We start from the raw sequence: 63,150 nt of genomic DNA, 5'->3' as shown, positions 1-63,150 counted from the left end.
TTTTGAAAATAACCAATCATTTATTTTACAGAAACCTGCTAACATTGGTAAATGTAACTTTCAGTGCTCTAACGAGACTGGCTATTGCAATTGATGTTTGCCCACATATAACACAACTAAGTTGAGAGCAATAAGTCCAGTGCACATGGAGGTAAGACTCAAACTCCTTTCTCCTATCAATACTATTTTATAATAAATCCAAATAGTTTCCATCTAACACTCTACTGCATGGTTTACAGACACCACCACAACACGATGCCCACTATTGTGGGTGGAGGGTACTTCTCAATGCTCAATATGTTATTGAATCATATTTTGTAAAGGATAAAATAGTAAGTACCATCATTACTTTCCATTCATCTATTAACTTCATAGATACATTAAGCTTAACCATTAACTTGAAACATTTTCTGATGTTATTTATGCAAATGACTAAAGCTAGCTATGATGAAGATTATGTGTTTCACTTCAGAGCAAGGACGATCTTGGACCTTCTAGAATTTGCCTCCTCTACTGCAAAAACAAAAGCTACAGTGGAAGGCTCTAATATAGTAGCAGAGGGACAAAGCTCAAGAAGCATGGAGGACATCATTGTCGAGCATCACCCTCCTCCAACAACAGGGCTTGGTTCTAAATACATAAGTCCCAATCTCAAGGTCCTCCACCAACCCCTAAGAACCCTCCTCTTACATCAAAGCTCAGATCCGAGGAACCATCCGAGGAACCTCTGCCAGACCCTAAGCCTTGACCATTGACCTCAGGACACCTAGCCCCTTCCTTTGAATACCCAACCCCCTCCTTTGAATGTTGAGCCTATAGTAAGACGAAGGAGGCTACAGATGATCCAAAAACTACAGTAGATTGTACTACCCTCACAGATGATTCTGGTTTGTAACACCTAATAAATTCTTTTGATATTGATGTCTGTTGATACCAAAAATGAAAATTTTGTAAACATGTACCATCTTTGGAGAGAGAGAGAGAGAGAGAGGTGTCGTAAAAATGAATATATATTTTAGAGAAATTGTACAACCCTGAGATTCCATAAAGAGAGTACTCTGCAATGGAGTTTGATATTAAAAATATCGTTGTACAAAAGCTCTAAGGCTCTTTGTAGTTCTTGCTATTAATTAGTGGTGTCTTTCTCACACCTTTCTTGCATCAATTTGTTGCCCCCAACTAAGGTTCCTAAAAATAAACAGTCTGTTAGGAATGAGAAACCAAATTTTATTTAACTTTAAGAACATAGTGGAAACATAGACCAGTTATAGATCTTGAATACCTGAAATTATCAATTTTGACTGATTTCAATGATTTGTTTATAGATCTCTCTACATTGAATTGTACTTTCCTTCCTTCGAAGAACCTATTGACAAGAAATGATCACAAATAAAATACAAATAAAATTCATAAAATCCAACATAGTCAATCAAATTATTCTCCAAAGATTACCTTCTTGTTGTTGAGTATGAATGTAAATCCAGTTGGCACACTTCCTTCAGTCTCCATGTCTATGTTGTGTCGCAATTGTGAAAGTGTACATCTCTGTTTGAGTGATAGAACACTCACCAAATTTCCATTCTCATTAAACTTGATGTCGACTGATTCATTGTTAGGACCAACCTAATCTAAAGGAATAAGTTTATTTTCAATCAATCTACTTTGTTTATAGTAAAAAGAAAATATGAAATTGTGGGTCGCAATCATATATTTGACTAGCAATCAATGTTGTTCCATGCTGGGAGGTCTAATTTTTCCAACATACCATGTGTGGCCAACAAGAGAGAAATGGAGTGAGCGGGAGAGAGAGAGAGAGAGAGAGAGAGAGAGAGAGAGAGAGAGAGAGAGAGAGAGAGAGAGAGAGAGAGAGAGATGGAACCTTTTCTAGATTGCATCTAGCAAGCAACCCATGGCACATAGGCACTTGTGGTTCTTTTGGGGTGAAAGCAAACCATACCTTCACAGGGATCCACCCGAATGATGCTTGTTGTCCATGCAAGTGTACCAACTCTACCCTCCTTGGCTAGCACCTTCCACCCTATAGAAAGCATCCACTTGCAAAATTCCTTCAATTGGAAGACATATGTGTGTGGAATCACCAACGTGATTGTCTCACATCATCTGTTGTCAGTTAGGTCGACCCGCATATATGTTGGGTGCTCGCTGAAATGTAACATTGGCAATGCAATAAGGTAATGGGGAGAAATCGTAATGCATGTGTGCATTAACTTGCAATGCAAGTATTGCACAAACAAAATTTCATTCCTTTTCCCACAAGTTAATGCGATTTAAGGTTGAGGAGAATGCTTTTTCTTGGAATGTGTTGTAGCTCAATAAATTTTTTGTTCAAGTGTATTATACATTTAACCCACAAAGCACAAATTGTAAATGTAAATGAACAAAGAGACATTCAAACTGTCCGCAATGCCAGTGCAAAAAAATTGCATGAAAGCAAAATCAAAGATTTATGACAAATTGTAGTGAATTAAAACAAATGAGTCATAGAATACAAAGAACACTCCGAGGAGATCACTTTAACCATGGGTGAACATAAAGCTTGTAACATACATTACGCTACGAAAACCAATGACATGCAAGGATAAACACACAGGTAATAGCAACCTTCCAAAAACAAAGTTAATGCTCACATATTTAATTCTACGCACTCGTGTTATATTCCATCTAATTCTACTAAAGCCACAAGCGGCTAGACGACAAGATACTATTAGCAACAATGTGGATAATGCGTAAACGAATAGCTAACAATCGCTCCTACGCACTTCTCTATTAATTAATCGACATGCCACCCCCCGTATTCATCGATTAACCTATTTATTTTGCCAATTAACGTATTAATGTACACCCCCTACTTTCTCATCCCGTTGCTCCCTCCTCCTGCCAGTGCTCCCTCCTCTGTTGCCTCCTTCCTCCTCCTGTTGCTACCACTTCCTCCTTCCTCCTCCCCACTTCTCCTCCTTCCACCCCACTCCTTCCTCCTCCTCCTCCCTCCTCCTCCCCACTCCTCCTCCTCCTTCTCTCCCTCCTCCTCCCTTCTTCCCACTCCTCTTCTCCCTGCTCCTCCTTCCCACTCCTCTCTTCCCCCTCCTCCCCTTCTTCCTCCTTGTATTGGGAGGGCTTCCAAGCCCCCCTGCCTGTACTCTACTACCCCCCCCATTCCTCTGGCCGAAAGTTTCGAGATTCGGTGGCTTCTTGAAGAAGCCATCGACACCTCAATTAATTAATTGGCCCTCGAATGCCTTACGTTAATTACCATCGTGGCCCCCCAACACACATAAATTAATTAATACCCCTTTCTACCGACGATGGGCTTAATTTAACAGTTGGGCGACCCTAATCGAAGTAGTGTTTATAGATTTTAGTTTGCAATGAAGACCACTTAAAGTTTAAATGTCTTGTTCTTGCACTGCCTGTCTCTTTTGTCCACCACACATGATGGTGGCCGATAATGTTTATTGCATTTAACCTGCTCCTAGATGATTTTCATCCTCCCTGTTAGACCCCATGCTCTTGCTTTCCAACCGCCGCACAAAATTTGGGACTAGCTACCAGAAGTTCCAACTGAGTCTAAGGGGCACCCCTTGGCAACTCACCAGAAGCACTTTGTTGATTTCACGTAGTATTTGGACTCTACGCTAGTTTGAGGAACATAGCAACAGCTTCGCCACTGGCGAAGGATAGCCATGAATCATGGACCCCTGACGATTATTGGTTCTAGCATGGGATCTCGAATTCTGCATTTGCCACATACACCATTCGAGATTATGAGCTGAGGTTCGTTGCTGTTCCGTTGCATGGGACCTGGGGAAGGCAAACCACCAATGGTGAGGTGGACGTCGATCAAGATCAACGATCTGAAAAGAGCCACGTGGTGATGAGGTGAGCGTGTGGTAGAAGTGAGCTACGAGGTTGATAAATCGCCACGTGTCAACGTGTTCTCTCCGAGCGAGCAAAGCCAGGTGCGCACTGCTCACTTAGAGCATACAGAGCGAGAGTGAGAAATACGCTGAGTGAGAGTGAACTGTGAGAGTGTCTGAGTGTAGCTGTGAGTGTGAGAGTGCCTGTGTGTGAGTGTGAGAGAGAAAGCGCGCGAGAGAGTGAGTGTTCTCATCGATTGATTGGTTTATGTTTTTGTGAGAGCAAGAGAGCCATCGATCGATGGTCTAACCGGCAGAGCAGCTGCAATAGAATATCAATATGGCGACCTCTGCCCTTGGACTTCCTTCCGCTGGACTCCAAACTCCTCAGCGTTCAGTAATCTGTCCTGGTAGAGTGGAGCTGCGACACCTCCGAAGCCAGCCCAATTTCAGAGCTTTCTCTTCGCTGCACGTAGACGCTCCCTCCGATTCTCCACTTGAATCACCGGCGCAGCCCCCTATCATTGAACTGGAGTTCATAGGAGTACGTTTCGTATAGCGACTCTTGTGTAACCCTCCCTTTGCATGAGCGCTCTCTGGTCTTCATAGTGTCAATACCGAAGCTCCGGGGATACATTCTGTGCTTATTACATATGTTACTGCAAACAGCCCGAACTACAACGAGATGGCGCCCCTCAGGTGGACCGGGCAACAGTTGTTAGCGGCGAAAAACTTCTCCGGAATACGATGATAGACAACAAACTGGAGCTATATGCGCTTTACGTAATATCTTTCCTTAAACTCTCGGCAAATTACTAGTAATCTGTTGATTTTGATGCTGCAATGGAAATGGAAGATAAGATGTAATTTACTCTTACAGGGGAAAGTAATGAATTGTGGTGGTGGTGGCAGCTGCGGTACTTGCCTTGTAGAGGTTCGCTGCTCAGTAATTCAGTGCAATGTTGTGTATTTTCAATTTGTAGCAAAGAGAACAGACTTTCAGTATGGATATGCGACGCTATAAATGCTGTATACATCTGTGTTCATGCCAGATATTAGAGGGGGGCGAATTACTCAATGAGCGGACGGATGCTGAATATCGCTATCTGAAGAAGGCAAGCCCATAACTCCCTTGCCCTCTCAAATGAAAAACTAAAGCGGTAAATACTTTTAGTAGTGATGGGCTTGCACTAGATTGATGCATGCTGTTCTTGTTTTTAAAAAAGCATCAGAGACTATGCAGCTGCAAGCATCCTAATATCACTCCTTGCAAAGTCTGTAGAGAAAGTAAACATATGTCGAAGGCAAGGACTATGAGCATGTTTATCATAACCAGCTTGGCGGGATGCCTATGTGGGATAATATCATTTTGAGGATTAGAGGGGGTCTGAGGCTCGTGACCATGCTTGATGTTGTGAGCTAAACGTATTATTAATTCTCCCACATTTCCTGGGAAGAAAAGACTCGATATTGAGCATGAAAGTCCTTGCTTATTTAACTACCTACAACTACCTAACTTGCAGGAGATGCCTTGCTTCTCATGCCCCCTTGCCAAGCTTTGCTGGTTAGCCCCTCTTGGGAGCGATTCAAGCTGCAGTCAAAACTGACTGGAAAGGAGCTTCACGGACAGACTACTGCTATTGCAATGGTGGACGTGATACGCTTGGAGTTTGCAAATTTTCTGCTGTATATGCTACTGGAATGGAGAGGTGCTACACTCCGCATTCGTAGTCTTCGTGCTTGGTGGTTTGCTACCAATGCAGTGCAATTCTATATGCTAATATTTATTTGTAAAACCAAGAGTTATGAAGGATATAGTGCAATACTCTAGATGGATGAAACGGCTACAGTGAAAGGGCATAAGCATGAATCCCAATGTAGGAGGGGCTTGTATCCCAACCAAATACAAACAGCAAACCTAAATAGTGTTGCTCTCTCCAAGCGAATTGGTTGTGTGCCCTGCCCAGCTCGCTGATAGTGTCTATCTGGATGTTATTCGAAGCGGCAACCATTGTGGGTAAATGAAGTAGTTTGCTGTTGTATGTGAATTCTGCTATATTTCATTAGTAGTTTAATGATTTGGGAAGGGTTGATTTGTCACAAGGGGCTCTCAGAACAGCAAAATCAAATTTGTGGGATGAACTAATCATGATGAAACGTTGAGCATGAGTTGTTGAAGTGGTTCCAACTGACTTCCGCCACACATCGGAGAAAACTTAACATTACCCTAACTGCAAATTCCAGACATCATGGAAGCGCCTTGCTTTAAGGTTTCCAATTCTCATCTGCAAAATGTTGGTAAGTGGTTAATTCTCCAACTATGGTTGAATTTAGGCAAATCTGCCCCAATGTCAAGATTCCGCCACAGACAGGAGAAACAAATGATCTTTATGATGTCCGTATGCAAACTTCTAGTATCAGTATGTACCATGTAGCAGAGAGTACCAGTGTATCAGCTCAGAAGTTGGAACTCTAACAAGACTGGAGAAAGACCATACAGTGTGTGATCTCTGTGAATGCTGTCAACAGAAGAGCAATCCCAGAAACCAAGCAAGGTTTCGACTTGTTGAAGTCAGTGACATACACACTTGTGTCAAAGGAAAAATGGTAATCTAGACTAAAGTTGCGGACACTATGGAATACCAATAGATTGATAAAGAACCAAGGTAAGGGATGTTTATGGACAGAACAAGACCTGGCAGGGTTGCCATTGTAGGCATTGGATCTAAGTTCAACATTTGAATGCTTCAAGGGTGGATCCGACCAAGGAGGGCATAGCCCAGATTTATCCCAAAATCCTTTTCCTAACAATAGGAGTATTTTCAAAGCTCTCCCACTTTAGAAGCAATAAAAAGCTAGCGAATTTGATCATATTCAAAGCCCTCCTACTCTAATGCAATTGCAAAAGCTGGCTTGGTGCAATAGCCATGAACTGAAGACTATTTAAATATAAAAAATTCATCGCTACTAACTAAAATTCATAGCTACTAACCTACTAACGATTCTCAACACGGATCAATTCCAAGGCATTCCTAATTTACTGAAGAAAATTCCTGCGCCTCTCCGTTATCTCTCCCTCTCCCTGGCTCCTCCTCTCTCGCTGTGATTTCCTCTCTTTCTTCTCCATTCACACAGCTCGTCTGGCTATGGCGGTTATCTGAACTTTTGCTGCATCCAATTGCCTCCCCATGGCTCCATCCTTGATTCTAAGCAATTCTTGTGGATCATTTTTGGCAAGCTGTGCCTCAGAAATCGTCGCTCCTACAAAACTAGTCTGGGACAATCTATGACCAGAAAACCAGCATCCACAAAATCAAAACACCAAACTACTGATAGGCCCTGCCTACACAGTGACTACCTTAGTTTAGAGGTTCCTGACTCTCTCAATCCTGAAACTGTTTCTCAATTCCCACGTCGAAGGAGATGCAGGGTCGACTCCTTTTAAGTGTTATAGTCACCCATACTCGAACTGCTTCCCAGCAAAGATCAGGCGCTGCTGGTCTGGTGGAATTCCCTCCTTATCTTGGATTCTTGGTTTTCAGATTGTCAATCGTATCAGAACTCTCCACCTCCAAGGTAATAATGCTAGTCAACATCTTCTAAAAAATCTGCATACCACCTCTTAATCGGAGCACTAGGGGAAATAATCCACGAGGGTGGGGGTCCCCGCCACGATGCTGCCAGATGAGAGACACGCACTCCACATCCGACACGGAGAGGGACCAGAGCACACATGATCGAGGTCCTGTCTATTTCAGCCCCCTCATCGGTGTGCGTTAGAGATGAGGCCTCACCCTTGACATAGCCCATCGGATACAGAGATCGAGGAGACCACCCCCTACACCACATCGAGAGACAGGTCGCAGACATGATACGAGAGCTCCTCACATCTCATCAGAGAGCCACCAGGTTACTTGGATATATGGAACCCGGGCATATACTAGGAGCGTTAGCTTTGAGCACCTGATACTCTTCTGATATTTTGCTTTTGCTACTCTTCTATTTTGTTTTCAGCAAGGGCCTTAGTCTTCAGCCCTTAGTGGCTTGTATGAGTTACCTTTTGGTTTTGCATTTGTCTCATAGGCCCGTGAGGCCTCTTGCAGACGTTAATACATCTCTCTCTCTCTCTCTCTCTCTCCCTTGCCCCTCCTTCCTTTCCTTATTGCTGTCTGCCTCGTCTTCTTCATTGCCTCCCATCCGACCAGGAGTGTCTCTTCTTCACTAGCAAGCAACTCGACAACCACGATGCTCTCATCTCATCAAGCTCCTTTCCCTCAGCCTCAATGGCAGCTGGTTCAGATGCATAGAAATCTGTAACAAGTGTCTATGCTCTGCAGATCTCAGTGACCTGTGGCATCAATCCCTACTGCTCTCTGGTCTCTGTCACATCAGTATATCTCTCTGTTGCTGCATCTCAATTAGATAAAGCCCAACACAAACCTGATCGGGAACATGGATCAGCCGTGTAAGTGGACCAAAGCCATGGCCCTTCTGGAAGAGGCAGTGATATCGACCTCGGATCTCATAGTAGACTAGCAGACACATAGAAAGTGCTCCTTTTTCTCGGTCTCCTCCATCTGGCATAGCGTGCAGATCCTCCGCTCTCTGGGTATGCTTGTAGCTCTCCCTACCTCAATCCTCAGCTGATGTAACGAGACTCGCAACTGACCGATGGCAATCGACAACGCATGTGAGACTTTCTTGTCCTCAAGGTACTGAGATCTGATGACGAGACCATGCTTCGAGAGCCTCAGGAAGTGGTCATGGTAGAACTGGATCTTGGTGGGGAACTCCTCTCTCCCCCAAGCCCTAGAAGTATGGAGTTGGAGTAGGTCCAACTGTATGATACGGTTGATCTCATCCCGTGGGATCATCTCGGGTCGTGCATCCATGCTGTACGAAAAGGACGGAAGTCTGTCCATCTGAATGTCGTGATTGCTTAACCATGTGGATACCCGTGCGTACCATGCCGTATCAACACCGCTCTCTGCTAGTTGCCTGGAAGACTCCAATGCTAGTGTCGGTAATCTTCATTGGGGTAAGGCCTAGACTTTGTGGAGGAAAGCCACTGTGTGAAGATGGCATCAACCTGGAGAGGGGTCATGGCGAACTCTGCTTGTATAATCTAACTGAGGGCTTGCTCTGAATCATCCTAGGATCCCAAAATCACCTGTAGCCTCTCAAATCTCTTCCACTTTGTCGCTGAAATATCACTCCCCCAGAAAGGTGCTGTATACTTGGCAATCGGTCTCACCAACGTGTCAAAAAGTCAACCCTTCGTCGGAGGGTTTTGGAAGTGTGTGTGGAAGCATCGCCTCTCTAGTCGGACCAAAGCACCTCGTCCTCGTGTGAGTCATGCCGTACCTGCATGGGTCATCGTGAAACCTGGTCCGGTGAACACTACTCCCAAACGTGTGTAAGAATGCACTATTTCCACTGGCTCATCTTGGTATGTGAGGCTGTTGCAATGGGACAATACTCGCGAGGTGTTGAAGATCATAACCTTGGTTTTCCCAAGGTTAACTGTAAAGTCTCTCTCTTTGCAGAACATTTCCAGAGCCTCTAGATGTTTCTGCAATCCCTCTGCTGAGGATGATATCAAGACTATGTCATTTGCGTATAATAGTATCTGCACCATCAGGTCAGCCAGAAGTGATCCCTCTCCACCTAAGCTATCTACAAAGTCTATGAAGCAAGTGTATACCTTTTTATGCCTCGACTTTGCCTCCTCAATGATAGCCCTCGAGGTGAAAATATGGTCCAAGGTGGAGTGCTGGAAAACCTACTTGCCCAAGAGCCCGCTGCCCGTGGCCCTCTGTGTGGTTGCTGATCTCCCTCTCCAGTACCGACCCATATATCTTAGTCAGAGTGTGGCCAATCATAAGAGTGCGGTAGTTCCTAGTGTCCATGGGATCACCTATCTTGTGTATCAGTACTGTGGTGGTGGTGCTCCAGGTAGGCGGGAAGCCATGGCATATGGCATAGTTGAACAGCTGTGCTACGACCGGGGTTAAGACCTCCTGTCCATGTGCAAAATGCTCAGTGCGTAGTCCCTCATGATCTGGTGATCTCCAGTTCTGAAGCCGGAGAAGGGCAGCCTGTACATTCTGCACAGTAAACAAGTGACACGTAGTGGGTCTGGGCATAGAGGACATATCGGGTGGTACCTGACCCGGCAAGAGCCTCAGGATCTCCTCCGCGAAAGGATTAGATCACCTTATCCATCCTGTGTATGAGGAAAGCCCGCTTCTTACGTCGTGTCACTTGGCTTGAGATCCGCTATGCTTTTGGTGAAGCCAAATGTTCCCGTGCCCACTCACGTGTGAGGTGGGCTCTCATTTTCTTTGCACTCATCGTCAAACCAGGGGTTTCAAGGCATCTTCCCATCTTGGACACGTGCAGATCGAGTCGTGGGGAAGGATTTGGTGGCAACATCCTGTATCACTGAGACAAGGGTATCCGATGCATGTGCGAGGTCCATACCCTCTCCAAGTAAGATTGGAAGCTTAGAAGCCAAGTTGCTCACGTACACCAGTTGAGCACGGTCAAAATGGATCTGAATGCGAGTGGGTGGCAGGGGGGTCATCCTCATGGATGGCATGGCAGCTAATATACAGAAGGAAAGGTATGAGTGGTCGGCCCCGAGTGGAGGCAACGGCACAATAAAATCGCATATATGTGGGGCAAAGGCTAGTGGACCCAACAGGTAGTCCACTGTACTTCTCCCCTTGCCATATGGGAAACAAGTGAGCCCACCAGATAATGGCCATCTTCGGAGACCGCTATATATGATCAAGTCATGGATAGACCCCAACTCGAGTAGATGCCTCCCATATGATTGCACTGATGCATCTGCATCTGCATACTTCCTCACGATCCCCAGCTCTGCTGTATCCATCTCTAGTACTATGAAGGAATCCTCATCTGACCAACCTATCTGTTCCCAGTGCGTGCATTGAAGTCACCAAGGAGGAGAGTGTCCCCCTGTCTAGAAAGCTCTATGATGTCATCATGAATGGTCTCATATGGGCTGTGCCCGTTAGTGGTGACTTCTCGTGCATAAGATGATGTGTCTAGGGAACAGTAACATATTGCAATGAAAATCAGGCGTGTATCTGGTAGCTGAAATCGCACCCACATATGTCGTGTGTGCTCCTCTTTCCGGATCATAGATATGAGTGGTCTCAGATGTGCTCTGAAAAGGACAAGCACACCTCCTGATCCCCGTATCCCACTGTCTCCTCTCATCCCCTTCTTGTGGCACATATATCCCGTCACTGTTGGCAGCCCTCTTTCCGGGCTTTCATGGGTCTCGGGCCTTGGTGTAGAAGATCATGTCTCTGTTAGTGTATGTTTCCAAGAAACCCCCAGGGTTGGACCAAAGGGTACCATTGCAGTTCCACACTGCTATTCTCAGCCCGTTTTGTGTCCATCTCTCCCTCTTCTCTTCTTCCCTTTCCTCCCGTTCAGGTGAGAGGCAGGCGATGGCACGGGATGGCGATGAGAAGAGTTGAGAAGCTTCCAAGGAATTCGTTAATTTTCTTACGTTAATCAATCAGGTGCCCTTGGCTTAGGTTATTTGGGCACCACACTCCTTCCACTAATAGTAATACCCATTTTTCAACATGTGGGTTTACAACATAAACTTTCACAAATCCACACAACAATTATAACACAGATATAGAGAATGGAATTCCCTCAGCAAGCTCGTGCTTCAGCTTCCGGATCTATCAACATCGGAAGATACATCGTCAAAGAGATAAGCTTCCAAACCCATTCCACTACCCATGACCTCTTTGCATGATGCTGTTGTGCAACGAGCTTCGGCTCACTTTACCAAGCCATTTGTGATGAATAGCCAACACTCCGAGATCTGATGCACAGTGGACAGCATGTGATCTTTGCGATGATTTTTTCAGGATTGTCTGCGTTCGCTGGCGACCAGATTGGGCCCATCTCTACAGGGTTAGGCGAAGGGAAGGTGCCATTTCACATAGGCGGATGGTTGAACGAGACTTTCCAAAAGGTTTCAGCCATTTTTATGCCTTGGTAAGAGCATTCTTGGACGAGGCAGTCGGAAGCATTTAGTGATCTACCTCTCAGTCCAAAAAAATTGCTATCAAGTGAAGGTTTGACTGTTTGCATCCTTCTGAGGAGAGTTGGGTGCCGCTTTGGGTGGTTAGGAAAGGCCTTATCCAGGCTAATGCCCGAAGCCGTAAGTTCTGCATTGAGTTGTGGGTACATGTGGGTATTTACTGCAAAACAGGTTCTACATGGTCAGTGGACCATCCCAATGTTGCTATGATGGGTGGCTGACAAAGGTTGACACGTCGGTCTGACTTTGCTTTTGAGAGGGTGATTTAGGGTAAACTAATGCTTATCTGAGATTGTAGGAAGGTTGCAGTGTGGATTTTTGCTCAACCATGCCATCGGGCTGGACAACAACTAATGTCTGTTCAACAAAGTCCTATGAGTTTCTGCAAAATGGCACTCATGACGTTTGAATTTTGAGACAAGGAATGGCACTTGTACCATTACCCCCTTGCAAAACCAATATTTAGGTTTTGCAATAGGATATTGGCCGAGAAGGATTGGCCCTAGTGTCAATTTTCCCTTACGAAGCCATGAATTTTGATTTTCATAGAAAGAGTGGCACGAGTTCCTGCAAAGCCAATATTTAGGCTTTGGAATAGGATATTGGCACTGGTGCCACATTCTCCAATGAAAGGGGGGGAAATGCGATAATTTCATTATTTACATTTCCCCCATGACAGTACAGGTGTATAAGGTAGAGTTCCTTCCATAAAGGTCTATGGAAAGATGTAGTGAAATATGTTTCTAAATTTCTTTGTGTCAGCAAAATGAATTGGACAGCAAACCGCCAGCTGGTTTGTTGCAGCCATTACCCATTCCAGAGGGCAGATGGACACACACAGTTCTTTTTCTCCAATTATTTGGTGTGATTTTTACAGCTGACACCCATTCCAAATTCTCCACAGAAAGATAAATCCTGCAGCCAAGAACCTATTTATCTCCTGGTCATCTAGACAAAAGATTGGTTTAGCGGACTTCCCACTGGGCCAGGGAGTAAAAGTTTATGATTTTTAGCTGATCTGCATGATATGAAGGCAAAGATAACAATAGCAAAGTTAATTGCAGTCAAACAGCCTTGAGACGACACTTTGCAAAAGCAGCCAGCTCATTAAAATCCAAGAAAAATAAGGGGTTAATAAAGGAGAAGGATGTGAGGATTCATTTGAATGCTCAGCCGCCTATGTGATTGCATTGATAAATGGTTTTTAGGTATGCTTCCACCTCTTCACCCTTGCACCGTCTAGAGATGGGTCCCCATGGCCTTTCGCCTCTGAAAGCATCCTTCCTTCTCAACTCCACCTCGACCATTATTTTGCACACTACTGTATGACGCCCGCAAACCCCCGAATTCCTTCAACACCAGCTGCCTATATTGTGAGAGTGGAACCAAGTAAATTTGGTTCTGAAACCACAATTACCCATAATGTAATTTAAATTCGGGATGATCCTAACATGGGGCTCTTGCAAATCTGAAAAGGGGGATGCTGTCCTGGAATTCCACATGTACTCTTCTTGAATACCGTTTATTCGATCTTGGTAAATGGTAGAAATTGCAAATAATGTGCAAGCCCACATCTTGGACAAGGCATCGGCAACCAGATTTTCTTTCCCCTTTCTACTGGGAATGTCCGGGAACGTTCTCAGTATTGGGAATGCCAGGGAACACGGCCAGGACATTCTGGAAACGCGGCCAGGACGTTCTGGAAACGCAGCCCTAGGATTTGGCGTTCCCGGTTTAGGGTTGTGCGGGGAACATTTTTTTGCCACCGCCGGGGCTCATGAGTGGGTTTTTCCACGCTCCACCCCCTTCCACTCAGCCCCCTCCCCTCCCACTCCCTTCTACTCCTACTCCTTCCTCTCAGCCCCCTCTCCTTCCATTCCCTTCTACTCAGCCTCCTCTCCTTCTACTGCTTGAACCTTCTCCACTCAGCCCCCTTCCCTTCCACTCCCTTCTCTGTTCTCTTTCATCACTGACCACCACTACATCTTGTCTGTTTTTGCAAGATATACCCAAACAAGAATCTTGTGAAGTATTTTGAGATGCACTTTGCATATAATTTCATCATGTTGAGGCGTCTTTTGAAGCTGAAAACTCAATTGAGACTGCTTGTTGTTTCGAGTGAGTGAGATGCATGGCATGAGCGTAGCACTGCAGGGGCTCAGAGATGCAAGACCATTGTCTTGGATGACATATTTTGGGATGATGTTCGCCTCTTGCTTCGTGTTTCAAAGCTATTATTTTGATGTTGAGGCTTATTGATCCTTGCATTGGGAAGGTGTATGAAGTGCTGGATAAGATGATTGAGAATATTCAGGGCATTGATGACTTATATGCTTGTATGGCCATTCGTATACTCAGCTAGGGGGATAGCTCTTCGCCCGTTGAGCAATTGTGGAGTAATTTTGGGAAACATTGCAACAAAAAAGAGGAACAAGCTTGGGGTTCAGAAGACAAATGATCTTGTATTTGTTAATGCAAACTTGCATTTGCTTAACAAGTTCAGGGAAGATTGCACTTCTGAACCATATCTTGGATTTTGACCACATGAGAACTCGGACAGTGATGTAGAGGATGCTCCTGAAGTTGAGCCTGAGGATGAGCATGAGGATGATGACCCCGAGGTCGAGGATGATGATGAGACTCAGCAGGATGAGGGAGAGTCCTATGTTCTTGTAGACCATTAGGCGGCAAGCCTGACTTTCTATTTTCCTATTACCATGTACTTGACTAGAGAGTCTGGAGTCCTTTTTTGTATTTACTATTTGGTATTGAGGCCTTCGTTCAGGCTTGAGGCGTGGCCTCCTTTTCTTGTATTTTGCATATTATATGCTTGAGCTTCTATGATCTGCTATGACTTAAAGCTTTGAACTTTAAAGTTTATGCACATTGCACATTGCACAATGCACATGCACATGCATATTGCACATTGCACATTGCAATTTGCATTGATGTATATTTCAGTTTTCTAAGGATTGTGTGTCTTTAAAAGTCCAAAGATCAAATGGAAAGCTTAAAGCTGCTACATCTGGTTATTCTTTGCATATTTTGGTATCTTTCCATGTGATTTGATGACGTGTCATATGACGTGGCGTTCCCGTTCCGGCTCCCCCACTCCCTCTTCCCGAAACGTTCCCTTTTTGACCTCTACCGTTCCCGAAACATTCCCGTTCCCTGGTACCTATGCTTTCTATACTCAATGTCTAATCATAGGACTGCACTGAAGCCAACCATCTCTTTTGATTGGCTACAAGTTGGGCTGTGTAAGGAAAAATCTGCATGTTCTATGCTCAGTTTTGACTTTGATTTTACTCCCATACAGGTAGTGATGCCACTTTTTGAAGGCATGTAGGATGGCCAGCATTGCGTGATCATAAACATGGTAGGTGAGCTCAATTTTCTGCTTTCAAAAGCTATTACACCATGCTCTTGCCTTAGAACATCACCCAAGACTTTGTCACTAGCATTTACGTCCACAATGAATGGCCGTGAGAAATCAGGGCATACCAACATAGGACATGAGGCAATGCAAATTTCCGTTCTTCAAAATTGATGTGTGCTTCTTTTGACCACAAAACGGCATCTGGGCAAATTTTCGTATAAATTGTTTGTAGAAGGAGGCAAGACCTAGAGAACCTCTTAGCCGGGTGAGATTTTCTCGTTTATCCAAATCCCATCTCTACTCACAATGTGCCCTAGGTATTCAACCTTTTTGCCATAAAATACATTTACTGGCTTTTGCATAGAGTTTGTGCAACCTCAAAATTTCCAGCACTCGTTTGACATGCTCAATGTGCTCCTATTTGCTTTTATTGTAAATGGGGATGTTAGCACCCTTTAGTTCGATCCTTCCATCCTGGCAGCATAGCCTTCTAATCATGTGCTGTCCATTAGCAATGTCAACTCTCAGCCCATGGTCAATCTTTGGGCAAAAGCCAAACATTCTGGAGCGTTTTGTGTCCACAAGCATATGATCTGTCCTGCCCTGATGAATATCACCCCTTAGTCTGCATGGCTCAGCACTCTGGCACGCATCAATGCATCGAAAGATATTGAGTAGAGTATGGGTTGAGCTTATCAATATTGCTTGTGTATGGGGGCATTTCCATCAGCATCTTTTTATGCATGGAAAGGCATAGCAGCATGATGCTCAATGAAAGCAACTCTAGGAATACGACATGTTAAACCTTGTTGGCTGAACTTTGTGCATGTGTTTGCTCCAAAAAAAAAACTTTGTGTATGTGATGGGCATGCCCTCCTAGCTGAGTAGTAGTGCTTGGAACAAAGTGAGACTCAAAACCATTCCTAACTCTAGCATCTGGAGTTTGTCGTGACTCGTGTGCTCCACCTATCTCCTTGTGAGTCACATCAAGGATCTTAGGAGCTTCCACCAACTCCTCATCATCAGAGAGCACTATAATCATACTTCATTTGTCTATCCCAATATTCCTCATTTTGCATATCTCCTTGGGCTCGGGAGTCCTTTTCTTAAATCTTAGATTTTTTCTCTTTCTGCTGTAGCCTGTTAATGATGGCTTTGGTATGGGGTTTAATGTGTGATTTTTCTGCTACAGCATTAGGCTTCCCTCTGGCTTCACATTGGGATGCCTATAAGGCCTTGCAGATGGCATTTTGCTGCTGGATACCATTGGATACCTGAGAAATATGGCTTCTACATCATTTTGGTCATGCCACTCAAGTATCTTGGGTTTCTTCTTAGCCTCCAATGCAGTCCCATGTGTGCTTCATGTAGCCTGCTTGTACTTGTTAGAAGTCTTGAAGCTTGGCAGCTCGCTCAATGGTTTGGAGTGGAGCCCTAACATTGGAGCCAGGTAGGGGTGCAAGAAGCTTGATAAATTACAACAACTTTCCTCTCTGAGACATGTAATTTACAAAGAGGGAAAGCCTCCAAAAACGCTGCAAATACTGATGAACTGAGCCAGTCCGTGGCAATGAATAAAAATCTGCTAAGTAATGCTCCAATACTAGTGGGTGATGACCATCAGCCTCTTAAAGTGTGCCCACATGGTTGGTCTTTGTGGAGAGTCTCTCATTTACTGCCACCGTGTGTGAGCATAGTCCTACACATATGATGCGCTCCTCATCCTATTTTAAGTAGAAGTGGGAGTAACCTTCCAGCTTTGTGAGCCATTCCTCTAGCTCATTGGGGGTTGCGTATCACCTTCAAACTTATGCACCATGAGCTTATCCTTGACATCTTTTGAATAAGAATTCTGTTTTGGCCAGTCACCTCCAAATGTGCGGGCATCATCATGCTTATGGTCCACATAATGATAGAACGGCGTCTCATCACGGATGTCTAGGGTAAGTCATGATATGAGCGCAAAGCAATAGCGGACTGTTGTCCATAACCAACAGCCTGATAAAATGTGGAGCCTCCTGTCTGATGCATGGGATGTATATGGCTATATGTGGTGATAGGCAATGAAATGGGCGTATGTACTATGAACCCTTGGATGAGCAATCTTGCCAAACGTATTTCAAAGTGGAAATGCATATGAAGCAAGGTTGCCTACCAGAAGACTGAGAGAAGAATAGACACCTCTCCTAATGGTGCTGTGGACTGCTATGCGAACCCTAAGAAATTTCATGCATGTTGGCTGGTGTGGTAAAAGAACCAGTAATGTTCATGGGAGAACCCATCAGCTGTAGTCCCATGGGTTGGTCGAGAGTAGATGGCTCCATTTGCAAGGGTGCAGGGAGCTGCAAATTGGATGGTGGCCTCAAGTCTGACAAGAAGATGCTCGGATGTGCTGATAGAATGCGTCATTGGGGCCAAGGGCCAAGGTAATCCCCATATTGAAAAACAGACTGGTCAATTGAAACAGCCTAAAGGATTGAAATCCAAGTGCATCAAGCTTCCGCCATAAAATCTCTGAGTGGTGCGGGGAATGCATCTTGGCTGTTCGAATGATCCCCATGCCGGGGTACAGGAAAAATAATGCATGTGCAGCAAGTTCTGGTCAATCTGAGTTAACCCTAGCTAAGCTAACGCATCTCTACATTGTTAGTCTAACCGAATCCGAGTTAGGTCTAACCTATCCGAGCTAGGTCTAACGTAGCTGTGGTGACACTAACCTATCTAACCTAATTGTAGCGATTGTGAGGCTAGTTAACCATGGTTTTGGTTTAGTAATAGAGGTTTACACCTTAGGCTATCGCGACAAGGTAAGGCGTTGCCTACTCACCTTACAGGAAGAAATGTAATACCATAGGCTGTTGTGACATCGGGTCATCAATTCAGACCGAGAGATGCAGAGTAGAGTACTCTTGGGCAAGCTAGGTGTTAGAGCTTTGGAAGCTCCTACTTCAAAGAGGGCTTCTCAAGAATACCCCACACAAGGTAGTCGATTTCTACTTCCCTGAGAAACTGCTAGAATCTTCCCCAAGTTTTTTGCTACTTGAATAGGAAGCGACACAAACATATTGCTTGCGACTGCACGATACACAGTCAAGGCCTAGGAAATAGTGCAAGAGGCTAAGCGACTCGAGCAATTGGAATCCATCCTGTATGCAGCGGAGAAGGCTGGGGTCTTGCAGTTGCCACCACAGGCGGTTCACTGCTACTAACAGGAAACAATTGTCCGGCAGTGTTTCATCTGTGGGTGTTGTGTCACGTGCAAACCAAAGATCTGGAAAATCTAGACTCAACTCTCAAGATCACAGTACCCATCATACACCGGAGCTTTAGATGATTCTGGTACACCATTTTACCCCTCTCTTGGAGTAGATTTATTACACTTACCTCTTGGCTTTCACACATATTTGGTGCACCTAAGCCCCTAGCCTTAAAACCACCTACTCTACACCATGTTGCCCTCACCAATGACCTTGACATTGATTCCTTTACTCCTTTACTTGAAACACAATAAAATATAATACAAAAGTTGGTCCTCTAAAGGAAAATGTCCTCTGACCCTTCCGAGGTCATGTTATCTTGGCTTGAGCATAACATTCCTTCCCTCTGCAGGCATCAACGTCCTAGATGATAAAACCTAAGAATGTTCTCTGCATCTAGTATATGGACTCCCAGGATGCTTCAGATAAAGGTAAACCATGCCATGCAACCAACACCGTGGGTATCTCTTGATTTCATACTTTCGTGCACACAGCGTGCACTTGTCTCCACATATGTGAAAAATAGTGTGTGGCTACACCTTGAACAACATAGTTCATGGCACTAGGCACTTTCTGAGGCATTCCAACCGTGGTTGGATTTGCTAGTCTATAACTATAGTTTAGCTCAAATGGACTCATTCTTACAAAGGAATGTTTTCTAACGTTGTAGGCAAATTCCAATAATGGTAACCACTTGTCCCACATATGTAGCCTCAATGAAACATATGCTCTAAGCAGAATTTGGTCGACTATTTCCGTTTGACCATTCGTTTCAAGATGATCCCCTCTACTAATTCCTAACTCAAAACACTTCAGTCCAAAAATGAATGGTAAATTTAACATCCCTGTCTGACTGTCACCACAATGTAAATATCCTAAGTCAAAGTACAGTTGACCAGTTATCTGAAGAGTGTGAAAGAGTTCTTTTAATGGTCAAAGAATCGACTACGGTCAAAGATACTTGACTATGGTCAAGTAAGCCTGACTTCGGTCAAGGAGATTTGGTTTATTACCAAGAGGGTAACTGCAGTTAACTAGAGAACCACAAAGTTGACTACGGTCAGAGAGTGTTGACTTCGGTCAACGAGACTTGGCATGCGCCAAGAGGGTTAACTACGGTTAACCAAGATGTGCCAACTTCGGTTGGAGAGTTGTGCCAACTTCGATTGGAGAGACTTGACTATAATTAAGGCGCCTCGACCCTTGGTCAAAGCCTCTTAATTATGATCAAGAGTGTTGACTCCGGTCAACCAAAGAATAAATATATTTATTATATTTGTTATGTGTGCACATGTGTTCAGTGGGGACGCCCATCGTGACTAGAATTAGTCCACAGTGTGTTATTTGCATGCAAAGCACTAACAATTAATGGGTGCCATGGTGGTGCGCTTTAATTAATTGTTGCAGGTACTAAGAAGATGCACAGGTGTTCAGTGGGGATGCCCATCGTGACTAGAATTAGTCCACAGTGTGTTATTTGCATGCAAAGCGCTAACAATTAATGAGTGCCATGGTGGTGCGCTTTAATTAATTGTTGCAGGTACTAAGAAGAGTTATTTTCCTAAGCGCTACGGGAGCCTAACAAGAGTCTAGGAGGCGGCGGTTCGCGTGACCAAGTGCTTCGAAGACTCCAGAGTTGCCCTTAGTGGCATGTAATTAGGAAAGTAAAGTAGAATTTGACAAGTGGCTTGTTGCCAAGAAAGGGAGCCTAAGAGCTCATGTAATGATTCATTCACGTATGAATTATGTATGAACAGCTCTACGCTGAACAACCAGACTGTGATCAGTCCAGTTGGTCTAGTTACAGACTAACCAGACCAGAACCAGTCAGTCTGGTTAGAGTAACCGGTAGTTACCCATTTGGTTACTGTCTCCAAAAAAAAAAAAAAAGGACAGTTGCAGAGACTGCTTCTGCTAGCAGTTTTTACCTATCTGAGAGAGTATTTACTGTCAGAAAAAGCAGAAAAACAGAGAAATCTGCCTTTGTGCTCAGGAAAAGGGAGTCAGATGCATTCTGAGTGCTTTTTGCAGCAGCCAGAAAAGGGGCAATATAGTTGTTGATGCCTTGACAACTTTGTGGGTATATGCCCTGAGTTGTCAGCCCATTAGTGGTACAAGTTGTGAATGCAAGACACCTCTTGTTGAGGTACTTTCTTTCTGAAAAGCAAAGGCAATGTGCATCAGTTGCATACACAGTGTGTGTGAGAAACTTGCAGATTATAGACGAGTCATAAGAAAATGGTCCAATCACCTATCCAGAGGGATTCACAAGATAAGGACGCACATCCGAGATAGAGAAGTGTACAGCAAAATCAGCAAGAATTTGAGCAGACGGTATGCACTCGTATGCAAGAGATGGAAAATCTCAGAAGGGATCCAAGAGCTCAGCATTTGTTTAAAGCAGAAGCTATGCCTAATGCAGCGTATGATCTGCCAATGCCAGAGGCACACTCTCGTGTACAGCCAGAGAAAGAGAGATCTCATAGGGGACGGTCTCATAGTAGGAAGAGATCGAGGCATCATCACCGATCTCCCAGTCCTTCACCGTCTACCTCGAGCTCGACTTTTGTATCTTCTTCTTTATCAGATAAACCAGCCAGGAAAAGAAGGAAACACAAGACGTCTAGGAAGAGAAAGTCTTCCAGAGAGACCAAGGAATTCAAAGAGGGAGGAAAATCTGTCAAGTTTATGACCTATAATGGACAATATGGTCATACAGACAAAGCATTGCAGTTCATCAGGTAGTTTGATGCTGCATTCGGTACAAAAAAGTTTTCAGAATCTTCCAAGTTAAGAATGGTCAGTTTGCACTTGACAGCGACAGCTAGTCATGGTGGAGTGCATAGACCACAAATGGGTCAGGCCCAAAGAGGTGGAAGGACTTCAAGAAAGCCTTCTACGAACAGTTTATGCCTAAACAGTTTAGAGACCATGTTTTTCAAGATTGGGACAATTTGCATATGGATGCAGGAGATACAGTGGATGTGTACAACCAAAAGTTTTAGGATGCTTATTTGCAGGTTGCACCTTTCAAAAAGATCTCCAAGGGGACCCAAATGAGAAAGTATAGAGCAGGTCTCAGTCCAAGAATTCAGGTAGTAGTAAATGCTTTGGGGGCAAAGAACATTGAAGACCTTATGCATTCAGCTTCAGTAGCTAGTCTTGTGTTGTTACAAGATCCATCTACAGTACTATCCTTGCATGTAGGACGTGCTGAAAGAAAGAAATCTGATTTTTCAAAATCAGAAAAGAAAGAGAATCCCAAGGTTGAAAAGAAAGGGTTTCAGCCTCAGAAGCTGAGGGGTACTCAGTTTTCAAAGTCATATAAAGGCAAATCCCCATTCACTCCTGAATAGATAGCTGAATTCCGCAGAGATGGGAAATGCTTTAAGTGTGGGAAAGAGGGGCATGTGGCTGCCTAGTGTCGAGAAAAGCCTTCAACTTCGAAGGGAAAAGAGGCAAAAAAGCCACGGGGACCGCGAAAGCCAATGGCAGGAGGAATTCTTGACATACTGGGTCATGTTTCAAACCCAGAAGAACGAGAATTGCTGCTATCATGGGGCAAAGTCAGAGACCTGCAAGCGCTGATTTTATTTGATCCAGGGGCTGCTGATAATTTCATATCAGAGGACCTAGCCCTGAGACTGGGAATAAAGACGGAGGAGCTGGGAAAGGCTTTGGATGCCGATCAGATGTTCTGTGGGAACCCTGTGCCAGTCACTCCCTTGATAGGGAAGCTCCGTCTTCATGTATAGAGTTATGTGGATCAGGAAGACTTCTTCATTTCTCCACTGAAACATCATGATGTAGTCTTGGGTATGCCTTGGTTTCATCGCAAGGCAGTGAAGTTGACTCTTTCTGAAAGAGTGCTGGAGTTTGTACATAGGGGCAAAGTACATCGTGTGGTTGCTAGGAATAGAGGGGAAACTATTCCCACTGTATCAAATAGTTCTGTTAGAAAAGAAATAAAGTCTGCTGAAACAAGTGAGCAATGATTTTTGTAAAAGAGAGAGATGTGGAAATGCATGCTGAAACAAGTGAGGCAGATCAGAATAAATTTCAGTTTATTGAAAATTTTAAAGATTGCTTTTCTGACGCTTTGCTAGGGGAGCTATTCCCTGAGAGACCTGAGGATCATGGCATAGAACTCATTCCTGGCAGCGAGCCACCCAATAGGCCCCCATACAGAGTTAGTGCAACTCAGCAAGAAGAGATTATGATTCAGGTGCAGGACTTGTTGTCCAAGGGGTTGATTCAGCCCAGTTCTTCTCCTTTTTGTTCCTCTGTACTACTAGTACAGAAGAAACATGGCTCATTCCGTATGTGCGTCGATTATCGTGCACTGAACAAAATGACCATCAAGAATAGATTCCCTATTCCGCGCATTGATGATGTGCTGGACCAGTTAAATGGAGCTTCAGTTTTCAGCAGGATAGACTTAAAGAGTGGCTATCACCAAGTGAGGATACAGCCTCAGGGTGTGCACAAGACAGCGTTCCGCACTACTTTTGGGTTGTATGAATATCTAGTGATGCCTTTTGGATTGACAAATGCCCCAGCTACTTTCAATAGGATGATGGATTGTATCTTCCGACCCTGTAGACAGTTCACTGGTACCTTCTTTGATGACATAATTTAATATGTAAAATCCGTTTAAACCTAACTTTTTCTTCAATCACGGGCATAGGCACGTAGATTATCCTCCCAGCCAACCTCGGTGGTAGTAAGCTCTCTATATATTTTCGTTACGTGAAGGCCCCTGCTTACCAAATTCCCCAAGTCCCAAAATTTCCTAGATGGATCTAGTATGCCACATGTCTTCATTCTAGGGTCCCTTCTTAATGCATCATTTACCTCTCTCTTGGGATATCATTGAAACCATTTACCCCTTGGCACATTTCATGCATTTAGGCCCCTTAGCCTTAGATCCACCTAGTCTAGTGCCATGTCACACTCACCAAGGACCTTGACTTTAATTCCTTTCTGATCATTTACGTAAAGTCCAACAAATATAATTCAAACATTAATCCTTTAAAAGAAAATGTCAACTAATCCTTCCGAGGTCATGTTGCCTCAACTTGGGCGTAACATTCCTTCCCTCTTCAGGCATGAGCGTCCTCGATGATAAAGTCTGGGAACACTCTTCGTAACTGGTATACGGCGCATTGTTCCTCGGTCCAAGATTCCTGTTGGTTTGCGTCTTGCATTATCCTCTATCTCCTAAAACAAAATAACACCCTTGATTAGTGAGTCACCTGTATGCAAAAATTTCTTTAAACGAGAAACATGAAACACTGGGTGCACCTTACAACCCTGTGGCAATTCTAATTTATAGGCTACCTTGCCTATTCTTTTTAGAATTAACCATGGCCCACAATATCGAGGTGATGACTTAGCACACTCTCCTGCAGTCAAAGACTTAGAATGTGAAGGAACTCTGAGAAAATTTTTTCTCCTTCCTTAAATTCTCTAGCGGATCTGTTTTCATCCGCATACGTCTTAGCTCTATCCATAGCTTGGCGGATGTTAGCTCTCGCAAGTGCTAGCATCTCCCGCATCTGAACCACAAAGTTCGCGGCACTAGGCACTTTCTGTGGTACTCCAACTGTAGTTGGATTCGTTGGTCTATAACCATAGTTCAGCTCAAACGGACTGAACCCTGTAGAGGAATGTTTTCTATCATTGTAGGCAAATTCTAACAATGGCAACCACTTGTCCCATGTATGTTGCCTCAATGACACATATGCTCTAAGCATATCCTCTAAAATTTGGTTGATTCTTTCCGTCTGACCATCCGTTTCTGGATGATCCCCACTACTCATTCCCAACTCAGTCCTTAGTGTCTCAAACACCGCAGTCCAAATATGACTGGTAAATTTGACATCCCTGTCTAACACTATGGATTTGGGTAATCCATGCAAACGAAATATATGTTTAATAAAAAAATCCGCCACTTGCGGGGCACTAATAGACTCTCTAGTTGGAATGAAGTGAGCCATCTTGGTAAGACGATCAACCACCGCAAGGATAGAATCATATCCACCTTGTGTCGTAGGTAGACCTACAATACAGTCCATGGAAATGCTCTCCCACCTACCTAGTGGTATTTCCAAGAGCTGTAAAAGTCCGGGTGGCTTCACCCGCTCTGCTTTACTGACACGAAAAACAACGTGTCACATATTCATGAATATGCTTTTTCATCTTTGGTGAAAAGAAATCTCGTCTCACGAGATCATGTCTTCTCAACTCCTGGATGTCCTGCACATGGGCTATCATGGCATTGTTGAATGACTCTCTGCCTGAGATCATTCTGATTAGGTACTACTATCTTGCCATTTCTTTTCAGCATACCATCCCTTATGGCATATCTTGCATAAGTTTGGCCTTTTCTAGATGCCAAGTCATCCTTTTCCCCGGGTTTGAACACATGAGCCTTAGGCTAAAGGCTCTGGATGAACTCGTCCACCTTTTGAGTTTCTCTAATCTCGGTCATTAGAGCACTCTCTAATACCGTGAAACTCATATTATGCATAATGCGTGATAACACACAAGGAACATCTTGCTATAGTGTTTCAAGAGCTGAGAAATCATCAGCTCTATGCAAACAACAAGAAAAGTGAATTCTTCCTTGAAGAAATCCATTACTTGAGGTATAATATCCAAAGATGGGATATAGATGGATCCGGCTAAGATCCGTGCCATTCACGAATGGCCAGAGCTGAAAACTGTGCATGAAGTTTGAAGTTTCCTAGGCCTATGTTCTTACTACAGAAGATTTATCAGGCATTTTGCGGATATAGCCGCTCCACTCCACGATCTTACTAAGAAAAATGCAACTTTCAGATGGGAAATTCCTCAAAAGACAGCATTCATCACACTCAAAGGGAGGCTGACCACAGAGCCAATCTTAATAGTTTCAGATTTATATCAGCCATTTGATGTGGATTGTGATCCTTGTGGGGAATGTGTTGGGGCTGCATTGCATCATAATGGTCATGTAGTGGCCTATGAGAGCAGGAGACTCCGGGATGCAGAGAGATATCTGGGAATCTATGAGAAAGAGTTATTGGCTGTAATCCATGCCATCCATACATGGAAGCATTATCTTTTGGGTGCAGTTTTTACTGTTAAAACAGATTACCAAAGTCTGAGATATTTTCCAACTTAGACAAAACTTTCCGAGAAGCATATGAAATGGGCAAATATGCTGTCAATGTATCATTTTCAGATTGTCCATACCCCAGGAATTCGGAACAGAGTGGCAGATGCCTTGTCCCGAAGACCCCAGGTCAACAATGTGACTATTGCTTATCATCAGGACCTGGAAGGCATGAGGGAGCAATATGCTAACGATGCAGATTTTGGCGAGATTTTACAGCAAATGCAAGAGGGGCAGTTCACCCGTCACTATTCCCTGAAAGATGGGTATCTAATGAAAGATGACTGCCTATGCATCACCCTGGAGATGAGGGAAAAGATTTTGGAGGAATGCCTTGCACCTCCCTATGCTGGACATAGAGGAATTACAGCAACAACTCTAGCACTAGAGAGGTATTTCCAGGGATGCGGAAAGATATACATCAGTTTGTTACTGAATGCCTTACATGTCAGAAAGTGAAGTATGATAGACGGAAGTCACCTGGTCTACTTATGCCTCTTCCCATGCCTCAGGCACTGTGGGAAAGTATTACAATGGACTTCATTTTTGATTTGCCAAGATCAAAGTTAGGGAATGATGGGATTTGGACTATCATTGATAGATTCAACAGGCAAGCTCATTTCATTCCGGTTCGCAAAACCATAAAGGTAGATCATATGGCTAAGCTTTTCAGATCTTTAAGTACCATGGTATGCCTAAGTCCATTGTCAGTGATAGAGATCCCAGAATGACCAGTCTATTCTTGAGAGCTTTATTTGATAACATGGGGACGAATCTGAATTTTTCTTCTTCTTTCCATCTCCAGATAGATGGTCAAAGTGAAGTAGCAAATTCTACAGCATTGGATATGCTGAAATGCTACGTGGGTGACCAAGGTTCAGATTGGGAAAAGTACCTACCATTGGTAGAGTTTGCTTACAATAGTACAGTACACAGCTCTACAGGGAAAGCCCCCTTTGAGGTCATTTATGGGAAGGTGATTCTGCCACCTATCCTGAGGACCAAGGATGTGCAGCTGATCAATTTGTGAGAGACCTCCAGACAGCCTATAGCCAAGTCCGGACAGCAATTGAAAGGTCTCTAGAGAAGCATAAAAGAGCTGCAGATAAGCATAGGAGACAGCTAGATCTCAAGGAAGGGGATTGGGTACTTTTGAAGTTCGAGAAAGTTAGGCTTCGCAAGTTTAAAGGCAAACAGAAAGTGCATGCAAAGTTATCTTCCAGATACTATGGCCCTTTCATGGTTACAGAAAGAATAAATGAAGCTGCATACAGGTTGGCATTGCCAGAGCATTGGAGGATTCACAATGCATTTCATGTGAGTCTTCTAAAGAAATTCCAGGGGCCAGAGCCTACAGAGCCAGTATCAGAGGATCCACCAGAAGTGGATGAGCTAGAGGAGGTCCTTTAGCCAGAGCAGATTGTGTACCATACTGTACGCAAAGGCCCTCAGGGCAAGGAGTTTTACAGGTATTTTGTAAAATTCAAGAATTAACGGCACTAGATGCCAAGTGGATGGATGAAGACATGTTGTCCGATCATCCACAGCTTTTGGATGTTTACAAGGAAGCTTTTCAGTTGAGGTCAACTGAATAGAAGCCGAGGGGATGTCACCACAATGTAAATATCCTAAGTCAAAGTACAGTTGACAATTTATCTGATAATAATCAAAGAGTTTTCATATGTGTTAATTATGGTCAAAGAGTTGTTTTAATGGTCAAAGAATTGACTACGGTCAAAGATACTTGAATCTGGTCAAGTAAGCCTGACTTCGGTCGGGGAGACTTGGTCTATTACCAAGAGGGTTTACTGCGGTTAACCAGAGAACCACAGAGCTGACTACGATCAGAGAGTGTTGACTTCGGTTAACGAGATTTGGCATGTGCCAAGAGGGTTAACTACGGTTAACCAAGATGTGTCAACTTCGGTTGGAGAGACTTGACTATAATGAATGCGCCTCGATCCTTGGTCAAAGCCTCTTAATTATGATCAAGAGTGTTGACTCCGGTCAACCAGAGAATAAATATATTTATTATATTTGTTATGTGTGCACATGTGTTCAGTGGGGACGCCCACCGTGACTAGAATTAGTCCACAGTGTGTTATTTGCATGCAAAGCGCTAACAATTAATGTGTGCCATGGTGGTTCGCTTTAATTATGGTGGTGCGCTTTAATTAATTGTTGCAGGTACTAAGAAGAGTTATTTTCCTAAGCGCTACGGGAGCCTAACAAGAGTCTAGGAGGCGGTTCGCGTGACCAAGTGCTTCGAAGACTTCAGAGTTGCACTTAGTGGCATGCAATTAGGAAAGTAAAGTAGAATTTGACGAGTGGCTTGTTGCCAAGAAAGGGAGCCTAAGAGCTCATGTAATGATTCATTCACGTATGAATTATGTATGAATAGCTCTACGTTGAACTATGTACTCCATCTTCTCTCAAGTAATAAAATCCTTCGGGGGGTCCAGCCCGACTATTGTCTTGGGCCCTAGTGTCTCTGTTGAGAGAGGGAGAGTAATTGGGAGTATCCTTGTTGTATTTTACGAGGGAACGGTTACATTGACATTATGGAGCACTAACAGACTCCCTAGTCGGAATAAAGTGAGCCATCTTGGTAAGACGGTCAACCACGACAAGAATAGAATCATATCCACCTTGTATCGTAGGTAGGCCAACTATAAAGTCTACGGAAATGCTCTTCCATCTACCCAATGGTATTTCCAAAGCAAAAAGCTAGATGGCTTGACCCGTTTTGCCTTACTCACTTGTCACATTAGGTATTCCTATCTCGTGATTTTGTTTCAATATACCATCCGCTATAGAATATCTTGCATAGGTTTGGCCTATTTTGGATGCCAGATCATCCCTTTCCCCGGGTTTAATCACATAAGCCTTAGGCCAAAGACTCTAGACGAACTCGCCCACTTTCTGAGTTTCTATAATCTCGGTCATTAGAGCACTCTCTAATACTGTGAAACTCATATTATGTATAATGCACGACAATGCATTAACAACTTTGGTTTTTTTCTAGTCTTACAAAGATATACATATATATAATTTCATTTTCCTTCCCTCTTCGGTACCGAATCGTCATGTTTAAACTCCTGCATAAGTTTTGCCTACCTAGCTTGGCGGCCTCTCAAGTGAGGTTGTTTACAAAAATGTTTCCAAGTATCATGGTTTACCTCCACGTAAAACTTTGAACCATACAAATAATGCCTCCATGTTTTCAAAGCATGCTAGTGTACAACTCTCAAGTGAGGTTGTTTACAAAAATGTTTCCAAGTATCATGGTCTACATCCACGTAAAACTTTAAACCATACAAATAATGCCTCCATGTTTTCAAAGCATGCTAGTATACAACTCTGATTCATGAGTTGGCCAATTTCGCTAAGTGGGAGAAAGCTTCTTGCTTTCCCCCCATTGCCCCAGCCCCTACCCTCGCCCCCTACCTCCGCCTCCTCTTCAGCCCCTATCTCCTCCCCCCTCCCCCACCCCCCCCTCCTCCCTCCTCTCCTCTCTTACCCCTTCAGCCCCTGTGCCTCTCCCATCCCCTCGATTGATGATGGCTTTGCCTTCAGCCAATCCTCGCCTGCTTCCACAAGTGAACACAAGTGAACTCCAAGTGAAAAAATGCAACATATTGTATATTGGCTTTATGTGATAGTAAAGTTGCTTGCATAGTATCTGGGGACATTTCTGATCAGTGGACTCTTCATCGTTTAGTACGCCAAGGACTTCCTCTTAGTGCGGTCACTGACCTTCTCTCTTGGAGGAGAACTGCTCCTACAACAATGTTACTTGCATTGGTTTCTATGAAATTTTGAACATTGGACCAGAGACTACAGCTTGCTTTATGGCATTACAACTCTCTTGTTGATTTTGTCCCTACACAGAAGGTACTTTATCTAAGGTCAAGTCAGGCAAAGGCGATACTATCACAGAATATGCTTTAATATGCCTTTGATGAAATTGGACGAATCCCAAGAATGATTGCAAAGTGGTCAAACTCGGAGGGATAGGTCAAGTCAATATCGTAGTCACTTTCTTTGGATTCATTTTCACCCCATCAGGAGTAATAATGAACCCCAAATATTCTACTCTTATCATGCACATCACAGTTTTTTTTAATAATTACATACAAATTGGCTTTTCTCAAAGTACCAAATACTTTTCTTATGTGTTCACGATAGTTTTGCTGAAAACAAGGATATCATCAATAAAATGTACTATAAACTTTTCGATATAAGGACGTAGTAAAGCATGGCAAATGTAGCTGGAGCATTCGTAAGTCGAAACAACGTTCCCAAAAACTCGTAATGTCCAGACCTGCTTCTAAAAGTGGTTTTATGCACATCCTTGTATCTGATGATAGCCACACTTAAGATCTATCTTACTGAAAATTATGGCTGCTTGTAATGCATCTAGAAAATCGTCAATCTAAGCCATGGGATACTTGTGCTTAACAATGATATTGTTTAGTCCTTTGTAATCTATACAGAGACGGAAAGTATTGTCTTTCTTCTTCTTTAATATCACTGGTGAAGCAAAAAGTGAGAAACTGGGCTGAATCTGCCCTAGCTTGAGGTATTCCTCCAGCTACCTTCGCACCTTAGCTTCTTCAGTAAAACTTTACCTATAGGAAGCTCTATTCACAAGTTTAACCCCCGGTATAAGTTCAACCTTATGTTAAACATTCCGCTCTAGATGTAAACCATAAGGAAACTCATCCCTGAAACAATCAGAGAACTCCTTTGCAATCTGGTCAGCCATCTTGGTGATCTCCCCTTCTTAGTATGGGTGCTAGTCGATGGACCGTCAATCGACTCTATAGATGCTGAACAAAGAAACAAAAACTCTTCTTAAGCTTTTCGAACTTCCATCACGGAAACTAACGGTCGTGAGGGAAGTCCTTTTCATCCCGCATGATATATAGCAGATCGTCCATCATGAAATAATAAATGTGCTTTTTTCAATCTATGTTCGGATTCTTCTTAGAATGCCAAGCCTTTCCCAGGGCTATATGTGCGTCAGCAAGTCGCATATCTGGAGAGCCAGAAGCACAAAGGCATTCGAGGGAACTCAGGTTCATCCCTCGCACACATTACCTAGTATCTAAACAGACACCGTACATACCTTGATGGCCGTATGGACGAGTATGCAGGGAGACTCCCGCGCAGCCTCAGCTAGGAGGGCTTCTTTCTTCAGGGAATGGAAGGATTCTCCTTTCTTCTCTGAGACTCCTACAGGGTTGAGGTGGCACTTTCAGCCTCAGCCTTGGTTGTTTCCCACCTCCCCTTGAGGGGGATTTATTTATCCTCATGATTTCATGATGTATTCCGCTTAAAGCTTGCTCTCACAGGTTTTTTCTCTTAATAGAAGTCTGATTGACTGAGATCCCATAATGCAAGAAAAAATGCAACTGTGAGACCATCCCATCCTGGAGATTTCCATCTGCCACAGGATCTCAGTCCATCAGACAATTCCCTTTCGCTGAAGGGATGTCGGTCATTTCAAAGTGCAGCTTCTCCGCATAGTCTTGAAACCGAAGTTCCAACTGGGTACCCCTTTGATCCCATACTTCAGTTGAACTTCCATACGCCATTTTGACTGATATGTATAGTGAGATGGCCTAGTCTTTAATTTCGGCCTCTTTACGGCTTGGAGTTAAATTACATTGTGTGTTGATGCCGAGTCAAACAACACAATGACGTCGTGATTGGCCACTTGCCCTTTCATCTTAATTAACTCTGTATCACTAAAGGCCATATAACCCATTGCTATGGGCTTAGATAGGATATTATCAGGTGCACTGTTTACTAACTTAGCAAATGACACACACAATAACATAGGTATTTCCCTCTGAGAAGATCCTACTAGGTGAATTTGCATCTGGTTGCAGACCGTGGCTCTGGGACTTCCCTCCATCTCCACGTCGCACTCTGCTAGAGGGCATCGTAGAGTCGAACAGCACAAGAAGGGAGCTGAAGAAAGTGCTCTGATACCAATGTAGAAAAGGGGACCGGGCAGATTTAGAGAAAGGGGTAGAACTAGCAATAGGGAGAGAGAGGAAGGGGGAAAGTGAATAGGAGAGAGAGAAGAAGTGTGGGAGAGACCGATTGGGAGATAGAGAGAGAGTGTGTGAGGTACAAATGTGGAGAGTAGGAGAGGGGATTATATAAGAGGTTACATCAAAAGGTGCTACAAAAATGGTGGTTGGACTTTTAGGTCCCCTCCACAAATCCACAATTTCATCTATTTCTTATTAAGAGTACTCCTACATTATCCCCTTTCCCCCCTTCATTACACGTGTATTATGGGAGGTTCTTGTGGGAAGTGGCTCAGGTACTTTGCTATAGAAAGGGCCTGTCATGGTCCCACTTGGCTGGGGAAAAGCTTGCTTTGTCAGGTTCAGTGTATCTAAGGATGCCTTAGCTGCTATCTTACTACAGAAAGGAGAGAAAGGGTGTATGCAGCTTGTGTAGTATGATAATTGCATTTAGTGGATCCTGAAAGGAGATATTCAGAGATAGCAAAACAGGGGCTTTCTTTGATGTTTGCTATATGCAAATTCAGTTCATACTTGCTGCCAAAGCCCTTTGTCTTTTTGGTAGATTATGTGATTCTGCAGTATCCCAATAAAGCCTAATCCCAGGGGAAGTTTTGCTAAGTGGTAGGAACTTCAGCATACATGCTCACAGGAAGAGGGATAGTAGAGGATGTGGAAATAAGGTTAAGGAGGAAGAAAGAAAACTGGCTGCAAAACACTCCACACAACAAACCAAAAGGAGAGTGGGCCGGTGCATACATTATACTTTGACGGAGCATTTCAAAGAAATGCACGAAGTGGAAGTATAGGAATGTGCTTATGCATTCTTGACAGTTCGTATATTGTTCCGGAAATAAACTCAGTAGCCTCAAAAAATGAAGCTGAGTATTTGACCTTGATACCTGGCTTGAATTGCAGCCAACATTGTGGTTAGGAAGCCTTGTATCTATGGGGACTCTTCAAAAAGGAGAAAAAGAACACAAAGATGATGTGGAGGGTCTTGAAATGGACTCAGATTTAGTAGCAAAAATGTTGTCAATGAAGAACCTAAATCTTTGCTTGAATGAGACAGTGACAGATGACGATCCAAGATACATATGGGGCCAGAAGACTTATGTTGTGCATGCTTCATCGGTGGTGAAAGCAAGCATCTTCACCAATAGCAGGACCTTAGATAAAGCCTATGTTGAAAATATTTTTGAGGCTTTGATTAATGGGGAAAAACCAGTTGTTTCAAATGTGGTAATCCGTCCAAGGGCATATTGGCCAGTCTAAATAAAGCACCACACACACACACATGTATGATGTATATATATATCCCCTTATCATCCATCCTCCTTGCCCCACCATCCTTAAAACAAAGCTTTGCAATTTAAACTTGGGGCAACACAAGGAGATGACAATCATGTTCATCTACACTGGACCTCAAATGCGACCTATAGGACATCACATTGCTGAAGCTGAAGGCATATTTTCTAAAAACAAAAACAAAAAGAGAAACTATTGTCTTCTGAGAGACTGTTTTCAGACCTTATTTGAAGCCTAATGAGAACCTGCCAAAATTTCTGGTCCTTGATATATGTGTGTATGTGTGTGTGTGCGTGCGTGAGCTCACACGCGCGTGTGTTGTGTGTATGAGAGAGAGAGAGAGAGAGAGAGAGAGAGAGAGAGAGATTGACGCAAGTTGTGGGCTGACCATTTCTGCTCTATAACAAATTTTCAATAAACCCTGCACAGGGCTATATAAAGTGTAATACACTCTTAATTGACATTAAAATTTTGCAGAAGCCTGAAAGTTGGAGACTTGCATGCCAAACGATTGTTGGGAATAAGTTGAACTCTGGAAAGGTAGGGATTGTGATGGATGAAGCCCTTACAATGAAAGGGTTTTAATGTTACATTTTCACCTAATAGACGCGTAATATGAGCTGCGGTTCTATGGGGTTTTACTGCACTGAAATAAATTTCTTGTATGTGGAGTGGTGCAGGTGGTAGTCCAAAGGTTGCCACAAAATAAAAAGTAGGACGACCACTTCTTTACAAAATTTCAGGATATTTTTTCCATTTTTTAAGTTGCAAATTCTTATATATTTGAGCCAAGGGCATTGCATTTCAAGCATGAACAATAAGAAGGATCTGTAATAAAGGGAATTGACTATCTCATTGAATATTATGGAAATTAGTGCTCGATTACTTAACAGAGATAGTAATCCGATGAGAAAAGCCAGGTTGCATCTCTTTGTGTTTGAGGTGGAAGGAAAATCCAACAATAAATTATCAAGGACTCCAAGCAAAAGAGAGAATCTAAGTTATGAGTTCATAATTTTGAAGGAAGGTTGAAGCTCAATGAATGGGTCCAATTATTTTGTTTTCCATTCCTTTTTTTAGAAATTTGTCGAGGACATTATTAAGCCTGTGAGTTGTGAAGAGGACCCATTTCACACTGACCCTAGTTTTATTTCTTAACTGTTTATTTTATAAGTGATCACTCTGTGCAAACACTTCTGAGAGACACTTTTGTTGTAGAGATAAATCTTCACCAATTGGAAAATAATGTTCTCAAGTCTAGGTGCCGGAAACTGTGTATGATTATTCTGCAAATGATCTCTAAACCAGGGGTTTATGCAGCTAATAGATCATTTTTATACTCATCATTTGCGTGGAATATCTTGTTTCTACTTTTTTTTTGTAACTTTAGATGTTGCACACATGCCCTTTAATACACTATTGAAAAGGGTATAAGGCACGTAGATTTAAAGTCGAGAGCCACCCCGGATTATGTATCGGGAACAATGGACTCTTCAGCCAGGTTTGTGCAAAATGTGGTTGGGATTTAGCAAAATGTGGTTGGCCTGGCTGTTGGGACCGTACATGTGTGGCTTACGTGCATATTTTACAAAATTTAGACATGAACTAATTCAATTTGCTGTTTATGAAATGACTAAGAACATGCTTACACACTGCAATTTTCTCTCAGCTACCTACTGGAGTCTACTGTACAGGGAGTTTTTTACTGCCAGCTTGCAAGTTTTTCTTGAGTTTCATAAAAAGCAGGTCATGCCATAGGCAAAGCCTTGTCTAGGAATACTGGATAACGAAGTCTGGCCTGTTGAGAGAAATTGGTCCATGCCTCGAAAAAGTGGATCCACGGTCTATGGCATATCTGAGTCTGTAAATACCGGATCCGGGGCTTGTCTGGGAAGTTCAGATTCATGGGGCTTTTATGGAAAGATTGGATGCACGGAGCCTATCTAGAGCACCGGATGTGGGTTATATTTAGAGAGAATTAATCTGGTCCTGCATGGAAACTGTAATCCTGTTTGAAAATGCCACTAGATCTTGCTTGCAAATGCTGGACCTGGGCTTGATTGGAAACACCAAAACCTTGTCTGAAAACACTAGACCTCGAGTCTGTTTGACAGAATCCTATCTGGCTAGCTTGAGGAGACGCCGAATACAAAACTCAATGAATAACCAAACGTCTGAATAGGAGAGCCACCGATATTGTGCGGTCCCCTCACATTGTCGAAGTACTACCCTCCCCTTTGGCATGATCGATCTATTACAAGAAAACGGCTTGTCATCTTATCAATTTTGTGCTTTGAGTGGGATCCTTTCTCCTTCTTCACTGTTGCCATACCTAGGATTACGAGCCCCTTCAACTGTGCACGGTGCTATAAACAGTTGAGAACAGTCTGATCTTAATCCACTGGACCTGTCGGGCTTTACTTTGATTTGGCTGTACCCTTTGCCCTCTAATTGTCTCAAGCATATGGAGAATAATGTCACTTTCACCTAGTTGGGAATATTGTGACATTCCATTTCTCGGCCCTTGTACAACAGCAAACAAATGTAAAAGCTTCCAGAGACACTCTCCACTTGCAATACTGTGTTTAGCTTATTTTAACAATTAGTATGTTCTACGAGAACAAGCTTGTCAAACACTTTCACGCTTGAAGGGTGTGTGGATGAACTACAATGGCACCAAGTATTTTTGATCCAAGGTATGAGGTGAGATCACGAAAGAGTATTACTGCCTGGCACGGGGTCCCATCATCATAATCGGAGGAACTATAGCAAGTTGCATTTTTCACATGCATGCTATTTACATCTCTAATTTAACAAGTGAGTACAAGTACACGTGAGCAGTGCCTTCAAATCGGTTCTGTCAAAGGAAAACAATTGTCAAGATGAATGAATGATTAATTTGCAACACCTGTGATGGAAGCCCGTGTATAGGTAAGTTTGAATGATTTGCAAACTCTGTGTGTGTGTGTGTGTGTGTGTGTGTGTGAGAGAGAGAGAGAGAGAGAGAGAGAGAGAGAGTTACAAAAAAAAACCAAAGTGTGTGAGCGAGTGTGTGTGAGAAAGAGAAAGAACCAAATAGAAGCAGGCCACTTGGCAACAAAGTGTGTGGGACACTCTTTAATAAAAATATAACTAGAGCGCTGCCTGGAAGGTAGTGTTAACAAAGGCAGAAGAACTCTCAAAGTTAGTAAATAAAAACTTGTAAAAAGAACATCCCTTACTTTAATAGATGTAAATGATACAACAAATCTTCTTCATTGCCTGTATATAAATCCTTATTGTCGAGGTAGTGATTTGTTTTAACATTCCAAAGATGAAGCATTTGTTAGCACCACTGTCCAGACAACACTATACTAACACTTTTGTTAAAAAGTGTCCCACACAGTTTCTTGCTAAGTGGCCCCCTTCTATTTTGGTTCTCTCTCTCTCTCTCTCTCTCACACACACACACACACACACACACACACACACACTTACTCACACACACTTTCTCTTTTTAAGAATCTCTCTCTCTCTCTCTCTCTCTCTCTCTCGCTCTCTCTTCCTCTCTCTCTCACACACACACACACACGCACGCGCGCGCGCGTGCACTCGCGTGCACACACATAGAGTTGCAAATCTCTTTGCATTTGCAAGCGGTTCCATCATCCATTCGTCTTTAAATCGTTTGCGCTGACAGAACTTAAGGCAGTGCTCACGAGTACTTGTACTCACTTGTTTTTGTCCCAATGTCATGTTAAAAATGTGAAGTATATAAATCTAACGAAAACATGAAGGAGAAAGGGTGGAAAGATCCAAAAGTAACTTGATGCACATTAAATTATATTTTGGCGAGGTCATGAGAGAAATATAAGGAAGATATCCTACCTTTTTAGGAAAATTGTATCCAAGACCATACAAATGACATGAAGGAGATGGTATATTTGAGGTTTCAAGGTGTAGGGTGATATTAAGGGACAGGCTACTTGAAATTCCAAGGCTCCTAGGTTTCCCTCTATAAAATCTTCTCCTTTTGTAGCTGTCGTAAATAAATTATTATGGAATGTAGCTTGATGCAGTTTTCCTTTGTTCTAGTTGGAGTCACTTAAACAATGTATCATGTTCATCCATTTTTGTTACAAGACTTGCTCGTTATGGCATGATTAGATTGGCAAGTGCACCTAGTGATGTTTAAAATGACTTGAAAAGTAAAATTTTTGGAACATTGACAAGTTTTTGGTTTGACACAAAGAAAGGACATCCCTCAGAAGAGGGAATAATGAAATAGCAATGGTTGATCCTTATGCAAACCTTGTAAATCATCATCTTGAGAGAAGGCCAAGTTCATGATTATCTTGAGGGGAGGTATTGAGATGATTTCAATCTCATGAAAAGCAAGGGATGACAGAATAAGCCAAAAAATTTTCATCATATACTTAGCATATAATTAGGGATCTCTCTCTCTCTCTCTCTCTCTCTCTCATGAAAAGTAAGGGATGACAAAATAAGCCAAAAAATTTTCACCATATACTTAGCATATAATTAGGGGTCTCTCTGTCTCTCTCTGTCTCTCTATGTCTCTCTCTCTCTCTCTCTCATGTTGTTGTTGGTGTGTTTGTAGTTAGAGAGTATGCCCGCTCAGCCCTTTCTTCCCTTTCTTATATTGGAGGGGGGCCATAATTATCTCATGCAAGTTGCAATCTTGCCATATTGTGTTTTTGCAACAGTCCTTGTTGATCATCCTTTAAAAGTTGTTGTAGGGGAGATTATGGACCAAAAAGGGGTCATTTCTTATGAGCAGTTAGGCTTTCCATTAATCATTTAGAGAATAAGACAATTGGATGCCTTGGTGCTTATCCTTTTTTCACATTTAGCGTTGGCGAACTCTTCACTATCGTTGGAGGTGGGTCGTAAATCCTTGAGAGGGTGGGCAAAGAGTGCAAGTAATTTCACCAAAGGAGGTATGCACTTCCTTACAATAGCTATAGGTGTAGAGTATTATAGTGTTAAAGTGAAGGGTTAAGTTCATTTCTAAGTAAGGAGGTAGCAGAGGGTGGAGGAGAGTTGGGTTGGAAGTCCTAGAGGCTAGCCCTCCAAAGCCTATGTGCATTGTGCCTGGGCAGTAAGGAGGGTCATGTAAACTTGTTGGGACTTTTCCATAGCCATCTTTGACACAACAGATGTCTTGATAGAGTTGCATGCTAGAATAAATTAGCCACCATACGCATACTAGCAAGGCTTATTGTATCGATTGTATCAATTGTTTATCTAATGGCATCCATATAATGTTTATAGGTCTCATGTGGCCTTATACGTGTCTAGAGGCCTTTGTCCATCCCCATAATTTACAATTGTTGTTTTAGAAATGAATTAATACGTTTTTGCTTTCTAATGAGTTTTTGACCATCGGCACAAATATCCATGATCAAATATCTCATGCGATATGGAATATATTGATATGTAGTATCTATGCCTTTAGTGGGTACACTTATTATTATTATTATGGTAGAAAAGTTTGTATTATATTAATAAAAAGATTTATATAATACTATTCCAGAGTAGCCAAAAAAATCACATTTCCATCCCTCGATTATTCAAGGGGGTAACATATGTATGAAACTTCAAAGTAGACAACAACTGAACAATGCTCTTGGCGCTTCTTCCTTGATAGGAAATAGAGGGGGATTGACTTGTTTTTGAAGACATTGACAAAGCAATGTAATACTATATTAGTTTCTATTAGCCTGAAAAAGACATTCTAGAAAAGAGAGATAGTTATGCTAAGCCATTGAGAAAAAAGATCAAGAGCATTGAGAGACTCATCATTAAATTGAAGGATATTTCTGGCAATCAAAATAAGCCATAAGGCATGTGTTGATGCTGTTATTACAACCCAAAAAGAATAGGGGATCTTGAGTGAGTCCCCAAGAAAATTGCATTCCAATTTAACAGTTCTCCTATGCGAATCTGCACAAACTTCCATAGTTTTTTGGCTCCAAGACAAGTGATAAAAAAATGAAAAACGTCCTCTTTATGGTTAGGGCATCTTTTACAATAACCATTGCCTTCGCCAATCCTTTCACTTATGTAGTTAGTCCACATTGCCTTATGAAGGATGAGCTTAAGCATAGTGGAGGTTCCTTTCCCATATTAGTAGAAATTTGTTTTTCCATTTAACTTTGTTATCTATAGTTTTTCACTTGATATTGAGAATCTAACCATGCCTTCTATGTCATTACAAGGAGTTGGGACATGGAAGAAGATGAGAATGTTCCACCCAAAATTAAAGTATTTGGGGAAATTTAAAACATGCCCTCTTTTCCATGTACAATTTTGATTCCACAACTGTATCCTGTTTATACACAATTCCTGGTCTTGGTTTGTAAGCCTAAACGATCTTCTGATTTCAATCCAAGTTTTCATGTGAAATCATTCTTTTGCCATACTTGATCCCAAGTCTGGATCCTTTTGTAAAACAATATCTAGGCTTTTAGAATATCTGAGTCATTAAGAGTTTTTTCATAAAAGAAGAAAGAAACCAAATGCAATCCAAACCCATAAAGAAGCTTTTTCCAATATAAATTGACTCTTTACTTGCTTAAAAGCATACCATAAAGATTTCCAAACTTGACCCCCCTCAATGTGACATGGTTTAGGATTGCATAATGCATAAAGCCTTGGACAATTTTCCATTTTGGAGCTCTCAAGGGTTTGACATACTTGAAGTTCCTCAGTAAGAGATTTTCCCAGTCCATGCCAAGGTGCACGATTGCTTTGACTAGCCAAAATTTGTGAGCTGCTTGTTGAATGTCTACCACACCTAGTCCTCCCTTAGCTTTGGTCTTGTACAATATGACTAGCTTACCTTAGCAATTCTAGTTTTGGTATCATTACCGCCCCATAGAAAAATTGTGCACAACCTAATGAATCAAGACTTGTCATTGAAGGGCACCAATAGGCGAGGGAAAAGATGGAGATGGGGTAGATACAATGATTTAAGACTACCCTTCTTCTAGCTTAGCCTAGAACCCCTCCATCTGTCTAATTTAAGGCTACCTTCTTCTAGCTAAATTAGCTTGGAAACCCCTCCATCTGTCTAATTTACCGCTACCATTGAATCTATTAAGGAACTAATCCCATATTTCCTTCATATTGACATCAAAACCTATGGGAATGCCCAATTTTTATAGCCTTATTGATTTAGCATGACCTGATCATGACTTGACAGCACTCCATAACCTATCTTGGCATGGTTTATGATTGATGCAGAGGCTAAGAAAAATGTATCCAAGTAGTTTAGAGCCTTTGCTATGTCTTGGGAAGAATTTTGAGGGTAAGATTTGTATCATCAGCAAAGTGCTAGCTAACTAGTTGCTTACTTGAAGGTGGTTCAATACCTTTGTGAGAACCCTTGACCACTTAATCTCAGAGAGTAGTCATCCAAGGCCATTAGCAACTACTGCAAAAGGTAGAGGAGCTAAGGGGTAGTCTGTTTGGTAGATCTCTTTGGAAAAAAAGGTTGAGTCATCTCACTATTAATACATATTTTGGCTGAGGCATTAGTGAGGAGGAGTTTGACATAGGATATACGTTTCTTACCTAGTTCCAAGTTGTGTAGAGATTGAATTAAAAGTCCCAATTCAAGTTGTCATAAGCTTTGTCAAAATCTATCTTGAGGAAGTGTATGTCCTACCTTGTTTCTTTAGCATATTCACATCCTTCCTAGAAATTTATTATTTCCTCCAATAGATCTCTACCTTTCATAAAGTCTTTCTATTTCTCTAAAATCTACTAGTCCATTTTATTCTATGGTCTTAAATCTAGTGCTTTAGCAAATATCTAGTAGCTGCATTTTAGCATTGTCAGAGGCCTTTGATTCCTAAGTTCTACTTTATCACCTTCTATAGGAATAAGTTTAATTACTCCTCCATTATAGTGAATAGGGAGTTGCTCTAAGATTAAGCTTTCCTGCCACAACTTCGCTAAACATGGCCCAACTATGTCCTAGAAGCATTTGTAGAATTCAATAGAGAGCCCAGTTTCCCCTGGAGTCTTGCCATCAACCATTGTAAAGAAAACATCCTTGAGTTCTTGAATAGACACATCATTGTCCAATTGTAATTTGTCTAAATTAGAGACTATACTTTGCCTAGCTTGTTGACATCTGGTTCATGCCTCTAGAATTTTCTCATAATTAATAGTAGTTGTATTGAGAAAATTTTGAAAGTGCTTGAAGATAATACCCAAATTTTCTTTAGTAGATTCAGTAAGAGTAGCGTCCCCCTTTTTAAGTAAAGAAATGTCTCCTTGAAGTCTTTTCCTTCTTATAAGTTTTTATTTTCTCTTGAAGGTCTATCTATCTTACCTACCCACCACTCTCTAAGGTATACCTTAGCATCCCTTATCCTAGTCTGTTCTTGAAGTCTAATCTCTTTTTTCTTTTGTAAAAACTGCAACTGATCCTATGCATCTTGCTGTCTAGCCCTTTGTTCAATGGACTCCCACTCTTCTTCTCTGAGCTTATCCATTCTCCTTGTTGTTATTATAGATTTGTTCTTTCTTGCCTCCTTTAGGACTCTTTGAGTGTTTAGGAAAGCCTCAAGCCAAGCATCAGAGGCAAACCTTACAGAGTTGACATACCCTTGTGATATCTTGCTACACAACCTGCAGTTAATAAAGCTGAGGATTTGATTTATACCAAGAGGGGCTCTTTCTTCTTGAGGCAAAATAAAAAATGGTGAAAACTGTTAGATATCAATGCTCCACTCTCGTGTAACTACGCGGGAACCAGCTAACTCTACTTGTAAGCCCCCCATATGAGGAGAAGGCATTTGAGTAGCTTGGTTATCCGGTAGGTCCTGGTTTGGACACCAGATGGGGGCCATGTGTGGCCTGATGGCTAGATGGCTTCAGATAGAGTTGGCACACTACCAACTACAAGTGCAGGAAGGCATCCCATGACTGACTACACTGAGGGTAGATGGAGCATTTCCGGGGCAGCCCACTCTCAGGTTGCGGGGCTCGTTTGGAGCCCTAGATGATCCCGGATGGCTCTGGGCCGAACGGCAACCATAGGTTTGTTGCTCTATTTTGCGCCACGGTTCTATCGTGTGGTCGGTGGCCTATTTCAGGACTGACCTCCAATCGGCCGTTTTGGGTGGACTAGGTCGGTCACCCAAGTGGGTCTAATCGACTACAACTGGTGGCTATATAAGAGCAAGCCCATGAAGCCCATAATCATCACTGGCTATAGCAACCCTGATTCCTTAGCATCTAGCCTCTGTCCTCTACTGTTTCCAGCACGCCATCGAAGCTTCTCACACAGGAGCGCACGGCTGGGAGGCAGCGCCATCTATTGTATCAATTTTACAGTAATCAAATTTTTGATTCTCCATACTATCTGCTTTTCTCTCTTTCATACGAGATCCTGTTATCTGTTGAGCACAGACGTTGTATTATTTTCTTACAAAAACAAGTTTGTGATCATATAACGTTAATGAAGACATTACATTGCTTTTGTGAGAGATACTGAGAAATGTAGACTCTGCCCACACTGTGGCCTCTCTCCTAAGGTCCCCACCTATCTATTGTACCAAATGAAGGAGCCTATTGTTCCTGAATGAATTAGTTAAAGGTTCTCTGTGAGTTATTTCCAAATTAGTAGTGCTGAGCCTCTTAGACAAGGCTCCTTTTTCAACCAGCTATTATCTAGAAATTAACCTATCTATTGCACCAAGTGAAGGAGCCTATTGTTCCTGAATCAGTAAGTTAAAGGTTCTCTTTGAGTTCTTTCCAAATTTGCAGTGCTAGGCCTCCTAGACAAGACTCCTTTTTAAACTACCTATCGTCTAAAAATTCAAACATATTAAAATCACCAAGAAAGATAGTGTTGTCCCCCAAATTGTTGGAAGAATCCCAAGTCTTTCTCCTTGCCTGTGAACTAGTAGGAGCATAGAATGAAGTAGAAATTAAAAAAACATTTTTAAATTTGCAACTAATTCAAATCCATCTGCTTTCTCTATCCTATTGAAAGTTGTGATTCTATCCTTATAATGGGACTAGACACCCAAGGCTATGCCTCCTCTACCCTCCTTATTATTAGTGTAGAACTAAGTTCTTCTCTTATCAACCATTTTCAGTCGTTGATCTAGAATATCATCTATTATCTTAACTTATTGTAAAGCTAGAAAAGTTGGAGAGATAGAATTTGTTATGAGCCAACTTGACAATTCTTGATCTATAAGGGGTTTAGTTAGACCACATACATTGAGTGTGAGAAATGAAACTGGCTTACTTTTGATATTTATTTATCCCATTCTTAGCCTTGGGGGCAGGGCTTTTAGGAGAGAAATTCTGACTCTTCATCACTTGTGACAGTCTTCTCTTATTGTGCACAATGGCTTGAGCTTTTTTGTAAGAGTAAAGGCTTTCTAAACAACACCATTGGGGGGTTCTTAAGTTAGACTCATCAATTTCACTATCACTCATAACTATGTCCTATTGATTTATCAACCTCATTTTCCCTGATAATTGTCCTATTGAATTATTTCATTCTCAAAGGACTTTGACGATTAGGTTTACCTCATCCTCATCCACATCATATTTCTGTATCCATTTCTCAGTATTTTAATCAATTAATTCCTCAAAGGGATTTTTTGTTTCAATAGAGCTAGGGCCAGTTTCCCTAACAAGTTGGTAGCATGCTGCTAGTCTTATTAGGTTTAGGTACTTTGAAGCAAGTTCCAGGATAAGACTGTGGTTTGTTAGCTTTCACAGTCCACCTTATTTTGGGAGGTTGAGGAGCAAGGCAGTTTCCTTGGGGAGTTTTGGTTTATTCCTCTTCAAAGGAAAAATTTTAACTAAATGTGAAGAGAGACCACAAAAAATGCACAAATTAGGTAGGTTCTTGTAGGCTAGGGGTCGTTTTTTATACATACCCCCATTCCTATTGACAATAACTAATGTGTCGGGGAGTTTTTTTGCTACATTCAACTTAACAAAAACCTGTGGCTTGGCTCTAGGGTTGATAAACTACTCCTTCTCAATCCTTACTACACCCAAAATTCTACAAAGGTTTGTTGCTTGATTTGTTAGGGAAAAGGGGAATTCAAGTAGTTCCACCCACATTGGAATTGTGGTAGATCTAAGTCTATCATGATTGAAGTAATATGACAAGAATTCAAAGTACAAAGGTTGGTCCTTAATGGTCTAGAATCCTTGGTGTATGGCATTAAAATCCATTTCCTCCTTAAATAAGAAAAAATAGAACCCATATATGAGGAATCCTACACTAGTGACAACTAATCTCCATCTTAACCAATTAGTTCTTAGGCTGGCATGGACTTTGGTTTGCTTGTTTTCTTGCATTTCTTGGAGATATTGAGCATTATAGTTCTCGTTCGTTAGCTTGTGAATCTAATTTTCTTGAGCTTTGAAAGTTCATATCCTGAGGGATGGGATTTAGGGGGACTTCCTCCTGGAGCCCCCGAAGGGCTTCTTCAGCTTTCTTGTCCTATTGTGTCGAGAGTGCGAGTATGGCACCATGAGAAATGATGGGAGAATAATACTCATTTAAACTCCTTAAGTATCCTAGAGTAAGAGTACAGAGGATCCTTTGATGAACCTCTGATTCTATCAGATCCAGTTTGAGTTTCTCCACTGTAGGTGTCACGTCTGCGTCCTTCTCCATGTTCATCTCTATCCTTTTGATTTGGGAGTAGAGGAAAGAACTTACTAGGAGAGAGAAAATCCTTGAACTAGTTGATCTTGGGAAAGTGAAGTTTCCCAAAATCGCTCTCGTCATGCATATCTTGTCTCAAAAGTCACATCACCTTTAGAATGTAGAATAACTTTGTTAGAAGTAGATAAGTTGGAGGGGAGCTGGAGCACATGGGATTTTCCATCTAAGTCCACTTCCATCTCCCGTCTCCTCTTCCACGCTAGGGATTTTTAGCTACACAAACCTTATTGGACAGCAAGTCCACACTTATTCTCATTTGAGGCAAATGGTTACCATGCATATCATTAGACAGGTCTTTCTCTAATAGCACATCAGCACCATTAGACTAGTCTTTCTCTAATAGCACATCGACACCAACATGTTCATATTTTGCTAAGTCTTTGACATCCTCCACATCAAAGACTATGTCCTCCACATCTATGTTTGAGTAATGATCAAGATAGCTTAAACTATGAATATCTTGTAGAGATTTTTCCTATCTCAAGAGATATAGGAAAATTGGAAATGCTTTCTTCCATATCATCTATTGTTGTGACAATTTTCATCTCTTCCTTGAACTCTACATCTTCGAATGCTTGGTGCAACTTGGATCACAACCACATTTTTCATCCAAATGATCTATTTGGAAAAGAGCCTAACAAAAAATTGTGTTGTGAATGCATCAAAAATCTAAAATTTTATGATCCAAACTATCCAATTAGAATGATTTATATCTCTTGCAAGAAGAGCATAGTGCAAGGATTAACCTATTTAATAAGTGTATTGATTTATTAATCCCAAAATCTATCTGAGTCAATGTAAAAAACCCATTTGAATCTTTTCTCATAGTTCTTGAATTCCTCTAAAGACAAACTTACACCAATTGACATTATGTGTGTGCGTGCGTGCGTACGTGCATGCATGTGTGTGTGTATGCATGCATGCATGCATGCGTGTGTGTGTGTGTGCACGCGTGCATGTGCATATGCATGCTTACACATGTACATGTGCATGTGCATGAATGTGTGCATGCATACGACATTGCATGTGTGTGCATGCACATGACTGTGAGTGTGCGTGTGCATGCATGCATGCATGTGCTAAGTTCATGTGCATGTGAGTGCGTATGCACGCACGCGTGTGTGTGTGGGTGTGTGTGTGTGTGTGTGAGTGAGTGAGTGAGTGAGTGAGTGAGTGAGTGAGTGAGTGTGTGTGGGTGTGTGTGAGAGAGAGAGAGAGAGAGAGAGAGAGTAACTACAAAAATCATTTGCATGCTATAATATATCATTTCAATGTAGCAAGTGTTTGCCATGAACTCCTCAATCAAATGTGGTGTGCTCACATCAACCTTGTCTTCATAAAGGACATGGAAGTGACACCCATGTGAGCACATTGCTTTAAAAGAAACCCAAAAGTGTACAATTCAAATAATTGATGATATTTCAAACTCATGTCAATGAGTATCACAAAAGCACAAAATTTTTACTTACATGAAGATTGCAATATTTGACATTTTCTCATTTCCTACCACTCACAAGCCTTAGTAGTAGCTACATGTTTAAGTCTTGTAATTTTGCATTTGCCTAGTGAAAGAGATAGTCATAGAGATAGGTCAGACCCTATTGATGCTTTGAATGAAAGATAACATATCTTACTCTCATTGTCTAGTTGCTTCTTCATATCTATAAATGAAAGTTAATCTATCTTTAAATGGGATTTTGCTCAAATTTCGTTCGTGAATGAAATGTTTGCTTTCTAAAAACATGCTTCCCATATTAAAGGTTACTTTGTGGCACAATCCTTTCCATAGAAAAACTTGATATACTCACATTATTATCTTGCACTATAATGGAAAAGCTAGGAAATATAAATCACATCTTGGTTTCTCTTAACATTAATAAAAATTCAAATAAATAAACAAATTTAAATCCATGGTAAACAATCCTTTTTTCTCTTATAAAACTGGTTTATTTAAAATAAAGAACAAGCAAGTAACAATTGCATGCCTAATCCATCATCTTTTACCTTTTCTTTCTCTTCTCCTTTCTTTTTTCATTTTTTTGCTCTTTTGCTCCTTTTATGTCTCCTTTTTTCTTCCATGGAAAATATCCTCTCTTAATTTAAGCAAAAATATAAATAATAATGTCCCTCACAATATGCACAATCTTTTATAACCTATAAATAGAGAAGTAACACAAAAGACTCGTTTGTATTTCAAAGAACAACAACAACTATGCTTGTAATTTTACATTATCATAATATGTTCACAGTAGAATTGACACTCAATGAGTCTTTCTATAAGAGAGTATGATGCTCAATGTGTAGTCCCTGGTGTGACTTACATGTCATGGGGATCTAGAAGGAATGCCGATGGGCTCTCCTACTCCATGCTACTCCTTGTGGGAGCAATGCAAAAATGTATGGGCCATGAGCGTCATGCGAATGGCTTTTGGAGATGTTGCAATGTGAATCCTCATGAGAAAAAGGGGAAAGGGAGAGGGGAGATGGAAGAGGGAGAGAGAGTGGAAAGTAAGAAGAAGGGGAAAAGGGGGAAGAGAGGCATTCACAAAGGCAAGAGGAAGAAGAATGTAAACAACACTCTTGAAAGAAGAGATAGCTTGCATTCCTCAAACTTGCAATAACAACTAAAGAACAAAGCCAACCATTTGGCCTTTTATACATGCCACCTTTTGAAGGGAGGGCCAAACCTATTCTATTTTATACCACTCTCTTCCTCATCCTTTACAATCATCTTGGGCCCATTTGGCTTCAAGGCACAATCCTAGCTCTATGGACTTGCCAGTATCCATCTAGTGACATTACCAATCGATAGTGGCATATCATTAACCGAATTGGTTAACACTCAAGGCAAGGAGCACTAACCATGGCCTTTCTAATGATTAGATTTTATCTTTACAATAATTGAATTTGGGCTAGACCGAGTCGATGCGTACTAGCCAAATGATTGAATTTCACCATTACAATGATTGAAGAATAAATGTCCAAACATGAGATGCACCAATCTTATATTTTTATCCTCCACAAAGGTAAAATAAATATTGGGAGAGGATGAAAGAATAAGTCTTAGCCTCCTTTTCCTTTCATCCCCCAGGACGGTTTAGCCTTTTGTCCTCCACCAAGATCTATTTTATAACTAATCTTGGTGGAGGATTAAAGGCTAAGTCTCTGTCTTTCATTCTCCAGTTTTATCTTGAATGGTTTTAAAATTGGTCTTCGTGGAGCATGGAGTTCCTAGCCTTTGTTTTAATTCCAAGCTTGGTTTTTAGGATGAAAAAAAAGATTTGTGATTGAGTTATAATCTTTTTCATTTCAAAATTGTCCATAAAAGATTTACAAAATAGTGAATATTCATGTTGTGATGTAGGGTTTTCATTTGTGTTTTGACCTATTTGTTTTGACACTGAGCTTTAAAATAGATGATGGAAAGAAAAAGCACTAAGATGAGCAAGAAGGGTGCCAAATGAAAGAGACTAAGTACAAGTGCTAGTGCTAGTAGCACAACTGTCGAAAAAAGTAAATCTTTCAACTGGAAACTTAGCAGATGCAAAGATCCAAAATGGGCATGGTACATGGATTTGTATAGTGAAAATTGTAGACCTTTTGAGAAAGTCCATTTGTTTGTAAGAAGGGAAAATACTCCAAATTTCAAAGATGTAGGTGTAGTGAGGTGACTAGAGTAACAAATGGTATAGTAAATATGGCAGGTGATGAAGCTGTCTTCGTTACACCAAGCTTGAAAGTATATCAAAACTATCACCTCTTTCCTCTACGATGAATCAAAACAACAAAAGAACAAAATATTTTAATGGAGAAAATGGGGTGGGATGTTATTTTTGATGATAGTAATAACCATGACATGCTTGTTGAGGGTTTTAATAAAGTCAAATAGATGCTCAATATGCCAAGGGACACAATTGAGCATAAAGAAACACTTGGGAAAAGTGGCAATGATGAAGGACATGGTAAATCCATAGTATGGAGAGGTAGTGAGGGTGCTCTACCAATAAGGACAGGTCCATCAAAAGAAGATTTTAATAGTTGGAACATGGAGCAAGGAGTTGGAGGAGAAACCTCATCATAATACTATCCCTTCATAATGGAAGGGTTCTCTATTCCCGTTTAAAACTACCATCCAGCACCATGCACCATCTGAGTATTGTATAGATCCCTTGTGGATTAGCATGTCTACATCTCCTCAAGGAATTTGTAATAGAATCCAAGGGATTGCTCCACAAATGCAAAGGTGATGCCCTTTGCCCACTCACAAATACATTGAACTCTCAGGTATCCATTTCAAAAATATACACCTATTCTTACTAGTACATCACTCAATTGAAGTGAAAATTTTTTTGCAAGAGAGTACTTGTAAAATTCTTAAGCATATCAAACTAATTTATGCAAACAAGACCGGAAGGATAGTTGTGTGAATTTTCCAAAGCACATTAGTCGCCTTAGTCATAACAAGGGAGGAGAGGTGTTGATGCATGGAATTTGATAAATCCCTTTAGCAAGAAGAAGTTGATTTCCTAAACTCAAAGTCAGAGGCCAAAGTAAACAAACAGTTGGAAACAATCAAAAGACTTTTATAATATCACAAATGAGATGTGTGAAACTATATTTGGGTATTGTAATGAGTGGTTGAAAGCACACTTGAATCCAAGAAAGCCTGCAAAACCAATGTTTCCTCAAACTACTTTGGCCTATTTAACTTGGATACATGACTCAAAGTTGGGAGCCTTCAACTAGGAACAAAAAGAGATGCCATGGAGGACAATTGATGTTGATGAGGACTTGGAGGGGCTTGCGAGTGTGAACAAATATATAGAAAAATGAAGGATTGGAGTAGTTGTTCCTGAGACAATCATTTGAGAATCTCATAAACATGAATGGAATTGGTATATTTTGAGAGGTTATTTGGGTTGCTTAATGGACTGGCACTCAAAGCTCTAGGATATGAACTAGTTGCCTTTGTTAACAAAAAAAAGTGTCTTTCTTGTTATAGGCAATCAAAGGGTTGGACTATGAACTTAGGTATTAGGTGGGTGCATATGGAAATGAATCTAGAAAAGATGCTTTGTTTGAGGATGCTCTTGATGATTTGGTTGTCTCTAGCATGATTTACAAATATGATGAAATGTTAAAATAATTGAAAGAAAATCCCACCAAGCCATGTCTTAGGTACCACATTTATAACAAGCATTCTAAGGAGGATGAAGAGAGTGAAGAGGAGCAAGAGCACAAAGACTTACAAAATCCAAAATTTGTGTCATCTTTTATTGAATTCTTTTGCTAGAAATATCAATGTGTTGTGGATGCATTCATCAATGGAGTGGCAGCCATGGAATATTTAAAGATACATACAAAGAAACTTATATTTATGAGAAACCATGAGGATAAGAATGAGGTATATGGCAAGTGATCAAAGCTAACCTCTCCTCCAAATCACTTAGTATATGGGAAAACTTGGAAGAGGATACTAGAGACAATCAAGAGGAGTTTCAAGGTGCAGATGAACCCCCTTCAAACGAGCAGCAAGTGGCACCCCAATTGGTATACAAGATAAGACCCTTAAGGACATTGAAAGTCTTGCTATGTCCAAGCTTGCATCCCAAAGACTAGGATAGAAGCCATAAAGCCTCAATGGTTCCAAAATCAAATTTGTAAACATATTTATTGCATTATGATGAAAACCTCTTTATACATTCCTATAGTGCATCTTCAAAATTCCAATGGGTCCTTGAAGTTGATTTATTGATGTACATTTTATAGCTTTTAGTATTATTAGTGACTAAGAAGATATGGCTTTTTAAGTGATTAGAGAAAAGCACATGAGATTTTAAAACTAGCCTTAGTGTAGGATGAAAGTAAAGCTTGTAATTAAAACAGAGCTAACCTTTATTTCTTAGTTGGGTGTCATCCTCCACCAAGATCAGTTTTAAGATTGATATTAACCTCTCATGCCTCGCAGAGGATGAGACTAGCCACCAAAATCAATTATAAACCAAGCTTGACATTTTACGCTTTTGAAATGGAGCTTGGAGGAGAATATTGAAAGCCTTTTGGAGTCATGGGGATGTATGTAGATGTGCATTTACATATAGTTTTTGGACATGCAATGTAGAATTTACATTCTTATTATAGTCTTTTTCTTTTCATATTTCAAATTGGAAATCATATCGTGTGATCATTAGTGCACCTAGGAAGTTTGCAGATAACATTAGTTTCAACAAAACATTTTAGATGAGCATGGACAATGTGATTGAGAAACTATAGAACAGAATTAAGCTCACAATTGTAAACATAAACCTAGCTTACATTTGTTGAATCCTAACTTCACATCTTGATGGAGCTTTTGTGTGCCATGGCACAGATTAAAATCCATTGCATCTAGAAAAACCACAAACCCCTGATGAGTTAAAGGAACACTCATATTGTTCTCCATCGATGGCAACAAAGAGATTACTTATACTTAATGTGAATGGAGATAAGTTTTCTCAAGTCTAATAAACCTTCCAGTATTGATAAAAGTATACAAGCTAGAAGGACACCATGGAATGCGCTTTAAAATGGCTATGTTCAATTCTTGGATAGATTGTTTGAGCACCCCATGTGGACATATGGTAACCATCATCAAGTAAGAATGTGGCTCATTTGACAAGAATGATTTAGGATCTTGCAAAAAAGAAATTTCCATTGTACAAAATTATGGGTCAAGAGTAATGCTACATACCACTCTCCAATAATTCATATAGACTAGACAAGTGAAATGTTGAATGCATGTTGAAGCCTTTACTTGCCATTTGGGAAAATGATAAAGAGTTCACTTCTAGTAACACCTTGCTCATCGATGATTGTCCACTTAAGCGGTGTGTAAATCCTAGAGAAATTTTTATATATCTAGATACTTTTGAGATAGATGAGACTGATGACGTATTGAACATTGAACTCCTCCCTTATCTCCTTCGATTGACAAGCATGTTAGATACAAGGTATGTTGTTAGGCTTGATAATTATGGAAATGAACCAATACATAGCAATCATCATCATATATATATTTCAAAGAAGTGATTTTGTAGTGGGAGGAGTTTATTACAAAGAGTTCTTGGAGGAATCTACTTCAAAACCAGTATTTTATTTGACTAGCTCAACTGATTTTGTGGTTTCCCAAACATAGAAATGAAAGTGGAGATGCTCATGAGCTAGAAAAAAGGAGCAAAAAAAATAAAATTCAAGAGCAAGAGATTCAAACAAGATGAACTATTTTGGATTTTTCTAAATGGGAGCTCTTGAAGAGAATAAAGCGGCTGAATTCTTTGAGTGATATGCAAGCTTGTTTGTAAGCCCTAAAATCAGGTTAGATTAGTCTATATATCACTGATTAAAAATATGATAAATCTTTGAGATTGGTAATTGCTCATATTGATACTTATTTGTGATGCATTGTTTTTATAAACTCCTTTATTCTTCAATTTTGTCTAACTTTTCAATAACTCTTCATCCCTTTCTTTTATGTGCAGGGTTTGATGACTTGTCTAAAGAAGTAAATAATGGATTAATTCTTGAATTTGATCCTAATATGAATGGCTTGTGGGATCACAATCTTTTGACATCAATTGATTCCATATCTGCATTCAAACATGTTTAACTTGAAGTGAAGAGATCATGAATTTTAGGAGTAGGTTATGCATGTTTGTACATATAGCTATAGAAGATAAAAAAGGAATTTGTGGTGTACAATGGCCCAAAGTTTGGTTATGGTACTTGGATAACTCTAAGAACTCAATTTCCAAGGCTGAGGAGCTGTGACCTCCTTAAAGATCCAAAAGCTATGCCAAAAGAGGTTAGGCAATACATGGTGGGAGATGTATTGTATGGGGATGTAGCTGGATAATCAATAGCTATATTAAATGTAAGGATAGGAAAAATTTTATATATGCATATGACCCTAATGTGCCACCTTGGAGTGAATACAGATGAGAATCTAATTTTTTGGATACAGTAACAACAAGTACTAATATGTTTGGGTATTAGGGATATCCATGTGGGAGGGGAGTTGTTTTGTTGAGTATGAGTTTTAAGATTTTTTTATTGAAATTGTACTTGAATCCCAAGGAATTTTATAATCTAAGATTGGATATTTGAATATAAAGGGGCCAATGTTTGCTTGGGTGTAGCCATTTTTGGTGAGTTTCAAGATATTTTTCTATATAGATATCTTGCCTGAGCCATAACTTATGCATTGCTCAATGGAATTCAATGAACTTTGTCTTCAAGTTGTAGTACATATTCCAATATTAAACATGAGACAAAAAAATAATGGAATAAATATCTGTAATGAGATCTTAAAAGCATTATAAGTGCTATGTTGCATGTATCCTGAAGAGTATATTAGGATTAACAATTCATTCAAAAATATCAAAATTTTTTTCTACACATCCATCAAAAGTACACTATGTGAGATTCTCCTCAACCCAAGGACACACCTAATTGAGGACCTTAGGTATGGTTTAAGGGCCCTCCAATGTTGTTCTAAGTTTCGAGGGCACGCTCCATAAAATTTTCTTGATTGAAACTAAAATGGATTGAAAATTTGGAATCCAAACTATGGGACTACTGCATGGTGGACTTAAAACATTGATAGTAGGTGATATTGGTATATCTAAATTTACCCTAGAATGGAAGAATTTGAAAATGTGCAATTTGTGCATGTGCAAATAAGGTGACCTCCCAATTAAGCGGTTGCAAGTATTCCAAAATAGTAATCAAAGGCTTCCACTTTTGTTAGACATTTGTAGATTTTGGAGTGCACTGAGAGGACCTGTGGATTTCTTTTTCCTCTAGCATGAGATGCAAACTCTTGGAAGTCCCCCTTATGTTATGTTGTAGGGAGTGGTCTACATATGAACTCCGCATGCATAAGAGGAATAATTCAAGGCATTGGATCTTTAATGGACTTTCTCTATTGCTTGTCTTGGTTGCATACACACCATTGTAGATCTTGAAATCACAGGCATAAACTTTCTCCAAAGTGTTATGCATTTCTTCCTTGTTTTCTTTATTGACAAAAATGACAAGATTGCAAATTCCAACTCTACTAATGGTGATATATAGTATTCTATATGAATTGGTGAATATCATTGGAAGAAACCTCATCAATAAAGAATGCTTGATACAAACTCTTGGACGTCCCCCTTATGTTATGTTGTAGGGAGTCCTCATCTAAAATGCTCTTGTATGCTACAACCTTTCCAAATTTTGAAGTGATGTTCACATTGAATTGAAAGCTGTGGTTGACATCCCTTGACGTATCAGTTTATGCTCATTCACAAGCTTCTCAACATATGCAATCACCTGTGGTGGGATTTGGGCTCTCATGAATGAGGTGACTACTTCAAACCCATCTTCTTGATTCTTTATCCACTTATGTGCCCATGCCTTTTCCTTAGCTGTGGATAAAGAGGCTATATGCTTCACAATATTAGGGTCAACATTGCATTGACCAATAGGGATATCTTTTTCTGTGAGCAAATATCTAATCGCACTATCCACTACATCCCATTTCACCTGTATGTTGATGCACTCCTCCATGCAATGATCTTTTTCCTTCCTACCAAAAAACCTTTCTTTCTTGAGGAGTTTCTCTATTGCCATTGTTACATAGCTATCCGACAAATATTTTACGGGTTCCACATTCTTGCTGTCACCTCTTTTTTCTCAACCTTTGACTTTTGTGATAGTAACAAAGGACATTCATAAGTAACCTCACCCTTTTTGTATGCACGGCAAACTGCCACAACTTGCTCAAACACCTCATCAAGTCAAAAAATATTACTTGTGTAGTCTACATATCTATCTCGCTACCTTGAAGCTTGTGAGAGATTCTTCTCGTTCTTGATTTCCCCTTGGTACAACTGCACCTAAACATGTATAAAGATTGACTAATGTGTCTGCATCCACTTTTGTGGTAGTTCTTTTCAAATGTGTTGTTGGAGAAGCAAGTGTCGTCCATAGACACCTCGCTTTCATTAGGATTTTGATGTCGAGGTTATCTTACGTTTTGCAAAAATATCATGATTCAATCTTTCAGACTCAATCAAATATTTTGTTGGATGTTTAAAAATACATATTGTGGCCATATAAAAATTGAATGAAAGAACCTTTGAAATTTGCTCTGTAGTGAGTCTTCTGGAGTCCCTTCAAGTTGCTTGTCTAGCAAGTTCATTACAAGCATACGCATAATGTTGACCATCAATTGGCTCAAATTTACAATGCAGCTAGAAATTTCACTTTGCCCTCTTTTAAAAATCTCTCGGAATTTGCCTCTTTACCTTATTTATGTGGAATTTGTCAAAGGCATTGTGTGAAGAATTTGGTGAATGTCTCCTCAAAATGGATAGGTCCTTCAAACATAATTCCATTGTCATGACTACCTATATTTGGACAGAACATGATTGGACATAAGACTACATTAGAGACCACGGGGTTCTTACCATCCACCAAAGCCTTGAATATCTACATCGCATAAGATATACCAAGATTCCTATTGTTGGTAAAAATAGTTGCTGACTCCACATCTCGAGCATTCATAGTAGAGGGATTTTGATCTTCACATCTTGAGCATTCACAATAGAGGGCTTTTGATCAATAATTGCTGACTCCACATCTCAACATCATCTTCTGTGATCGTCTCATTAAGATGCAGATTGAGATTCTTTATTGACATGAGCTCATCTAGACTTCCTCAACCTCTTGATCTGACTCTTCTTCCTTTTTATTTTCTCAGTTCTCCTCTTTCTCTTGTACCTGTAGTTTTTGAGTGGAGGAACGTTGTCTTTTTTTGAAAGTAGCCTTTGGAATTGTGTCCTCTTTATCTTTTACTTGTACTTTATGAATGGAGGAACAGTGTCTTTTTGTGAAAGTAGCCTTTGAACTGTGGCCCTTGTAGTTTTAATCTTTTCTATTTTTCGTCTTTCTTTTCCTTTGATAGGTTGCACCAATGTGGCCATGGCTCGTCTTTCCTCTTCTTCTATCTTTTGTACTTCTTTAGTACGCAATGTTTGTGTTGCTTCTTCATTTTTCTGTTTGAACACGGCATCTGCTTCTGTTTCTATCTCAAAGAGTTTGCGTGCAGATCCTTGATGTGGGGCTCCTTGTCTAGGTTTCTTCTGAGCCAAACTAGCAACTCTCTCATCTTGCTTGTGTTCTCTTTGTTTCTGAACCAAACTAGCATCCGTATGATCCTTCTCGTGCCCTCTCTGTTTTTGAACCAAACTAGCATCCCTGTTATCCTGCTTGTGCCCTCCCTGCTCTTGACTGAATTCATGGTCTATCTTGAGTCATGATGTCTTAAAGTACTCAACCATAATCTTTTGATGCAACCTACTTGCCTCTGCACTCGGAAATGTACTCCATTCATCCATGAGGGCCTGTAATGGAGTTTTTAATTTTGTAAAGTTTGATGGTAGAGGAGGTGGCATTGTGAACCTATTTAGACCTCTTGATAAGATAAAATGATAGCCCCTAATATTAGGTTGTGAACACTTCACAAAAATATCTAAGTATGGTCTATTTGGTTCCATCGTAGTTCCCATAACCATGCTAGAAGTTATATCTTTCTTAGAGAAGCTTACATTCCATGTCTCCTCATTTTGCTCCATATCTTTCCTTGACATCATAAGATGTAGCTCAGTTTTTCTTTAAATGAGAAACCAAACTTTTCTTCCCATGTGCATGTGAGGCCACTTCCCTTCAAAGTTATCAGGGGCATACTCTTTCCCATTGAAATGTAAGGTGGTTCTAGAGACAAAAGCTCTAATCTCTTGAGAGTGCTCCATAATGATTGAAAATCCTACATGAAAAATAATTCACAAGACTTTAGATACAATGCTTCAATAAAATAGCCAATAAGGCTTTAAAGTACAAACTAAAAGACAATACATTTTGCCCATCATACTGTAATGTGCCCAAGCTGAAAGACAATGCATTTTTCCCATCATACTGTAATGTGCTCAAGCTGAAAGACAATGCATTTTGCCCGTCATACTGTAATGTGTCCTCTAATACAATTGTGTGTGTGTCCATTTAACAAATTCTTTGAAATTATGGATGATAAAAGATAGCCTCAAAGGCTTTACAAGGCTCAATATATATACATAAATAGCCAATAAGGCTCTACAATTATGAGATGAAAAAAAATAAAACTATGATCTGTCCATGATTAACAGTTACATTGTGCCCAAATTGAAACTTTGACTCTGCTCATTGATTTGTCATCTGAAACTTTGCTTATAGGGTTGTGTTATGAGTGTGAAACCACATGTGAGCATAGGACTGATGCCGATTAGGAACTAGTCGGGAATTTTTGAGCATAGCTTTGATTGGTTGTTTTGGAGTTCTCTCCTCTATGGATAAACTAATCTATGCTAATCTAACCGTCGAATCGAAGAAAAAGTAAGAAATAATTTTTTTTTCATATTCATTTTAATAGGTTACTTGCAAGACAAGAGTTATAAACAAAATTTGATTCTTTTGATATATATTTAAAGTATATTTAATTTAGCAAAATATTTCAAACTAAATTAAATATACTTTAAATATACATTTATACTAAAATGAATTAAAAATTAAAAAGATAAATATATTATTTAAAATATTTAAATCTAAATTTAATAACACAAAATAATTATATATTAAATTCATTCATTTTGATTTAAATTAAAAAATAGAAACTAATAAAATAAAGTTTAATCAAAAACAAAAATTATAAAGGAAGGTAAAATAATTAAAAATAAATTATAAGCTAACATAAAATAATTAAATTATAAAAATATATTAATTAATAAGCAAGAAATGATTTCTTTTTCATATTCATTTTAATATGTTACATAGAGTACAAGAGTGATAAAATATTTTTATTCATTTCATATATATTTAAAGTATATTTAATTTAGCAAAATATTTTAAAATAAAATAAATATATTCTACTAATTTAAATATACTTTAAATATACATGTATATTAAAATGAATAAAAAAGTAAAATTATAAATACATTATTTAAAAATATTAAAATTTAAATTCAATAATACAAAATAATTATATATTAAATTCATTAATTTTGACTTTAAAAAAATACAAACTAATTAAAAATCAAATTATAAACTAACATAAAATAGCTACATTATAAATATAAATTAATTAATAATTAAATGATAAATTATAAATATATACAAACTAATTAATATATCCCTCAACCCCTCCCTCCCCCCTTTTCCCTTACCCCTCGCTCTTCCCCCCTTTCCCTTACCCCTTGGCGGCCCAGGGGTAAGGAGAGGGGGATTATGGGGATAAGGAGAAGGGGTTATGGGGAGGAGGAGAAGACACTAGAGGGGATGAGAAGATAGTGATCAGGAGGGGAGGAGGAGGGAGGAAAATCTCTACCTCTTATGGCCGATGATCAAGAGGGACGTCGATTAGGGGAGTAGGAGACGATCAAAAGGGGAGGAGGAGATGCCCATCAAGAGAAACACAGATTAGGGGAGGAAAAGTCGATTAGGAGGAGAAGAGGAGAGGTCGATTAGGGAGTTAGAAGAGAATCGGAAGCTTACCAAAAGAGAATGGAAATGAGAGAGAAGTGAAAGAAAGTAAGAATCAAAATGAGAGGGATTCTAATTTCTAAAGAGTTTGGGATAAAATTTGGCAATAGATTCAAATTTAAACTTACAAAATAGAAGTGCAAGGCGAATTAAATTTGAAGTGCAAATAAAAAGTGTGGGAGGATTTGAATTTAAAGTACAAACAAAAAGAGCCGACATTCTCCTAAACAAAAAGAGCTGACATTCTCCTAAACATTCTTCCATCCAATTTTGCTTCATCTATTCCTCACTGAACACACACGACATTCTCTTTCCCAAGTCTCTCTTTTCGATAATAGTTCACGTGTAAGTTTTATTCCTTACGACACTCTTTCTTGTATTTTGTCCATCTCCTCCTACCTCGCTCACCAATCCCACCTCCTTCCCACCATCTCCTCTCCCTCCTCCGCCCGCCGTCGCTTGGCCATCATTTGCCCTTCGCATGCCCGTCATCCGTCGCGCTTCCCTCTGCCCCTCCCTGATTCCGTCTGCGCTTTCGTCGCGTGCTTGTCTGCCGTGCTCGCCATTTTGTCGTGCTCGATGTGCATCGCCCACACTTCCATTGCACTTTCTTTGCCGTGCTTTCGTTTGCCCTTCCACGGCATGCTTACTCTATGCTCGCATCCACATGCCCCTCCCCACTTCCATCTTCTTTTGTCCTCCCTTTCGTCCATCGCGCATCCTTGAGTCTTTCGCCCGCCCTTCCATTTGTCGCCACACTTCCGTCTTCTGCCCGCCCTTTCGTTCATCGAGTGTTCGCCGTCGTAGTCTGTGCCGCTCGTTGTCGCCCGCTCGACCACAATCCACCATAGTGCACACCCGATTGTGTAGTTCATCGCTCGCCCACCCGATGTCCATCGTAGCTTGCTTGCAATTTATCATAGTGCGTAGTCTGTCGTAGCGAGCTCGCTTAGAGTCCATTGTTGCCAGCCCATCTGTAATCCACCGTGAAGGGAAGGGGTGATCCCCTTCCCCTTATTCCCTGGCGGCCACGGCCACCAAGGAATAAGGGGAGGGGAAGGTCCTCCTCCCTTCTGTCACCCTCCTTTCCTCCGTCGTCCCTCTCCCTTCTGTCACACTCCTCCCTTCAGTCGTCCTTCTCCCCTCTTCCCTCCGTCGTCTCTCTCCTTTCCGTTGCCTTCCCTTCAGTCGCCCTTCTCCCTTCTGTCGTCCTTCTCCCCTCCTCCCTTCCGTTGCCCTCCTCCCTTCCATTGTCCTTTCCTCCCATCCTTGCTTCTCCTGCCATGGCCGCCCTCTCCTTCACAAAAGGTTTCTCTCCCCCTCTCTCTTCTCTCTCAATTTCTCTTTCCTAAATGTTTAAGAAAAGGAAACATGAATATAAATTCTTCATAACTGGTTAAGGTCTAGTTGAAGGTTTTGTAGATAGGATGTAGACTCTCCTTGATCCTTCCTCTTCTTGCTCCTTCTTGCTTTTTGCTCCAATTGATTGAGATAAGAATGACTCAAGGGCAGAAGACCTTTTTATACTTTTTAAGGGCAAATTGAGATTTTCCTTTTGTACCCTTCTTTTTCCTTTTCCTTTTCATTCTTTTCACTAGTCTTTTTCCTTTTCCTTTCCTTTCCTTTCCCTTTCTCTTTCTTTTTGATTAATAAATATCCTATTAAGCGCAATTTTTTTCATAATAATTATACTCAATTGTTTTCATAAGAAACACACTTTTTTTGAAACTACTAACCTCCCAAATAGTTTTCTAATGTCACCCTTCTCTTTCCTTTTGATTAATAAATATCTTACTAAGCGAAATTGTTTTCATAATGATTAGACTCAATTGTTTTCATAATAATTATTTTCATAATAATTAGACTCAATTGTTTTCATAATAAACACTCGTTTTTTGAAACTACTAACCTCACAAATAATTTTGTAATGTCAATTGTTCCTCAAAATCGGCTATCCACATTGAATCACGCTTTTTTTGAAGCTACTAACCTCACAAATAGATTTGTAATGTCAATTGTTACTCAAAATCAACTATCCATTGAATCACACCTTTTTTGAAACTATTAACTTCACAACTTCCTAGGTGTGTTATTCGAACAAGTACTTATTGAATGGGGGCGCCACTTTGCATGCAAGTCAATACCACCTAGGTTGAGGTGCCTGCAAATTATTGTGCCCATCGGATATGCTTTGCATGGTCGATCACGCATTATATACCGTTTCCCCTTTAGTGTTATGCACAACCGTCAAAAAATGTGCTCCTAAGTGTGTTATCCGAACAAGTACTTATGGGATTGGTGTGCCCTTTGCATGCAAGTAAATACCACCTAGGTTGAGGCACATGCAGAGTATTGTGCCCATCAGATAGGCTTTGCATTGTCGACCAAGCATTAAACACCATTTTTGCCTTAGTGTCATGCACAACCATAAAAAAAACACCATCCTAGGTGTGTTATTTGAACAAGTACTTATCGGATTGGAAAACCACTTTGAAGTTTGCACGCAAGTAAATACCTCCTAGGTTGAGGTACATGCAAAGTATTATGCCCATCAGATATGCTTTTCATGGTCGATCATGCATTATACACCGTTTTCCCCCTAGTGTTATTCACAACTATCAAAAAACGTGCTCCCAAGTATGTTATCCGAACAAGTACTTATGGGATGGGCATTCCACTATGCATGAAACTCAATAGCACCTAGTTTGAGGTGTGTGAATAGTATTGTGCCCATCCGATATGCTTTGCTTGGTCGATCAAGCATTAAATACCATTTTTGCCTCAGTGTGATGCACATCCATAAAAAAACACGATCCTAGGTGTGTTAAATTTGAACAAGTACTTATCGCATGGGTGTGCCACATTGCATGCAACTCAATACCACCTAGGTTGAGGTGCATGCAAAGTATTGTGCCTATCGGATATGCTTTGTATGGTTGATCAAGAATTAAACACCTTTTTTGCCTTAGTGTCATGCACAACCATAAAAAAACATGGTCCTAGGTGTGTTATTCAAACAAGTACTTATCGAATGGGGGAGAAAATTTACACACAAGTTAATAACACCTAGTTTGATGTGTGTGCAAAGTATTGTTCCCATCCTATATGATTTTCATGGTCAATCACACATTATACACCGTTTCCCCCCTAGTATTATGCACCACCATAAAAAAAATGCTCCCAAGTGTGTTATACGAAAAAGTACTTATGTAATCGGCACGTCACTTTTCATGCAAGTCAATAACACCTAGGTTGAGGTGTGTGCAAAGTATTGTGCCCATCGGATATGTTTTGCATTGTCGACCAAGCATTAAATTCCATTTTTGCCTTAGTATCATGCACAACCATAAAAAAACACGGTCCTAGGTGTGTTATTCAAACAAGTACTTATCGGATTGGGGTGCCACTTTGCACGCAAGTCATTACCACCTAGGTTGAGGTGCATACAAACTATTGTGCCCATTGGATATGATTTGCATGTTCGATCACACATTATACACCATTCCCTTCCTAGTATTATGTAGAACTATCAAAAAACGTGCTCCCAGGTGTGTTATCTGAACAAGTACTTATGGGATGGGCATGCCACTTTGCATGCAGATCAATACCACCTAGGGTGAGGGGTGTGCAAAGTATTGTGCCCATCCGATATGCTTTGCATGGTCGATTAAGAATTAAACATCGTTTTTGCATTAGTGTGATGCACATCGGTCAAAAAACACACTCCTAGGTGTGTTATCCAATCAAGTACTTATCAAATGGGCACTCCACTTTGTATTCAACTCAATACCACCTATTTGGAAGCACGTGCAAAGTTTTATGTCCATTGAATATGCTTTTCATGGTCGATCAAGCATTAAACACTGTTTTTCCTTAGTGTCATGCCTTAAACATCAAAAAACACGGTTGTAAATGACTTCTATTTTAAATACATCACTTGGAACCTTAAAGCATTTCCAAAATTTTCAAATCTTTGGACTGGTAACAAGTGTCCTCTATGCTAGTCGTCTTTTTAAATTCTACAAAGCATTAGATGGGTGACAAGTGTCACTCCACTCCCCCACTTCTCACTGTGCTCAGTCATCTTGTTGTGCTTGATTGTCGTGTGGTCCTCTCAAAATCAACCCTTATAATCAGATCACACCTTTTTGAAGCAGTTGTCAATGGCACATGTTTTACTAATAATTAATAAAGGGTTGCTATAAAATCATCATGAGCATGTAAAAGAGTACAATACTTATACCCTTAAATCCATTTTTAAAATTTAGGGATCTTTTTATGTCCTCGGAGTCTCTCATCTTGCTAGACCTAAATTCTTTATACTATCATGTATAATTCTAAAATGTATCATCACAAATTTAAATTAAAGATTCTATTCGTTAAATGCTAAGCATGAATCCACTATTGAAAACCCATATCCTTGTATCACCATCAAAATTAAATAAAATAAAGTAAAAGTAAAATTAAAGAGAGCAATTTAATAAAAAGTTGCAACTAATAGGAAAAATATTCAAAAGAGACTAATATTTTTTATAATTGTTCCATAGGAAGATGGCGACATATTTCATTCTTGGGATGGAGGTGATATTACGTTGCCAAAGAGAAGTAGTTGCATTTGCTACTACAATCTATGATAGTGATCTGAATTCTCTTTGTCACTTTCAGAGACTTGGCGACGATAAGGTTGCAGTTATTGTATAAACAATTCTTAGTGCACATGT

The 63,150-nt window shown here is 40.7% G+C and overlaps 1 protein-coding gene across 2 annotated transcripts; it reads left to right on the top strand.

Moving 5' to 3' along the window:
* The first annotated feature begins 4,031 nt into the window (after nt 1–4,031).
* LOC147882114 (photosynthetic NDH subunit of subcomplex B 3, chloroplastic-like) lies at nt 4,032–34,379 on the top strand. Of its 2 annotated transcripts, XM_087401792.1 has the most exons (6): nt 4,032–4,419; nt 4,545–4,658; nt 4,756–4,809; nt 4,928–4,990; nt 33,595–33,657; nt 33,798–34,379. In XM_087401792.1, the coding sequence occupies exons 1-6, from the start codon at nt 4,216–4,218 to the stop codon at nt 33,831–33,833; spliced, it is 534 nt and encodes a 177-aa protein (XP_087257918.1). In that variant the 5' UTR covers nt 4,032–4,215; the 3' UTR covers nt 33,834–34,379. The 2 variants fall into 2 exon arrangements, with proteins under 2 accessions (XP_087257918.1, XP_087257919.1); XM_087401793.1 differs by lacking the exons at nt 33,595–33,657; nt 33,798–34,379 and adding an exon at nt 5,399–5,573.
* The last annotated feature ends 28,771 nt before the right edge of the window (nt 34,380–63,150 follow it).

This window comes from Dipteris shenzhenensis, chromosome 30 (genome assembly GCF_047967505.1).
Source record: "Dipteris shenzhenensis isolate YYH24624 ecotype China chromosome 30, Dip_SZ_1.0, whole genome shotgun sequence".
Taxonomy (NCBI): Eukaryota; Viridiplantae; Streptophyta; class Polypodiopsida; order Gleicheniales; family Dipteridaceae; genus Dipteris; species Dipteris shenzhenensis.
This window is presented reverse-complemented; position numbering and strand designations above follow the sequence as displayed.

What these genes read in the sequence shown, in the direction of transcription:
- LOC147882114 (XM_087401792.1), top strand. Translation starts at nt 4,216, where the DNA reads ATGGCGACCTCTGCCCTTGGACTTCCTTCCGCTGGACTCCAAACTCCT. An exon ending in AATATCGCTATCTGAAGAAG is followed by an intron (nt 4,991 to 33,594) that starts GCAAGCCCATAA and finishes AAAATTTTGCAG; the next exon opens with AAGCCTGAAAGTTGGAGACT. An exon ending in ATAAGTTGAACTCTGGAAAG is followed by an intron (nt 33,658 to 33,797) that starts GTAGGGATTGTG and finishes GGAGTGGTGCAG; the next exon opens with GTGGTAGTCCAAAGGTTGCC.